A 60,948-nucleotide genomic window follows, 5' to 3' on the forward strand; every position below is an offset into this window, starting at 1 on the left:
CAGGGCTGGAGGGAGGGCGTAGCTGCCTGATGAATAGAGCCATCAGCCTAAGCAGAGGCTACAGAGCAACCTGCCATCTGCCTGCCCATTACTAGAATGGAGTGTGTGATGCGTCGCTCTCATCTGGAGGCCCCACTGGCATTGCTGGCAACTCAGAACATTTCTTTGTTGGTGTGTGTGTGTGTGTGTGTGTGTGTGTTTACTCTTACTGGGTTGCAAGTAAGACAAGGCGGCGTTAGATTAATCCAGTGACAGGCATGCATTTGTCAGCTGCATATCTCTATCTATTTGTGGGAATAAGTAATCAGGGAGACAGTTTCCGTGTGTGTGAGTGTGTGGATGGTGACCCCTCAGAGGAAAGCTACAGCAGCGTGGCAGACGCTTCACACCCCATTGGCGAGCGAGGAGGGACAGTCGTCGCCAGCAGATCCGCCCCTCAGGCTGCTGGCCTATTCTTTGGAATCCTCCACGGCTTGGAGAGGAAGATTCCGAGTGAGATAAGGAGGGAGAGCGAGAGAGAGAGAAAGTGAAGAAATGAGGAAACGGAGCAGGAGGGAGTGAAGCCAGAACGCAACGCAAACACGAGAACGGGTATAAGTTGTGTTTAAAGACACAAAGGAGAGATGCAGAGGAGCCAGAGACAGAATTTGGTGTTTTTTCTCTCCAGATAAGGTGAATAAACCCTTTGTTCTCTCACTGTAGAGCTCAAACATGATGGAAAAACACTTTAGTATGGAGACGAACGGTCCGAATATTAGCAGTAGACACAATTAGAGCAGCGTGAAATGCCAATCAGGAGCACCGCGGGGTCCTAACAGGGGGATGGAACACAACCAACATCATCATTATTAGCATTGCAGAGCGCCGACATACTTTCTGCCAAGATTTGAAAAGAGCCAGAGCGCCGCATCTTAATTGACAATTTGGTGGAGTTATTTGTATTGTTGCACCCGAGGGTGCCCAACGCCGTCAGCTGAGTCGGTGAAATAAGGAGATGAAACACGTGTAGGGGTCTGAGAACAGCGATTCATTAAGTTCTTATTTGTAGAGTCTCTGATTAAGTAAGTGGAGAATCTGGTGCCATCAGCATCTCATCTTCTCACCCATTTTTGGAGCCTTGTTGTGTGTGGCTCAAGGGCATCTCGGCAGCTCTCATCGAAGCCTCACAGACATGGAAAAATGTCATAATTAGCCCCCCAAATCAACTGTTCTGTTGTTTTCTTAGTATCCAACCACTTTACTTATTTGTTGACGTCTCGGTGGATCATAGGATCGATCATGTGATGACCTCATTGTGCTTTAATCACATCGGGGGGGGGGTTAATCTGATTAGAGACAATATGGCGTTTAATTACTGAGGGAAGAAGTCCAATGACCACTAAGCCTAAACCTCAGTTACACACACACACACACACACGTCAACTCCCATGTCCCTTTGAGACTCCAAAAGTCAAACACACAAGGACAGCTGACAAACAGAAACTGTCAAAATGAACCCCCCCACACACACACACCCCACCCCCTCTTAATCTCTATTTCTTTGGCCATACATTTGATTCTTGTGATTGGTAATTAAGATAACTTCCCCTCAGTTGTGACACGCTGCAAATCAAGCCCCGTCTGCGTTCCTCAATTTAGATACAGGGGGTATCGTCCTTGGTGAATGTGTAAAAACACACATACACACTTTCTGCACAGAGATACAGATGGAAACACACACACACACACACACACACACACACACACACACGTCAGGACACAGTGGCTGTCTATTCAGTTAAACCCCATGTAGAGGAGAGCCTGGCAGAGTGCAGACAGCGTGGAGAAGCCATCTCCTCCAATGCAACATTAGTCTGGGGGGGAGAGAGAGAGAGAGGGGGGGAGAGAGAGAGAGACAGAGACAGAGAGAGATTTGGGACGAAATTTCCCCAATGTGTCGGCGTCTCAGGTTCATTCACTGGCAAACTGTCATCACCACACCACGAGGCCTGAGCATCCATCAAACAACTACAACGCCTTCTGTAATTAGCGCGCGCACACACACACACACACACACACACACACACACACACACACACACACACACACACACACACACACACACACACACACACACACACACACACACACACACACAGACGAGACAGATTCCACTGAATATTTATGGAGTAAAGTTCAGCAACACTTCCTGCGTGGTTTCCTCTCTTTATTTCAGCTGCTCAGCTGTTGTCAAAGGTGCTGTCTTGGACGACTTCCCAACATGCTGATACATTTACAAGATTAACATAATAGTAAATAAGTCATACAGATGCAAAGAGCAGACAGTGTGTGTGTGTGCAAGTGTGTGTGTGTACAGGATAGTGCAATGGATGAAGTGTGGATTGTGGGCAGCTTTTATTAGAAAATAGACTTCTGCTTTCCTGAGGGCTTTGGGTTGAGTGTGTGTGTGTGTGTGTGTGTGTGTGTCCAGTTCTTGTCTTCTCGGTCCCTATGCGTTTCTGATGGGTGTCCGCCGTTCCTTCTGAGCTGGTAGAGACGGATGGAAGAAGGTGTGAGGGGAGGAGGAGGAGGGAGGGGGAGAAAGAGGAAGGAGCGGGGGGGGTGTCCGGGTCTCTCTCTGGGTTGTGTGTTCTGTGTCGGTTCTGGTCTCCGCAGGGGGGTTTTGAGGTCGTGTCCCAGCGTCTCATCTCGTCCTTCCTGTTGTCTGCGAGTCGGTCGATAATCGGTAATGCCGCACAATATTCTCTTCATCGAACCCACTTTATTTCTCTCTCTCCATCTCTCTGTGTTAACCCCCGGTCCTCAACTTGTTCTGTAGACAAACACAGAGAAGGCGGGGAGACAGAAACGTGAGCGCCAGAGAGGCAAACACAAGCGAGGGGAAATAAAAGAAACCATCGAGGGAGAGACGCTACAAGTGAGTGGAGAGCCTGAGAGCGCAATAAAGAGAGGATGAAGGGAAGGAGGGAAGGAGGGAAGAAGGACCCCGGAGGGCAGTGGGTTTCATGTTAGAGATAAGTGCGCCCACAAATCCCCGGCACATAGCCTCTCTCTCTCTCTCTGCCTGTTGATAACCATTTGAACTGGCCTATAGCAGCAGACGCCTCCGGACGGGGAACTGCCTCCAGACGAGAGGGAACCAGACGGGACAGGGAGGAAGTGTAGACGAACGAAAAGGAGACCAAGAACGCTACAATAACCTGCATACGAGGCCGGGCCGCCTCCATTTTTGTTTGGATGCACGGCGAATCTGAAAGCGCGAGCCCAGGATCCGGAGCCCCGAAGCCTTGACGAGCAAAGAAAAGGGTCAGTGTGAAAAAATGAAGTGAGAGAAGAAAGAGATAGGAGAGCAGGAGGCGGCCATGTGGGGAGAATATGGAATGAGGAGGGCGAGGAGTGGATGGAGAGATCAGCCTCAGTGATAAACTCTTATTCATAGAGGAAGAGAGAGAGGGAGACTTTATCTGTCCCTCCACTGCTCCGTCCTCGCCGTTTGCTATCTGGGCCTGTTTAAGTGCTGAATGCATTAGAAATGTGACGCGGGGGTGAAGGGATAAACGGAGGGATGGAGTGAGGGATGGATGGATGGATGGTGAGAAAAGGACACAAAAGGGTGACCAAATGGGTCGAAATGTTATCAGTGGGCCCCAAGGCGATAAGAGACACAATTATCAGGGATGGAAAAAAAGCAGGGGACGATGAGCTGCGTCCACCTGAAGGGTCCAGATCGAGAAAAAGCGATTTGAGGAGATTCCGACGGCGCGTTGGAACAATACTGATGATGTCAGCATCTTCAAAGCCACATTGGTTTAGTTATTTTTGGTAATTTAAGAAGATTGTTTGTTTATTCGGATTCATTAGCAAGCAGGAGAGAGATTAATGTTCTGTGAAATTTGTTCTTAATGAAAATGCTTTTTCAATATCGCAGCAGCGTCTTGATCCTTGATTTATGGGCCAATAATACGTTTATTTGGGTGATTTTTAAACTCATTTTTTGTTTATATTTCATCCTAAAAGCGTTCAGGCCTGATGCACACATGAGGCTGGAGCTTACTGAGCTTATCCTGCTTGGAATTTGTCTGTGTGGTCAAAAGTCTTGTCACAAAAGGGGGCAAAGGGATTAGACGAGGCTGATCACGGGGCATGTTTGCGTAGTTTGACCCCCAGAGGTCAAAGTCGCGTCCTTTGCCGCTTCTTCTGTGTGCAGCTTCCTGCTCGGCGCCGATAAAGCCGTGTAAACACCCTAATCACCAAACTGCATCAGCTCGTATCAATTCCACTCCCCTCCTTCCAGTCTGCTTTGCCGGCTGTGTAATTCTGCATATTACGCCTTTAGAGCCTTATCAAGGAAAGCGCTTCTTTTTTCGCACCTAATGACTTTAAAAGCAAGTCTTAGCCAGATAAGCGCCGACGAAACAGGAGAGCGCTGTGATTGCCGCGGGGTGATAAACACAAGCGGATTACCATATCATCTCAGACTTGCTTCCAAACAATTTACAAGATCATAACAGCATCCGGAATGCGAGTGCAACCCACGCTGCATCTCCACAAGGCTACAGGTAGCTCTCCTTAGTGTACGCGCACACAAATACACACACGCACGCACGCACACCAATGCGTCGGCAAAATGAATAAAACATTGTGGCATTTACATGATGTATAGCTTAAAATCTGCCTGCATCTGACTTTTAAATCTAATACTAACACCCGTAAAATAGAGGCGAGGGCCACGCAAAACCCGGTTTTCCTCATTTCCTGCAAAACAATGCAATTGTGAAAAAAATCTAATAGAAAAGCTCTATGAATGTAAATTGTGCCTTTTTGGGGCGGAAGGATATTACATATTGCAAAGTGAGAGAGCGTGAGTCAAGTTAATATCAACCTGACTGACATTACTATTACCATATGTGACCGCAGGAGGAAGAGGACGACAAAACATTTGCTCACGGCAATGAAGGGCAGAGAGAGAGAGGGAGAGCGGCAGGCGGGAAGAGAGGGAAGGACGGAGGCACAGAGCCCAACGGTCCCTTGGTCTTATTACATTAAAACACACAGAGACAGTCAGGGGAACGCCTGTGTCAGCAGGTATTATGGAAATAGAGCGTAAGGCTAAAAGTGGCTGTTTAGAGCGGCGTGATGCAGGCGCCACACGCCCGCAGGAAATCACATTCTGCTGGCTGAAAGCACAGCGTCTGTGCATGGAAATGGATGGGAGCGGTGCGGCGTGTGCGTATTATAACAATTCATTTAGGTGTTTAAAAGGGGGGATGTCTGCTCTATAGGTCCTGCCCTCGCTAACAAACACACGGGGCTCCTCTCTCTGCAGGAGCCCAATCCATTCAACTGGAAACTACACTGAAGGAAGAGCTGCAACTTACACACATCCGCTGACCACCATGCTGCACGCTCATACACACCACACTGAATCAGAGGGGAAAGAGGATGTACGTTTATTAGACACACAAACCTGTTTTGCATTGTTGACACACTGCAGGTAAAGTGCTGCGATGTTGGAGCACTGGAGAGTTTTGCCGGCGTTCTCCCTGTAACATTTGAGGATTTGACCCTGCAGGTCCGCACACACGGGATACATCTCGTAGCGCCTGTAGGGTGGGAAAAAAGGGAAGAACAAGGTGAGAGTATTGGAAAAACAGTGTGAGAGTGTGAGGGAAACAACCTCACTGCATCCCGGCATCTACTGGAAATGTCAAAGGTCAATCCATCCTCTACAGACTATTATGATGACTGTGTGTGTGTGTGTGTGTGTGTGTGTGTGCCCCCTTCTGTGTAAAGCCACAGAAGGGTCGATATAACTGTGGACGGACAGTAGGAGGTGTCACAGAAAGCCCCCAACCCCCTGAAACCAGCGAATCCATCAGCGTCGCACGACACCGCGGGAGAAACGCCAACGTTGCAAATCAATGCGGCAATGCTGAGCCAAACAAAAAACGGTGTCACTCTGATCTAGAACAAGCAATTAGTCGCCTTCAACGTGGCGAGATGATGATCACGACGACGGCAAAGGTTAAAATAACAGGTTATTCTCTCCGGCTGAATGAGGTCCGGTCCCTTTGTCTTCTCTCCAGATCCCTCATCATATCGATCACTTTACTTGGTACTAGTGAATGCATATTGATCGGATGAATGTGTCAACCATTGGCACACCTGCTCGCCGTCACCTTGCCGTGTTCTTAGCGGCCGTTGAGATCTCTTAGCTGGCTGTGAATGCTAATGGATCTGTGGCGTTCGTCCTTGAGATGTGCCGCAGCGTCGCCTCACACGGCCCAGATGTTGGAGTCGCTAATGGTGAACTTCAGCACGTTTAAATTGGGCTTTTTCATTAGGGTATATCCCAGATCTGATCCTTTTGCAAACCTCAGCAAAGGGGGGGCGGCGTTTGCTCCCAACGTTAACCACCGAGCTTCTTCACACACTCCATAAAAATCCATAATGACGACACGTGCACATGCCAGGGCCATTACGCTGATGGTGGTGTCATCGTTTTGTTCACACCAGTGATCGGGACACTGTGTCTGCCTCACTGAACGCGCTTTGCATGTGTGTGTGTGTCTCTGTGTGTGTGTGTGTGTGTGTGTGTGTGTGTGTGTGTGTGTGTGTGTGTGTGTGTGTGTGTGTGTGAAAGGGAGATTTGGCTCATCAGCAAGTCTGGGGATCCCTGAGGACTATCGGGGGGGCTAGAAGCTGAGCCCCTGTAGTCAGGATCAGATGTTTGATTTGCCCCCCGGAGTGAGAACTTACCCCCTGTTGGATTCAAAGCAGGGGGATTGGCCACATGGGTCATTACCCAGGGTGCAATGCAGCAGGAAGCTGGTGCAGTGGAGATGTGTATATATGTGTATCACCACACGCTCATATTTGTTAGATTAGAAGAAATATCTAATCCTCTGTGTGCAGGTCTGTGATCTGAGACGATTACAGCTCAACTCAGGACTGTTCTGTTTATGTAGAGGAAGGAATCAAAAACTGGGCCGCAGAACATCAATCCGGACAGTTACCACTCTGCTATGGCTCAGACCGGGAGCCCAAAACGTTTGGAGTGTGTGGATCCATCGGGGGAGGAATCCAGTGGTTTTCTGGGAGTGGTGACGAGCTCATCGCTCTGCGTCAGCGTATTGAACGATGACAGCGGCGCTAGCGGGAAACCGCTGCTCCATCTCCTCCTCCTCCTATGGATCCCGCCGCTCATTCATTACGCCGCCTATGGGCATGTACGGGGAGGAGAGGAGCCACACACACCCACTAATTACTTTCTTAAGCGTTGGCGTTAATGCCAGGTGCATCCTGCTGATACAAAGCGCCTTGTTTATCACTGGTAATGACCTGTGAGAGAGCAGTGGTGGCTGGCAGGGCGGATGGAAGCAAAGCCTTCCTCCACTAGCAACTAGTCGGTGGCTCCCTTATTTCTGCCTTGTTCGCCGGTTCCCTCTGCAGAGAAGGGGGCTGAGGCGCTGGTCGAGTTAATCACAGAGACAATAACACTGTCACACACGCGCCGTGGCGGCATGCTGCTTCCTCTATCATCTATCATTAAGATTAACATTAAGTCCCCGCCGCCGACCACATGCAGGCGGTGCGGAGAGACAAGCCGCTTCCCTCTCTCCCTCCCTCCCTGCCTCCCCCCTTCCCGCTACTCTCTGCCTCCCCTCTTCCCTCCTCCCCTCCCTCCTTCCCTCCCCAGTTTTACATTCCCTGCTCCTGTGTCATTTGTTATATGAGTGCGACGGCGCTCTGCAGCACGGCGAACAGATGCACAAATGATAACATGTCACATCATGAATATGGTTAGAAACAGGGGCGGGGCTAAAGGACGGCCCCCTTCTCACCTGTTAGGGTTGAAATGTGGTTTACCAACAGTTCCAAGCCAATCTAAAGAGCAATAATTACTGTACTTGATTGTAAATGTTACAGCATAATATATAGTTATCATGCACTAACGTGTTGCATATTCAGAACTTATCAATAGTTAATGCTTAATATTTATGTTTGAAATGTAAAAAAACTAGTGCTGTCAAAGTTAACGCGTTAATTTTGGCGATTAATTTTAAACTTTTAATGCGTTAAATTTTTTTGACGCAATTAACGCGGTTTTGTTTACTTCCGGTGGTGGCTGACCCATAACCTTTGGTCACTTGCGCGGGCAACCATATTTTCTTATTAAAAGAAATCATTGGCAGAAAGATGGCGAACGACGGACTTTTAGGGGGAAAGTTTCTGTATAAAAAGTTGTCCGACGGCTCTTTGGATAAAACAAAAGCAATTTGCACAGTGTGCAAAGCCGAATTTAACTACCACAGAAGTACCACCTCTTTGGCGTATCACCTGAGAGCAAAACACCCCGCTGCAAGTACCTCCACAGGACCTTGCCAGGCTACTCTACAGGAGTGTGGCACTCGTGGGCGAATGACGAAACCCGTGAGTGAAAGGTTAACCAATTCTTTGGTTACTTGGATTGTTAAAAACTGCCGCCCAGTTAGCACAGTAGAGGATGATGGACTGAGGGAAGTACTTCGTGTTGCATCGGGAGATACCTCTTATAATTTACCCTCGAGAGGAACCATCGTGTCAAGGATACACACGTTGTATGAGGATGAGAGATGAGAGCTTTCTTTTTTGAATTTACACTGTTCATTAAAATGTTTTTTGAATTTAAATGTACTTTCTTTGTGTTTATTTTACATTCATTTGATGATTTTACATTAAAAGATATTCATTTTAAGCTTCAGTCTTAAGTAGAAAAATGCAATTAATTTCTTGATAGATTAATCGCGATTAATTTTAATCGATTGACAGCCCTAAAAAAAACACATTTTCATGTAACTTGGTGGGCAGGTTGGCCCGATGCAGGAAAGACCTGTTACATTTTGGCCTGATGGTGGCGCTGTAATCACCACCTTTATGTTTATCTGCATTTAACCTGTGGGGCACGAGTCACAGAACGACAACCAGCAGTAAACAGCAAAATACTGCAAATGAACACATTATTCACGTGTTTCAGCACCGTCAGCTGCCAATCAAACACACACAATATCTCTCTTTCCCTGCATCTCCCTCTCCTACTTCCATCCCTCCCTCCCTCCCCCAGAGGCTCCTGGGATATTTAATAAAACTTCACATGGCAGAAGGCACTGAAACAAATGGAGACATCTCACCATATACAGCTGGTTATTTGTACGGCGTGTGTGTGTGTGTGTGTGTGCGCGTATACGGCACCCCTGTACCCCCTGGGGAGACAGTAAATCTAAACAGTCATATAGGGGTCTTGCCTCGTACCATCAGCGGCAGTAAAGGTCTCTACACAAACACCCCATCCATTCCTCCCCCTATTCACACAAACACACACACACACACACATACACACACACATCAAAACCAAGTCCCCATCATCTTGATTCGCTGATAGGGGCAAGATTGAAAGGGGGGAGTGAGGTTGGTTTAGATACCTACATTACAGTTTCTCAGCTCTGCCTCATAAATCACAGAGAGAGAGAGAGAGGGAGAGAGAGAGAGAGAGGGAGAGAATAGAAAAGGGAAGAGGATAGGAGGGCAGGTATGACAGCGAGCAAGCAAGAGCGTGTGCGTGTGCGTGTGTGAGAGAGGCACTCCATTGAGAAGAGATGCTTTATCAGTGAAATAGAGACGGTGTGTGTGTGTGTTTTCAAGGTACAAGTTTGTATACTGTACGAGTGTGCAGCCATACACATGTGGCCTGAGACAGAGGACAGAAGGGGGACAGAGACCCTCGGAGATGAATGAAGGCGTCGTTCATCTCTGAGTCACCTGTTTTCTTTAGGTGTCTTTCCTATAGAAGAACAGAAATAGAAGGTGCGAACGATACGAGAGGGGCCAACGTGTCCCATTTAACACGCAATAAAGCAGAACAGATTACTCGCTCCTTCTCCTCCATCTGTCTCCCTCCTCAAGGTGTCTCTATATCATTTAATACAATCCCTTCTTTCAAGCATTCCACTGCAAAAGTCAGCACATTCTGATGTAGGGGGACACATTCTGATAGGTTTATTGCCCCGGCTGCATCCTTCAAAGGGCCATATTGACGGTGAGCTGGGGACGTATTAAGATCGATGTCGGGATCTTCATACAATATGCATGTGTTACACCAATGGACTGTGCGGGAGGCACTTCCACCGCTCCATTTCTCAACGCCCAACACGTACTGACCGTGACCACCATCTGCTCCTGAACACTTTGTGGAGCCGCGCGAAGTTCCGCAACCGAAGCCGCGTTCGCTCGTAGATCTCCGTTAAGGACGCGCCGCGCTTCGATGGCCGAACAAAGCGCCAGACACATCTGGAGACGTGTACGTCCATCTGTCATGACTCTTACTTCATTAGAACGCAGAGCAGAGACCAAATCAACCAAGACGCGCATGTAAACACAGGAGGCCGATGGGGGTCTACACAAATGCTTTAAAATGCACAAATCATATCATAGTTAACATCTGGATTCAAGTATATTTCAGTTTATGAAAGGTAAAGGTTCACAATTACAATATGAGGGCCTGATCCACACTGTGCATGCGTATATCAGCAGTATGGATTACCCTCGCCTGACACCAGATTGAGTTCCACATCACCACATTGTCTATCTATCATCATTTGGGTCCACTTAGGGGTTAATGGGGTTAAGGGGCGGGTGCGGGTCCCCCTTTTAAAAAGCCCTCATGTTCCCTCTAGTTAAGACAAGCGTCAGTGCAGAGGGGGGTAAATAAATACAAATGATCCGGTTAAGGAGAAAAATGACACAGATTTCGCTCACGCTGCTTTTTTAAACGCGGACCTGAGTGACCCCCCGCTGTGAAATCCATCAGCGTGGATGAGAGAGCTGAGTGGGAGAGTGACAAAGGGAGGGGGGGTGGGGAGGGGGCTGGCGAATCAGTGGGTACGGAATCGAGGAAGGCGCGAGGCGTAAGAGGCTGAGAAAGAGCGAGGAGAGGGAGAGAAAAAGATGAGGAGGAGGAGGAGGAAACGTGACACCTCTTCATACAGACTAACACAGGGGGGAAAAGGTTGAGATAGAGCAAGAAAATAGAAATACACATGTGACGCTCATCTTCTTTTGCTCTCTGAAAAAGGTCCATCTTCTCAGAAATCAATATTGGAGACCAAGCACTGTGAAAATATGGGGTTAATGAAAAACAGTCAGCGGCAGCGCTTTGTGGCAGAAACACAAACATGAATAAACTCAGGATGTCACGAGTGCGAGGCCAGTAATTGCGTGTCAGTTCCATTTTGACCCGTCGCTCCCAAACAATACAGGGAAGCTACGAATGCGCTTCGAATACTTGCAGCAAAGTCACTAAATCAGCCGCTAAGAGGCGCCCGCGTGTGTGTGTGTGTGTGTGTGTGTGTGTGCGTCTGAGTGCGTGTGTGTGTGTGTGTGCGCGCCCACGCAGGTTTTTAGTAGCGTGTTCGTTTTACAGCCAGCACGGTGAAGCTCTTAAGGCAGAGTGTAGAGCTTTTAAAGCCGTTATTGACTCCTGCCTCCTCTGCTGACCACCATCTTGTCCCTGTTCCCCCAGGTTGCCTAGCTACAGGAATTCTGGCTCGCCCTAACCTGACAGCGAGGTCAACGTGCCGCTCTCGCCGACTCCTCTAGAGGGGAAACAGTGCCTCTCCAAACACCACCGGCGAGGGAGGGAGAACTACAGCAACGCAGCGTAATGGCCGTTATTAAATCAATTCCTCAGTCATTTTGGTAATTAAATGTGCAACTTGGCCCGTTAACATCAATAAATCACTATGGCATTAATTTTGAGACATTAGAATGATTCCATTAAGCAAACAAGAGCGCTGCCAAGAAAATGGACTCCCTCTACCAGTCTGTGCACCTTATTTACATGTTGTGTCGACTGCTACCTGCTGGATTCCCTCCAGCAAAAACACTTCCTTCACTCAGGTACACAAATGGAGAGAATGAAGCTTATTAAAGGTGTCTATTGTTAAAACTTTATACATACTGTAAAACAGTATATCCAGGGGGCTGATGAAGAGTACAGGGGCTCTTCGTCTCCCCCATTTGGCGGGGAGGAGGCGACAGATTGCGTGCCCCCTCTGGACGGGGGCTGCACAGAACGGCGGTGTTACGGGGGAAAAACAACCGGTTTTGCCGCCGCACGCCCCCTCACACCACCTGTGTGCGTGTGTGTGCTTGTTTTGGAGAGACAAAGCCACAGACTCAGGCTGTTGTTGTTGTTGACTGGATAAATTTTTAAGAAAAAAAATATTCAAAACAGGCTTAAAAAATAAACGCCAGACAAAAAGGAGTTAGCGTGTAGCCCGAGGGAGGCGGTGAGTGACAGCCCAGCGACTGACTGAAATTAGGTTTTATTCTCTATGGCCGTCACTATAGGAGGGAGCCACACACTCGCTTACTTACACACACACAAAACACACAATCTTTCCCGATCTTATGACACCTGTCGGGCTCAAAGCTGGGAAAGACTTGGAAATGTCCAAGTTGAGACGCGCATAAGCTCCATTGTGACACGTTCACGTCTCGTCTCAATTCCACAGGGACAAACACAGTGACCAGCTTCCAAAGCCTCCTCAAAGGTTAGGCTGACACCAGGCTTAGTGCTGCGTCAACAGTCCTCCTTTCACCATTCTGGCTCCCGCGTAATCTCACATCTATCATTTTCCTCCATGCCTGTCCCGGTTGCATTTTAAAGCCGAAGCCCCGCTGGGTCACGCGCATGCAGATGTCCTCCGGCCTTGAAACATTCATGCTCACACACTAAGAAAGGGACACACATATATGAGCTCTTACATACAGTGTGTGTAAGTGCTATAAAGGTCAAACATTCAGCGCTGGACGGTGCGATAGTGCATCGGACTTGGATAAACAACTACTGGTGAAGGTGGCAGCATATAAATCAGGCGCAGAGAGAGAGAGAGAGAGAGAGAGAGAGAGAGAGAGAGAGAGAGAGAGACTCCTTTCCACCGGCGAGCGGGACCTCTTATCTACAGTCGGTGTCACAGGGAGGGTATGTTATTACATTATCTGTGGTATGTTGGCTACATTTATACATGCAGGAGGACCTGTAACGTCAAACATGAGAGATGCGTTTCTGAGCAACAATCTCAGGCCGCACAGGGACGAATCACTGGAAAATGTACTTTTATTTGCTTTCCAAAATTTAAATGTCAACACAATGAAGAGGAAGGTTTGATTGATCATCTAGCTTTGTGAAGAAGACCTATCAGTGATTAAGTGTGAGAGGATGTGCAATTTCCTACTTCCATCCTCTCTCTCTTTACTGTATATACAGTATACGAGTTTCTGTGTGTGGATGTAATGAGGTCACAGTGATGCAGTAGCGTTCCGGTTGGGAGAGCCCCATCATTCTGGGAGAACTCTGACGGGAATACTGCGGGAGAACTGCAGGGAGCAGCTGTAGCGGGCACCTACGACAACAACAAACAACTGTACACAGATGTGCACACAGTCTTCCCTCTACAAAATACCAAGCCTCACACACACACGGGAAATGACTACACAGCGCCACTCTAAAGACTGAAAGATTCCGTCGGATTCACACTGAAGTTGTGCAAATACATCTTGTTACATAATGAAACAAACTCCAAATCCAAAAAGGCAAAACTATAATGATGGATATGAATTCTACATGGTGACATTTTCTCTGTCCATCCTCATCTGGTCACTATTTATGACCATCTTGCTGAAACATGTATTACCTGATCAGATGTCAGCCATCTTTATCATTTCAAAACCCAAATATCAAAATATACAGACCGCAAAGCACCAATAAAACCTCCTGACTAATCCTTCTCTGGTCCAGTACATTTCCTGCTTCGCTGTAATGAACCGCTGCCTCGCATCAACTCCAGCCGGGATATTAATCAAAGTGTGGAGTATTATCGCTCTCTTCAAAAGGCACTGACAGGAGCCAAACTGGGAAAATGAAGTCATTGTAGTGAGAAAGATGACATTTCCCACACTTTAGAACACACACACACACACACACAAACACACACACACACACACACATACACACCGTTAATCAGTATGGCAGTATTTCTTTTTTTCCATCTCTGGAGGACATTTTATTCTTGAGGAAATCAAAAGCCTATACAAGACAAAACATCTTATTATTCAACAGAGGCCAGTGATAGAATCATACCGAGAGAGAGAGAGAGAGAAAGGCAATGAAGTTGGAGTGCACAACAAACTCCTCAAAGGACACACACAAACACACACACTCTATCTCCTCCGGCATATCAGTGCATACAAACAACAGGCACCATCACACATGGACGTCCACACAAAAACATGGGTGGGCCCAACACACTGCGGCGTAATCCAGTTAGCCCTCTGCTCAGATCCAGGTCTCTGCTCCAGCCTTGTAACACCAGACCCTCTCGCCATTTCATTAGCACACACACACACACACGACACACCCCGCCCCTCCCTCCCTTACCTTTCCACCATTCTAATCCAATCCTGAGCCTGCTAATGCACCTCCCATAATTCAATCAGCCAATCAGGGGGCTCTTCGTGCAGAGAAGCGCATCACATGACTACCCGCACATTAGCCCGGCGTTCGCGTGCAGTTAGCGCTGTCATTTAGCACTAATGTTATCCCAGTTCGTTTTTTTTTTCCTTTAATGTGATTTGTAAAAGTCTCAGCTCCGGCTTCCTCGAGTCTAGCGCTAAAACCCCAGTGGGCTACGCTAATCAGTTTCCTGCATTTCTGAGGGAGACAATGATCCCAGTGTTAGCGCTGGCTAATGACAAGCTAACCCAATTAGCCTCAGCTCCCTAGAGGAGCGCTCAGAGCCAGGGCCCATTCTTGCCCCACCTCCTGCGGGCTCCTCATCCACTCTCCGTACATTACTATGGAGCCTAATGGTCTCTTATTAAAAAGACAGATGGAACACGGATGGGAAAGGCCTCCGCGTCTTCTTGAGTTACATATAGGCGTCCGATACGTGCTACATCCATGACCATCTCCGTTTTGTACACAGCAGCTTTGATGGAGGTGCTAGTGTTTCCACTTCAAGGTGTCTTATGGAGATGATTTGTTTGATATATTTGTATGAGTGTGGCTAAGGATTGAGTGCTGGGCAATCAGGGTTATCACTGAACCACATCATCAACATCAGCTAATGGGCCACGCTAATGTGGGTCTGATTGAAAGACACAAGAGTTCACAATGTAATTTGCTGGACTTTTAATCCTGCATGAACACATAACTTGAGATAGCACGCATAGAGCTCAGATCGAATCACCAAAGACTCTTCATGCATTGTGACAAAAACAGTTGAATGAATACACAAGTACAGATAACAGTTATGGCAACTTAAAGCCTTTGATTTATCACGGATCCACTTACTTGAACTTGGCGTTGACATGGTCAGCAGTCTTATGGTAGTTCTCTGTGGTGACCTTGTAGAACTGTGCACTCTGGAGGGGGAGACAGAGTGAGAGAGTGAGCAGTTAGACGATTCAAACTTCATTGAAAAGGGGTTAGTGAGTATGGTTGGAATCTAACATAGTGATGTGTACAGTACAGAACAGGTGCACATTTGTCCTAACGGTCAGATTGTGTGTACTATATCTATAGCTTTTCAATTTGTGTGTGTGTTTGATGTGTATTTGTGCTTGTTCGCTCACAAAAGACTGCTGTAATAACACACACAGCAATTCCTGTAAGGTCAGTGGGTCGCTAGTCTACAACCTACACAGCACGGAGCAGAATCCCCCGGTGACCCCTGGTAAATGAAGCCATAGCGGCGCCACTCAAGCTGAATTACCCCCTCAAACACGTCCATATAACCCAGTCCCTGCAGCATCTAGAACACTCTTAGAGGATCCGTTTTGTCCGCCCCTCGGTGGTTCTTACGCACATTTATGATCAAAAGGTGAGAGGCTGTAAAGTATGATGGATAGCTTGATTGAGAGAAGCATGAGGTTTAATCCAGAGCTAGAAGATGAGCATCTACGGTTGATCATACCAACGTCTTCCCGCAGAACGTATGAACAGATTTAATACCTTTTCTACTACATCAGATAGATTAGACTTAGGTGCCATTACCTGTGCTGGGTAATGCTTGGAGAAACACAATCTGCCCCGGTACTAAATGCTGTAGTGCTCAGCTAAAGGGTTCCCGCAATGTAATTAGATGTACAGAATGGCAGGCCTTTGCTTACAGGGCTCACAAAGAACTTCCTGCATTGAGATGAAATGTCTAACTTAAATTCGATGTGGAGTATAGCGGCAATCCAAGCTGGCACTGGGGGAGAGTTCAACCAGGCTTTTAAAGGTTAACAGTGGAGTTCACAAAATTCACATTAGCGCTGCTGTTGCTTTTTGTTTCAAAAGTGACAACAGTACTGAAGACCAAAAACTTAAATGACGTCTTATAAATTGCATCTACACTTGAAATGTGACAAATGCAGGCGTTTTTGGTCCCATCTGTTCTAACTTAACCTCCCAGTGGGAAAGACATCCATCATAGTTCAGAAAAGATCAATAGGAATGAACTGAGCTGCTGAAGAGATCAATAGTCCTGTGTTATAGAGCTCAAATGAGATAGGACATGACAACACTGACAAAAGTCTGATACAGATTCTGGTCTCTTTATTTGGACGGACACCGCAAGTTCCCGATGGATTCAGGCCACTTTGGGTTTTTCCATATTCAGTAGTTGCAGACTTAACAGCATAATATTCACACCACGTTCCACTTCAACACAAAATGTGTCAGATTTTGCATTTGAAAGACATACAGCAATACCTTATGCTGTACATCAAACCCTTCGAGTTTCCTCCAATCATCCTTGAGATGTCTCTGAAACATGGCTGGTTGTGTGCCAAATTTGATTGATTGGACATGATTGATGTCTACTGGATTGATCATTGGACACAACAAAAAGCCACACAGTTCGCAGGTCTGAGTGAAAATGAGTGCATTTGAAGTAGAACACAGACCTCAGAGATAGAAATGTGTTGACACACAAATTCAGAGGAAGGTATAAAAGTGTTGGAGCACTGACAGTTCCCAGGTGCATGGTTGGCACCATCATTGTGGGAAAAAAGGCTGGAATCGCTTAAGACTCTTTTTAGAGTTGGCTGTCCAGCCAAGTGCAGTAACTGCTCCAGCAAGACTTTGGTCAGGGAGGAAGAAACCAATCAGCTCTTTCACTGAGCTGCAAATTTCTGCAGAGATGGGAAACCCTGCCAGATTGACATCCGTGCCTGCAGTGTTACTGAATTCAAGACACACCCAATTTAAATTCATCCTTATTTCTCTGAGAGCACAGGGGAAGATTTGGTGCTCGGGACTGAAGAAATGATGAACAAAGTCACTTTTCAGCACATGAATGACCAAAATTACAGTCAACACAATGCTAGAATGTTTTCCAGATGAGTCTCTGATTGCCAGTATGACACGCAGCCAAAGCCCAGACCTGAAACTCAATAGAAAGACATGAGGATTGTAGTTCATCAAATATGTCTCATCCAATCTGACAAAGCCGAAGAGGATCTGTAAGGATGAATAGAGGGAGCTGCCTAAATCCTATTCAGGCAGGCCTTGGAAATGTCATCCTTGCTTTCATCTCGTCGTCGTCGTCGTGGAGTAGTTTAACACTCGTTCTCAAAGCTCATTCGAGTCAGATGCGACACTTCTGACAAGAATAAAAGGTGATCATACACTGTCTATATATGTATATATATATATATATATAGATATATATATATACATATACACACACACAAAACAGGGCATAGGTCCTCCTCTGTCATACTATTACACTTCGCACATACAGTAAAGACATGAGACGAGAGTATGCTCAAAGTTTAGGCATTAACTTATAAGCTCACGATATCCGTGTGCCCTCGTGGTCTGGAATGAAGTGAGTTTCACTGTAGACAAAGAAGCTCAGGTGCTTAGAAAAAAGGATTTAAAAGAGGCTTATTCAGTGATAACAAAGCCTAAGAAGACAGAGAGTAAAACTCCTGGGTGTTGAGATTGAGCCATTGGAAAACAAAGACAGGGACAGACAGAGCTGGATTCAGGTCTCTGTCTCGAATACGGAGTGTTAGGCAATAATACCTGCCTAAATGGCAACGCTGCCACTAATCAGTGCTCTAATCCACCAGGGAGGACAAAAGGCCATGTGTGACAATGATTGCAAGGTCTGTTACAAAACACACACACACACACACACACAGACAGTGCTTGTGCACCTGAACACAACCACACACAGACACACAGCAAAAACGCTTCCACACATACCCTGGTGGCTGGATATAAACAGTTAAACACACACACACACACACACACACACACACAATTTGCAACAAACAGCAAAGCGTATAATTTGTGTGATTACTGAATGGTCTTAAATTGTGATTTCCTGCTGTTGCTCCCGATGATTTAGAGTGGGCCTGACCTTTTATTAGACCACACGTTTGGCTGAAAACAGTCCTCCTACTCCCCCAAACTCATTATTTTTAGGCTCCACAAAAACACACCAATGTTGATTTTAAGCCTTAACAAAATATGTTTTTCTTTGGATTGCTGTCAGGACATCTTTCACACACGATGAGCTGCAGGATCCAGCCCTGTGAGTGTATCACATGCCGCTACCACCCGTAAGTTTAATATAATCTTATGGTTTATTTTCCCCCCATTTACTCCTATTTGCTTTCAACTGGGTTTTTAGCTCATCTGGAGCCAAACAAAAATGCTGGCGGGGGGTGTCATAGACAAATGAAGTCATTATTGTTAATGCACTCCAGCGATATGGAGAAGATAGAAGCTGCACTCCGGCACAGGCTGCTGCTCAATTTAGAGAAAAAGCCTCCAATTTTTAATGAGTAAAACAAATAACACCCTGTACTGATGGCTCCTTTCTCTTATCTGCCGCTGCGCAGGAGGACCCAAATGGGAAGAAACCCCACCATGGCCAAAATTACAGTTCCGCAGCGCAGGAGAAAATGACAATGTAACTGGCCTACGAGGAGCACAGAGGGGCTTGTCCACCATTACTGAACCTTTCCACAGGAGAGGGACAGACTTAGCCACGGCTGCCAATCTTTGTCTCGTCCCTAAAAGCAACCCAAAGCGGATACTTTCTAAATGTATATGATAGAAAGTAAAATAGAAGGACTAGTTTTGGGGGACAGGCTCACCCAATCATCTTTCACTGCTTCTACAGGTCCAGGTTGCAAAGGTAGTTAGTCACATCCTCCCGTGCTTCCTCAGGATCACAATATGCCCCATGCTCTCCTCACGGTAGGACATGCCCAGAATACCTGGCCAAGGATCATCCAGGAGGCATCCTGATCAGACACCCAAACCGCCCCGCTTGGCTCGTTTCCATGCAAAGGATCAGCGGTGCTATTCTGAGCTCCATCCTGATGTCCAAACTCTTCACTCTCTTCCTCAGTCGCGACACCGTGCACAGGAAACTCATTTTGGCACAGGTATAGCTAGGACAAATGTCAGCGCGATCCCGCTCATTGAGATGACAAAGGGTATGTTGCTACAGCACCGACAGGAAAGTGGGAAACTTTCCATTTGCAGAGAGCTACTCTGAGGTCACAGCCCTGCTAAATTGAAGTTGTCAAAACTGAGGTCGTCTACCCTGTTACTTTAATTATTGGTGGAAGGAGCCAACTGATAATGCCAAGGATCTCAAAAAGGAGAGTGATGCCAAAATAAACAGAAATATCAACTTCCTGTCTGTGGCTTTGCCTGACTGGATGCATGCGGCTGTAAACCTACAGAACGGCATCACTCCATTTGTCTCTCTTTGAACAACATTTCGCAGGCAAAATGTGTTTGCTCGCAGTGTTGTACTACAAATGATGACAACAGATGACAGACAAGAATATAGACACGTTTTCACTGCGCCGCTCTTTCCGCTGACAGCTTCGAAATAAGTTTGTACTTTCACATTTAATTATTTTAGCCCGCGCTCTGGAAAATCGCTACTTTTCTTTGAAGACCGTGCCACTCTGTTGTTGTGAAATCATGATGCCATGAAAAGCCCTTCCCCCTAAATCCCCGCAAATCCCGTCACGCAGCCATAACGGCGAGCTGCCTCAGACATAATAATTCAGCACTGCGACACATTGTCATGTGTTCAGTGCGGATTACGGCGTCTTCGGTTATCCAACCAGCAAAGCCGGGCGGACTAGATTGATCGCTTCCTTGAGAGACAGAGTGATGGAGGGACACAGAGGAAGAGAGAGCGAGAATAAAGAGCTACAAAACACCTTTGAAAGTGACAAGACAAGCTCTACCCATATCAATTAACAGCTGCAATCCCTCTTATCACCACAAGTCTACAGAAAGAGAGATGAGAGAACTAGAGGGGAGAGGTGGGAAAAGAAAGGTACTGAGGGTGAGAAAGGTAGAGAGAGGCAGTGATGAAGACACCAAGTAAGAGACAGAGACAGGGATGGAGGGATAGAAGCCATTACTGTTTTTAATGCTCTTTCCCCTGTGTTTCTTCCTTCCAATCTGCTGTGGAACTTTGCTATGAGATGGCAATTGCTGCTGTGATTGTCCTCCGTGGGAGAGCAGAAAAATCCAATTTCATCGATATACAACACAAAAGAGAAAGATCCAAAAAAAGAGGAGAAAAATCCCTGGCGGAAGAAAAAATGAAATTGAAGCGAGGACAGGAAGGAGGAGGAGGAGGAGAAGAAGAAGAAGAAGAAGAAATGGAGCTCGGACAAAAAAAAAAAAAGGGGGCTGAAATGGAGAGATAGACAGATGCAGCGTGTAGGGAGTGGAGTAAAGCGAGGGATGGAAAGAGACGTGGGGGGGGGGGGGGGGGGCAAGTTGATTGTTAAATATGAGATTGTTTTACAGCGAGGCAGGTATTGAGTGAAAATGTAATAAATATATAGATATTGTTTTCAGGGGCTATTTGGTGGCTGTGGCCCCAATGAACGCAGCGGGCAGAGGCAGCGGGCTGAGCGGGCTGAGCTGTCTGTGCGCCTGGTGATGGCCTGTCACTGGAAGCCCCCCTGATGAATGGCCATCTTGAATTGGAACAGACGTGTAATATATATCAGACTTATATAGTCTCCCCCCCACACACACCCCACCCCTCCCTTTCTCTCTCTTTTGGTCCCTCCTGGCCCCTTCCAGTGAGGCGAACGGGGGACAGAGGAACAGCGGAGACGGACGCGGCGAGAGGGTGTTGTTGAAAGTGGCGGGACATTTTTTCCGCGAATACATTAGGATTTGGCGCGCTCTTGGGCGGGTTGGTGACAGAAAAGAAATGAAGTCAAGTTTTGGTTTCGTTCAGAGAGGCGACTCAAACCTGAAGTGTGAGTTAACACAAATTCGGAGGTGCCATTTTGAAAGTGGCATAAAAATCAGCGGGAACACACTGTAATTCTTGTTTTCAAAGTCAATATAGAGAACACGGCCAAGATAATACATTTTGAAGCCTCTTGCCAAGTTTAAGATGGGTGGAGAAGGAAGGAGAAAGGAGAAAGTGGACACAGGGCCAAACTGGGCTCTGCTATTAAACAAACAAGCACTAAGAGCATTTAATAACACAGTCCAAACAAGCAGGACCCTCTGGGCTGGTCAGTCAAGACAATACGACATGCAATCCTCACTAACATACAAGATCACACAACACAAGCAAACTACGTAATAACACACAAACCTGCTACTTCTGTTGTTCTTAAGAGCTCCTGATGGAATCATTAATCATTTACGCCTCACAAATGCCTCATTGTGCGCACTGTTCATTCTCACAGACCCTCGTTCATCTCACACCTTTACCTTTTCTTTTCTTTTCTCTTTTACTTTCGCTCTTCTGTTTGTCACTCTATCCAATCCAGTATCACCTCCACATCTTCTGTGTCTCTGTTCCCCTGGTTCACCTTGCCGTCTGTCCATCCCTGTCCTTATTTTTATGCTCACACTTCTGCCACGTTTCTCTCCAAGGTGTGAAGGTGATTTGTTGACACTTTGGTCTAAGGGATATTGACCCGAGCCCAACATGGCTGATGGATGAGTCCTGCCTTGGGAAGTCAATAATGCCTGTGTTAGCTGGGACTCCTCCTCACTTTCTACCATCATGCTCAAATTTGCTGCAAAAGTACAACACAGCAGAGCTTCATCGTGGGAATGTGTGATGTTTTGACAAGATCAGAGAAACTGAAGCCCGACAATCTGAGCCTGAAGGTTTAATAATGCACCAAAGAAGCGTGTCTACATCGTGTAACATGTCAGCATCCTTGGGTATCCTTGGTTGTCGACCTGTCAAAGTCAGTGGCGGGGAGGTCACACTCCCGTTGTTTTCTTTTCGAATGATCCGCTGATTGATCCACGTCTGCCCCATGACGTCAGCACACGGCCTCCCTCCCACTCCTTTCTGCTTGCCCGGCCAGAATTGTACAGACCAGCACACTTCCAATTACTGACAGAAGTCCGCCACCACTCAATATTCACTGGCTCGGTTTCGGGAGTTTGGTCTCTGTGATTGAAGGTAAATTTGCAAGCTTTATCGATTCACAAGGGAGAGCGCCTGGCAGATAATGAGCACTGACAATGCAACGCTGGAAATATAAGCATGGTTGCTTCAGTGGTTTGTGTTCCACACGAATCTTGCTGCTTTAAAAATGTGTGAACTTTCCATTTCGCTTCCATTAAAAAGGTCATTTGATGCTTCGCACCCTCCCGAGGTGGCAAACCTCTTTCCCAGTACGAAGGAGTCACAGTGGGGACATTAAATCCCTCCTAAGATATACTTGTGATTTGGGAGCAGCATGATGGCGTCATTTTAGCGCACACTAACAGGGCATTTGACCCCAGTCCTCTGCCTTGTAGGCGTTTCTCACTGGGACCAGCATGGAGCTGCCATTTGAAGTAAACCGAGCAAAGAGGCTGACCCCTGTCCCCCTCCACAGGACGCTGCGACGCTGGTTGTGACAGGGAGCAGTGGGGTAGTGTCATTCTCTCTCAGACACACACACACACACACACACACACACACACACACACACACACACACACACACACACACACACACACACACACACACACACACACACACACACACACACACACACACACACACAAGCTTTAACTCTTACGGGGGAATACAGGACCAAAAGTGAAGCCGCGAGACACAGACACATGTGGAGTATAAACTTAAGGTACAATAACAAGCCCAGTGGGACAAAGAGTAGAAAAAGAGCGTTGTGAGTGTGTAAATAAAAATCTTGATGTCGGGCTGTGTGTGTGTGTGTGTGTGTGTGTGCGCGTATGTGTGTGACCTGTCCCCGGACAGAAGCTTGAAACTGCGGTATGAGACGTCTATTCTTGAAAATAAATTGAAGTTGTAAACTGACGCTAAACACAGTAAATCTTGGGGTAAATAAAGATGTTTGACAGCACAAAATTGGACTAAATGAAGAGCGAGAGCAAAGGTACGCACACGTGCATTTTTAGAGCCATTAAACACTAATTATGACCCTGTCTGTGCTCTCCAGAGGTGTCACGCAGTATAGATTTATGATGTACGAGGCTGAAGTTAATTTACTAATCGCTGCAATCTCCCAGTCTCTTAAATCCAGGTGCCAAGTCCCACGGTGAGAGAATGAGCAAGTCAGCACAAAAACTAAATTCTTACTTTCTACTTCCTTTTTGCCCTGAAAGACTCAAAGAACCATCACCCCGTCAAACTAATTTGTTTTGGCGTCTTACTAATGATATGGATGAACATAGTGTAAGTTTTATAGTTGTCGCTGAGAAGCCTGATGCGTCAGATTGCTGTTGTTTTGTTCTCCTTTGTGTGACTCGACTGGCTGAGACCTGAGCCAGGTAAAGATAGAAGAAGTTGATGATACAGTATATCATTAGATAAATCACACACTATTTTTATTACTGCAGTAACTGATAAGTCTAACGTATAACCTTGGTCATGGAATTGAGTGGGATCAAATTTTTTAAATTTTGGATCTCTTCATGCCCTATTTTATTATTTCATAAATAACAGGGATTCATACATAAATTTGTTTTGCAGTTTAAGAGTCTTCACGGCGCTTGTCTGGTGTGTGCAGTTGTGTGGTTTGGTCACACATGCATGTAAATCATGTGTCTGGGTTGTGTTTGGTGTAAACTGTTTCTCCTACCCGCTCTTCCAGTCTGGCAACCTGCTCCCTGTAGAACGCATCCTGCTTCTTCAGCTCTGCTTCTCTGGCCTCCAGCTGCTTGGACTACACACCCAACACACACACACACACACACACACACACACACACACACACACACACAGACAACGCAACACATGGGCACACACACACGCACAAAGAGAAGAGAAGAAAAACAATCACTTGTGTGCTCAACGGAGCATTGCCAATTTTGACAAATCCATCCCAAAACACACATAACCAGCCATACATATACATGAGACGCTCGTGATGAGTGTGTGAGGGAGAAACACATCAGCACGCAGCACAGAAACAGACACTCATATTTTTCTCTTTTTTGTTATACAGGAATCAAACTTGTAAAAACTGTTAGGTTAAGGTGTGTGTGTGTATGTGTGTGGGACTGAACAGAGACGCAGTGTCGGGTTTTAAACTGTGCTGGGCTCCTCTGTTCAACCTTGTGAGTGACTTTAGTGCGTCTTTGCCTGCAGCCACGTTCACCCAGATTAGCTCATGTAAATTTGACATGACTGAGACTATGTGGACATTGTTCTTTGTGAGTGGAACACACATCCATGCGTGTGTGCGTGTGTACTGCATGTAGTCGTTTCTCCTTGTCGTTAATCTTCTGCCAAACCTGCGTCAGGTGGAGAGGATAACACCAGTGACCTTCATCAAATGTGGGGCAGAGATTAGAGCAGGATGTGTCAGAGAGGAAGAAAGCAGATATAAACAACCGGGATTAGATTATTAACAATCATTACAAAAGGAAATAACCACTTAAGTGTTTTGACTGTCAAATTGAATCAAGGACGCATGAGGATAAGTGTGGTAAATGAAGATCGACATATCACCTAACTTCACTGAGTTTGACTTTATTGGACAAAACAACAGTTTGAGTTTAAACTTGGGACGTTCTCACTGGCAAATTGTAATAAACTGAGCGAGAACAGGAAACAACACAAAAATGTAACACAACTGCATATTGTATTGTATTATTCTTCCAGTCTTAGTCAATTCAGGTCATTCACTTTAGAGTTCTGTTAAAAGAAAGCAAATCAAAAGAAAGCGAAAGAGATAGGGAAAGTAAAGAAGCACTGATTCGTCCATGGACTTCATCCAAACATGACGTTTGGAGAGGTTTAGTATTCAGGAGTGAGGAGTGACTGGCTGCCGCGCTGTTCTGCTTCAATACATGCACTCCATCCTCACTATCTCCCCTGCACTCGCTGGCACGTACACACACCTGAGAGCGCGCTACATATAGAATTCGGTACGGGAAACTGTGTAAAAAGAACACACACACGCACACACAAACACACACACACATCCATATTGCACAGAATTGTGCTGCAGGACTGTAGCCATGCAGATTTGTCCTCGGAGCCTTCGCTTTAATCACTGTAAAATGCTGAAAGGGACAGTGTGAGCCTGAAGGAAAAACAATGCATATGAGACACGTGCACACACACATGCACACGCATACACACACACACACACACTCACAAAAATCACATTCCCTCATCCAATCTCTGATCGCTGATAACCATCTGTGTTTGGCTACTCAGGCAAAGCCGCGTGCTCTATGCATTGTGATGAGGAGCGGCGAGGAAATGCCGAGGGCCAGCCCAACACTTCAGACGAGCGCAGGGAGGGAGCTTCAAAGTCAAGGGTATGATGCTCCGCGCTAACGCACTGCAGTAACCTCCGCAACACACACACGCACGCACACACAAACAAACACACACCATCTCCTGATCTACAGCGCTACTTTTATGGTATCCCTGACAACGCCCCCGATCAAGTTGCGGCCATCTGCCTCTGGTGTGTTGCCATACACTAACCGGCCTTATTGTGGCAGTCAGGCGCACTATTGTCTCTATTGTGTCCCCTGGTAGGTCTCTCGAGTGCCATTGTGTGGCCAGTCTACATTTGTGACGCCATCAAGCAATCACAAAATGTGACTCCGGACCAGGCATGGTAATGATTAAATCAATTCGTCTCTGTTATGAATTCAATGGATATGCGAGAGGGATAACACAACGTTGTGTATCATATACTACACATGTTGTGCTTTATAAAAAAAGGCTTGAGTGCGACGTGAGGCTGTAAATAAAGAAGAGCGAGCAGCAGTATGTTCTGTTACTTTTAAAAGTTTATTAAACCCAGAAGACTACAAAAGTGCTGCATTATGTGGGTCACCTCTGTAGTTCAATAAAATGTATGTCTTATTTACAGTATTTAAGATTTTATTTGGACACAGCAAATTTAAGTTAGAAGACATCTGCACTTCTTCTTTTGTGTATGTTTTTATGGTTCAACAATAACAACTATTCTTTGTTACAATTATAAAGTGTTAAAGAGGCCAAAGTATCGAATACGAACATTGCTGAAACTTTGCATGTCTCCAAAGCTGTGAGTGCACTACAATACATCTAAAAACAGTGTTCAAATACATCAGTGATTCCAAGTGCACTCCAGCCTTCTGGGACAAAGAGCCAAAGTGTGTGTGAGACTGGATTACGCCTGCCAAGGTGCCAAAAAACTGTCTCCCACCAACAACTCAATTTAAGAAGAATGGAGGAAGGATGAATGGAGGGAAATGCAGTGGACAGGACTGGTGGGGAGGGCGGGGGGGCTGTGCTGTCAGGACTGTGTCCAAACTCAATGTTACGCTGATAGGTGGCTACCAAACACTTGGCAGAGAAAGACAAAAGACACACAAACACATAAAAGAGAGAGGGAGAGAGACGACGAGACATAAATAGTAGCTCACACTCTGAATCTTCAATCACACACACACACACACACACACACACACACCCGAACACACACACACACACACACACGAACACACGATCACCAGCCGGAGCAGCTGTACCCACAAAAGGCGAGCGGGGAGATAAATGCGTGCTGACGGCGAGACTAAAGGGGTCATTAAAACAGGAGCGGTCGTGACAGAAATGTGTGCCCGGGGATTTGATTTTTTTTGGTGCTCACTTTTGGTGGGCGAAGGGATGTGTACACCCCCCCCCCCCCGGGCGTGTGTTTCATTTCCATAGGAGCAGGTCGTCCCTCCTCTTTGAGCTGCGCAGACACAGACGGACACACACACTATGTCAGGATTACTTCCGACTGATTAACCCCATTCAGCCGGCTTTAAAGATAATCTAATCATACTAAAGGCCAAACAATGGGACAGACTCCACCACTGCCCGCACACCTTTTGTTCCCGTAATGAAGAGGCGGTCGCGGATGGAGCCGGGGTGAGCAGGCAAGAAGAAGAGGCGGCTTTAGACAAAGTGAACTTGAGAGTGAAAAGAGGAAGAGAGATAAGAGATGAAGAGAAGGGACAGGACAATAAAAAGGTGCTTTATCATCGGGAGGGTGTCAAAAATGGAGGGGCTGTGCAGCTGGACGGAGACGTGTGGCAGCCCCGGGCCTAGCGTCTCTATCTTTGAGTTCAGCGAGGGGGGGGGATTAACATCAACAATAAACTTTTTTTTTTTTTTTTTTTTTACAGTCCCCTTCACGGCTGCGCGTCTCTCCGCTCCCCTTTTAAGTACAGTAAGCACAATAGCTGAGGGTGACAGGCGGGATGTGAGTGAGACTGTGCCGGTCAGATTAAACGGATCGTTTAAGCGAGGTGAACGCCTCTGTGAATATCAATTAGGCCAGCCGCTGAATAATTAAGGACAGCCATGTTTTTTAATTAGCCCGGCTGCCGCAGTTTGAGCGGTGAGGGGGGGAGAGCCAGGGTGCAGGGGAGGAGTAGGAGGAGGAGAAAGAGGAGGAGGGCGGGAGTTGGAGATGGAAGAGGGATGAAAACAGGTGGATTTTGCTGCGTCAGGCCCCCTGACCCACCTCCTGTTCCCCCTCCCGCACACACTGATGTGCTTCCCTAAACTCCATTTTCTCTCACATCTGCTCTCTGGTTTATTAAATCGTTCAGACACTTGCTCCTTTTAACTTTTAACGCGTTCCAAAGCAAAGAGGAAATAAAAAATAACTCCAGCCCGCAGCGTTGGGCTGGATTACAGCTGTGGTGCGCGTGCAAGCGTGCGAGCGTCTGTGTGTGTAGAACGTGGCCGTGCAAGCTTGATGTTGCGTGTTGAAAATGAGAGATGGAATAATGCGATGATGTAGTTGCATGTTTCCCCTCATTTCTTTTAAAGACATTCACGTGAATAACCACAAAAGAACTATGCACCATAAACTAATAACCACAGTATGTTAATGTCGATACATATTAATCTTTTAGCGTCATATTAAATCAGCTTAACTTCCATATCTAAATGTCACTCTCAGTGTTGAGGCGTAGAGGACACATTTCTAATTGTTGTTATCCACTTCAAACACATCAGATTACATCTATTAGTGAGTATACACACAATATATTTTTCATTTCACACCTCGATGAAGAACATTTATGTATTGATGTCTAATATGCTACACTACATGCCCTCTACATGCTTATCAATCACGCCAGATGAAAATAATCTCGAACGATGCAATGATCGATCGAGCACGATTCAAATCTCATCACGTTAACTAACAGCCCCTCATCCATAACCTCGGCCTCTTCTCTTCTGTCCCCCCCCCGCCGCGGTCGACGCGTCGCCTGATTCACCCGTTTGTCACGTGCAGCATCATAATCAATGCTCCCTCATGCCACCCGAGTGAGCGCCTCCGCTTCGGTGGGGTCAGCACCACTCACCAGGGCCCATCGATCACGCAGCCCCACGACAAGGCCCGATGACAAACTAATACTGGAGCCGTGTGCCTCATGCTCCGACAGACAGAGGGAGGAGGGGTCAAAGGTCAGGATGATGTGACCGTGCTCTGGTGTTAATTGGTGCGGCGGAGGAGTAGGTGGCATGTGGGAGGTTGGAGATGGATGGAGGGTAGGGATGGGGATGGTGGGGAGAAATAAGGCGAACAGGGATGGGTCAGTGTGTGGAAAGTCTTTGCAAACACACACACTTACATAAAACTCAAAGAGCCCTCAAAGGTCTCTAAACACCCGTGCGGCTCCATCTTTAAAAGCCATCACTAACACGTCAGAGCTATGATGATGGTGGTGGGGGGGTGACATAGCCTCGCAGAGTTTACCTGCAGCAGCATAAAGCGTTCCTTTTAAAGTCTCTTATAAAACATTGCCGTTGGTCGCAATAGCTGCAAACTATTCACTTCAGCTTGTTAATTAGCACCATGGGGTTCTTACCGAGAGGCAATAACACTTGGCTTCATGGATTGCTATTAGTCTCCATGGGAGGAGGTGAGGTTATAGGCATGTAATCATGTCAGATATAGAGTGGTCAGCTAATGGGCTTAACCTTGACTGTTAAAAGTAAAGGACAAACACTTTATACGCAGCAGGTCTGAGATTTGTTGGCACGGGGAGAAAGTTGCTTAAAATGTGATCCAATTACACCAAAGTGGCCTTAGACCCAGCAGCCGACCAATCACCCGGCTCCAGGCACACAAACATACCGTTTTTTCCCCTCCTTCAGTCCGATTCATTTCCATAACTCAGGTGCCTCGCCTTGGTTGTTGATTGGAGTTCAACGTGGCCTGATTTAGTAAAAACAGTCAATATGGACACTGTCACAGCATAATACCAATACTGTAGCACACTGACCGTCTCTCCCCAGGTGCTGCCGCAACAACAGAAGCAGCGGTGCCATTAATCACTGAGAAAGAGCTCGCTGTGGCAAAAAATCTCAGACTCCTGGAAGTACCCAGTGGACACCAGACTGTTAACCTATTTTTCCTTGCGTACAGCTTATTGCCTATGCAGCGGAAGAGGGGAATCCAACTCATCAGCTCATGTCGACAGTGAGATATTAGCAGATACACGTACCGAGCACACAAAGGTGTCTACTGCAGTACAAAACGATACACACATTATGACTATCAAGGTTTCTGGGTCATTGCATATCTAGGCAGGAGTAGTCCAAGGAAAGTGGACTTCAAATGGTTTCCACACGATCCTCACAAGGTAGCCGAGTCACCTGACCCACAGTGCAAACAGGTCTGCCTTTAACCACTGCTGTTCCACACACATGATCACTATGTAATGATGAATGAAGGACAAGAAATCTAACCAAATCAATACATTAGCTTATCTGCTCCTTTCAACATCTTTCTGAAGAAGTATGAATCCTAAGGAGACAAGAGGCTTCCAATAATGCACCAGAATCAGTTAAAAACAAACTTCTGTGCTTTATCGAATTGCTCACAGCTCTTACAGATGCACACGCTTGCACATGCACATATGAATGTGACAATGACCTGGTCCTGGTAGAGAGAGTCATCAGCACCACAAGATGCAGACCGAGTTACTGTCCCTGGGGATGTCTTAGCACAGTGAGTAATGACCAACTGACCTGTGGGTTCAGAGGTCTGACCTGCCTAGGACAGGGCCCAAAAGGGGCAGCGGAGTGTGTAGCATGTGGGTGTGTGAATGTGCGTTTGTGTGTGTTAACTGCTTGCTGTTTAAGGGCGTGTTGAAATGAAGTGTCCTGGTGGAGTGTGTAGACACAGGGGTCAAGAGAGGCCTCTATCTCAACCAGCTGGACTTAATGATGACGGGACGGCTGTCAGGCCAGGATGGGACGTCAACCCAGACGCCCACACATCTATCTTTTACCAACATCTCCAAAATGTGCCTAAAATATATACTCATTCATAAACAATGCGGGGCAACTATGTAACAAACCTCCAAACAAAGCAGCAGGCTCATGTTGAAAACAGAAGGAAAGAAAAGATGCAGAAGTGGAAAGAAACTGCAGTTGTGTTCTCAAAAAGGTTAGAATCCTGTTGGAAAGATGAAAAATCACTTTTCTCTCTCCTCCCAGACACTCCAAAGCCCCTCGGCCTTTGTTGAAGGCACCACCTCCACAGCTTCACTGCCAGCTCCTTTGCTGAGGGACAACAACAACATCTGCTGGCTCTGAGATTGATTAATTGGCTGATCGGGCGCCTGCAGTGTAAAACTGATTGATTGATCATGGTGCAGTTGGAGCTGCCTTTATCTGGAGCCCTGGGGAGTGAACCTCTGGAGGTCCCCAGTCATCTGTCATGTCCAACACATGAGGAAGAAGAAGGAGGAGGTAGGCGCTGTAGGTTCATTATCAAGACGCAGGAGGCATGTATGGAGGAGGTCTCGGCCAAGATGGAAACGAGGCCACACGCAGAGAGAACAATGGGAACATGGGGACCAAGTGGCAGGGAATGAAAGGAGAAAGAAGAAGATACTCTGCTGCTTGGAGATGAAAAGAACGAGACAGACGGACACGCTGCAGAAACTACTATGAGAAGGGATGAAAGACTGAGACCAGACAATGTACAGGAACAACACACGGGCGAGACATAGGAGACAGACATGAAAAAGGAAACATCACAGACACCTTCAAATAAGGCGGAATGTTCTAGTGCACAGACGGCAGTGAGACAAATGGGCAGAATTTACCGCTTTTTAAAAGCGTCTTTGACATACAACTCTCCGTTCATTTGCGATTCCCGACCATGTCCCCGTTTAGCGGCGAGCAATGAGAGTAATGCGTTACAGAGAGGGAGGTGGCAGATGGTGCGGCGTGGAGAATGCCGGGGCGCATTCAGACACGTGAAGTGAAGGCGGAAAATTATTTTACTTGACTGGTAGAGGACACAGGGAGAGAGGGAGAGTGACCTGAGAGAGGAGAGAAAGGGAGAAGCGCGCTGCCTGTGGACGACAGATGTCCCTGGGGAGAAAAGTGAATGAGAGAGCGCGTAGGGCAGGGACAACCTACAGTGAAAGGATTGCAGAATGTAGACCATAGAAGAAGAGCGGAGAGGAGAAAAGAGACAGCCTCGGGATGTGTTGGTGACATTGGACCTCACGGGAAAACTTCCCCGCCGTGCACCAACCTGTGTGTGTACAGCATATAAATACCTGTGTACTGTAACCGGGATTTGTGTGTGTGCTTGAGAAGATACGAGTGTATGTGTAAGTATGGATGAGTGTGTGTCTATATACGGCTGCATGCGTGCATACGTTAGACGCGCACTCGTGCTGTGTCTTCATGCATATTCATTCTGTCCAGCCCATAGGTGGTCTTCCCGCGGCCGCAGCTAAGCTCAGTCTCCCTTCGGCTTCTGTCTTTCAAGTCGGCGCCAGCGGATTCAGGGTCACCTCGGGTCTGTTAAGCTCCTCAGCAGAATCGCAGCCTCTTATCGCCCTTTCTTCACCTCCCTACCTGCTGTTAGCTGCTCATCTGTGCCATCGCAGAGCAAAAAATAAAGGTTGTTCATGTGATATGTCACCAATTCTTCTCCATTTTGCAGACTACAGGTGAACAAAAGAGGCTATAGTCTTATTATTTCTGTCACATTTCTCCACTTTATGTATACACTACTCTTTTTTTCCGTAATTGGACTTTGCAACCTTGTTTGGAAAGGTACTTTGTGAATCAATACCTCTCTGCTCTTTCCATATACTTCAATTCATCCATCTATCCTTCTTTCTCCCTTTACCCTCTCACTCCTGCAGCACGATGTGGCGTCTGTTCACAGCCCTCTCGGCTCCCCTCCTCCTTATGTTTCACTTCATTCCGTCGTTCAATCAAAATATCTCCCCGTAGCACCATTAGCTGAGACGACTGTTCGCTACAATAGAACCTCATTAATACTGCTCTCCTGTCAGAGTTAAGAGAGGAAACACAGAAAATCCCAGAATATGAGGCAAAGGACAGTCTAAAAAAATAATACCTGTCAAATCCGATGCATCTGAGCAACAGTTTTTACACACGTGACATCCTTCATTCGAGTTATCTCAGGACATTTGCTTCCCCAACCTTTGAGCCTCAAAATCTGGCCAATTAAATCTCAGTCAAAATGACAGGCTGCGACTTTTAACCTCTCAGGAGGTTACGTGGTTGACACGTGGTTGAACACATCGTCACAAAATCCTGACATCTCTGGAAGCAATACACACTTTATGCAACGCCACTGATCAGAAACCATCAATCAGGCTCCTCTATTATCAAAGATACTTCACCATGAAATACAACCAACCGCTTATTTACTCTAGCTTACCATGAAGCTGTTAAAATACCCTTTTTTTGAGCATGCAATCACTTCTTTTGTGTCATTCTGGGTGATGAGACAATTTTAGGTCAGTGATGTGTGGGTGGAAGATGGTTATGCTGTTAATATGGTGAGGTGGCATAATTCCATGTACTTAAAGGAAATATGAAGGTGTAAACTGTGCTGCCTTAAAGCTGCAGCAGACCTATCAGGATAGCCACAGAGATAAACACAGTTTAAACTCACTTACAGTCCTGAGAAGAAGTTAAATCAGACAAAATCAGGGAAAACCGAGAAATCTTATATTGTGAACATAGGTAATAAGAGTCTTCGGCACAAGTCAAATTCATTGATCAGGCAGGTGCACCATAGGCACAGCTTGAGACGGTAATTCTAGGCAGCAAACTTCTTTGGGACAAATGGGATGAAAACATACATAAATACATACGACTCCCGCTGCAGCCGAGGCAGTCAACTGACTATACAAGCCAAAAAAAAAAAGGAGGGAAAACATTCCTGACACCAGCAACTATCCATCAATGGAGGCGCTGCTGTATTCTGGCCCCAATGCTGGCAGCTCACGGTGCCAATTAGCTGACAGGGTGAAGGCCTGGCACAGAGTACCAGGCACTAGCCTTGCCAATTACAGCCTGACCTCCCATCTAACCCCAATACAGGCGCAGCGTGTGGCCACCACGGCCTGGGCAGGGGTGAGGAACGGGTATGTCCGACAATATGTAAAGGACAGTTGAGTGGACTGCCCCCCAGAAGACAAAAGAGGGAGAAGACCGAATTATCCTGACAGTGAAGCTAGAGGAAGTGTGAGCAAACGAGAGCATTAGAGAGTAGACAGAAACAAATACAACCATCCAGATGCAGCCATGTATTGCACTCTGTCAGTTGTACAAAATCAAAAAGGCAGCGGTGCAAACCGGGATCTGCTCATTTAGGCTGAAGTGTTTAGTACACACACATTAAATTGTGTTGCATCCAGTCAGCAAGCAGACAAGCACACACACAAACAAAACACGCCTGCTCCTTATGCACAGAAAGCTTCTGAACATTCACCAGATGGAAGAGTGTGGCTGAGGGAGGAAGTCTTTGCACTTCCACAAAGGCAACTTATGGGTAAAAAAACAGTTTCTCTTCATCATCAGTGTGTAAAGTTGGTGGAAGCTATTCAGTGTTAAAACAATACAATCTGCCTCCACCTCATGATGCATTTCCTCTTCAGGAATCATTGCAGCACCCCCTTTGGGCCAGGCAATGAATAAGGTTTTTACAAAGCTTAGTCAAAATCAGATCAGTGGTTTTCAATCTATTGTGTGTCAGGGATGAATGGATAAATAAAAATCATCTGGTTGATCGGCTGTGTCTTCAAGGAAAACACAAAGACTGATACAGAAATACTTTAAATGCATATGAATAAAAAGAGACCGACGGCTCCCTTAAATCCAGCTGTGCCATCTAATCTGACAAGGTTACTCACACATGAGCGCCGACACTGGGACTCGAGGGAAGATGCAATTTCTCCTTGGTGAGCAGAGCAAATTTGAAATGTATGTAAATCACAGCGTACTGCTACTTCTCTTTATCTCATTCAGGAGTAGAAAGACACGAGGACCTTTTCCCCCTCAATCTCCTTTATACTCTGTGATGGGCAGTGAGTTGAAAGAAAAATAAATGATTTTTTTCTTTTTAAAATACCACCAACAGGCATCAATTCAAAACCCAGCAAGTCTCCTTTAATACCTGGGAAATTAAATTGTTGGTCCATTATCAGCCGGGCCCAGTCGTCTATATCTAAAATGCAACAGTGTGCGACTGAAGTACACAAGATTCACAGGAGAGAGGAAAAAAAGGAGGACATTTGCTGGAGACTGCACTTTTTCAGATGGGGGCGTGGGGGGTGTTAGGTAAGCTGGGGGGCTAGGGGTTGTTACCTTAAAAATGTTAAGCCTTAACCAAAGTAATTTTCAAGCTGGCCAAGCATCAAATAGAACACAGTTTAAGGAAAGAGTCGGTACTGAAACTCTGAGAAAGGACGTTTGACTGCTGTGCGTGTGCGCACGTGTGTGTGTGTGTGTGTGCGCGCGTGTGTGTGTGTGCGTGTGTGTCACGTCACCCTGTGAGCATCATTTTGTTACATTGAAAAAGCTCAATTTCTCCATTGTGAGGTATGCAAGTGTTTCTTTTGCTCCTATATAATAAAAACATGTATTTATAATAAGTAACTTATATGGGCTGAGTGGGATTTTACACTCAGACACATAAAAATGATAAATAATGTATGGGGGCCAAATAGGACATAATTCCAAAGGACACACACAAAAAGATACACACATACATACACACAAAGACACAGCTGAAAATTGCTTTATAATGTGTGTGCAATTATTCCTGCATAATGTGTGAATGTGATCTTAGTATAGTGTGTGAAAACTCTCTAGATAAGAATTATCACTGTGGCCTTGTTTCTCCATATACGTTATTGTAACCTTTCGGGATTATTACATCATTGGATATTTTGGTATACGAGCATTTTCAAGATCGAATGCAATTTCAGCTGGAGTACCACCAGGGAGCGCTCCAAGTACCAATGCTAGTTTGACAGTTTGAGAACTGCGGTGATAGATGATGATTTGTATCTCATTTTTACCAAATATCAAATAATAAATCTCCTTTTAAATGCAGGAAGAAGGAGTCTCTTGGTTGAAAGTTAGGACAAATATTTTATTATTCTCTATGTAGGTCAAACCCACAGATGCTAATGGATGTCTTAGTGATCCACTATTATTGTTTTTTTTATTTCCCTCAACTAGAAGATCAGTTTAAGGACTTTTACTGTATATAAAAACCTAAGAACTCAGAACCACACACCATCTGTAGACAAAGTCACGGCCACCAGGTAGGCCCCATCCAGACTGAGGTTTTGCGAGCCAGAGAAAAGATTGATGACTCGGAGTTTGATTGAAAAGTCTGCCTCCGGGTTGAGCCCGTGTCTGGCTGAACTGCCACGGTCATTGATTGATTGGCCGCTGGGCCGGCATTGCTCTGCAGGGATCCGAGTCGCGAAAAAAAGCTAAAAAAAGAAAAGGGAGAGGAGCTGGCAGAAGTGTACCATTGCATTAACACGCAGATGTGTGGGACGGCTGAATATAAAGGAGCGACAGGACGTGGTGACATCCTTTCCTAATACATCTCTGCCTGCAGACGCTGTTTATCTGGACACAAAGACGAGACGGGTCTCATTCAACACGCTGATCTAAGCTGGTTTGTATTCAGCCTTTATCCTTTAAAGGGAATCACACATTCCTAATTAATGATGTTGGGAAATTAAGCACTAATTGACCTGTTATCTAATTAAGGACTTATTTGTGTGTAATGAGACCATTAAACGACTACTTGATGAAGCCATCTTGACCATAAAAACCTAATCAGGTTTTTCTATACCAGACTGTCGAATCATTAAACCAGACTATCAAGAAACTATTAAAAATGACTGCATGAGGGCAACACACATTCTGTATATGATTAGGTTGATACGCGTGCTGATATTTGAAGCATCTAGTGTTTGGAGGTGATAATTTGACCTATTTTTTTTACAACTGTTGGAATGCATAAAATATCTTGTATATGTATTTATGTTCCAAACATTCAGTAATTACACACTCTGCATTTATGATCAGATAAATTACTCGATATAAAAACCTCAAACGCTCTGCAGTGGTTTGAACTCCTCAGCCCGTCGTGTGCGTGTACCTATGTTCCCCTTCACATCACCATGGTTCCCCCCTGAGTGGCAGGACATGTGTGAGTGCTGACACTGAACACGTTCCTCTAAGACAGCAGAACCCCAGGTACCCAACGAGAGAGAGAGAGAGAGAGAGAGAGAGAGAGAGAGAGAGAGAGAGAGAGAGAGAGAGAGAGAGAGAGAGAGAGACACACACTCACTCACTCACTCACTCTGCACTGCTGTGAAGTTTCAATTACTAGAAGGAGGGGCCGGCCAGCAACCCCACTGCCAGTCAGTCTGACGGGGGAGAGAGTGACTGTTAGTGGACGGGCCTAAAGGAGAAGCTGTCCTACCGGGGCGGTAGGGGACATGGAGGACCTCAGTTGTACCTGACACAGTGTCTTTCATTCAAACACCCCTGGTTAGTTTAATGATTATTCAGCATGTATTGTTTTAGATCAGGGGTGTTTTAGATGCACAAACAATTACTGCATAAACAACCTTCATCTGTGATTATATCAGTATTTAACACAGCCTGAGCTGCACAGGTTGGATATACTTCAAACAAACAGGTTATATTCACATTATTATGGCGTGATATTATGTGTGATTAATCTAATAAAAATCTAATAAAAATCCTAATGATTTCTAATGCTGATGGGAGTGATGAGCTTCACACACAGTAGGCCAAGCCGTCCAAACTGTCTCACTGAGCTCCTATAAATCACAAGGTAATTCCAAACATGCTGCAAACGAGTGAACAGTGGAACGTGTAAATAAGTCACTTACCTAAGCATAAATGATAATGGAAGTACATTCATGTGACTTTTCTATGATGGATATTGACGTCTGTGCGACGGAGAAAACAATTTAAATCATATCAAGGTGTACGCGTGACATTTGAAAAATCCGATTTATGGCCTTAATCGCAGTAGAATGAAGGAAGTAAATGTGCTGCCTGCTGAACAAAGAACACACACAATACACAATCTCCCAGCTCCCTCTCCAAAAATACAAAAATAACTTAACTAAAAATAACCCGACAACAAATTAGATCCAGTATCATAAGCGTGTCACCCCATATCTTGGAACTATTCTACCAGGTGGGTGTCAATGTAATTTGTGTGGCTGTGGCCGTGGCCATTATAGGCGAGCATGGGGAGACATTAGTGCTTACATCGCTGTCCCCTTGTGTGTGTGTATGTGTGTGTGTGTGTGTGTGGGGGGGGGGTGTCTATGGGTCCCACTGCTCACCGTGACCTGCATCCTAATAAGGATGGGGGGACAATCAATACTGTTGCCAGATGAAGAACACAACAACAACCTAGTGCTGCTGTAGACAAATGTTTGTGCAGTTGCAACGCACTCGCACACACAGGGTCAATTCAGGTACAGTTCAAACACTTTTTAAAGTGACACGAAATCCTAAACACCGTAACACCACAGCAAATATTTTACCTTCTTTAATAGAAAGGTTAATGGAAATCAATTTCCAGTTTTGGGAATGTGAAGTTGTTGTAGGTCATTGCTGGGGTCAAGAACGATCCAATCAGGCCTCAGAGCTCAGCAATATGAAGAATCTCATCTACTATCTCTAACTGTTATCAAGAATGAAATCTGAAGATGCTCTGGTCAGAATAAATTGATAAAGATGGACCCCCAAAGGGATTCGTAAATAAAATGAACTAACAAGAAATATGTTAAGCAAAAATGATTTTGTTCAAACACAAAGAGGAAACATTCAGGACAAAGGACAACTGATGCCATTTGTATAAACGGCAAAAAAGAATATAAAGAAGTCAATATTGCTAGTGGCATCACAGTAGAGTTCACATGTTAATAGCTGAGCAGTTAATAAGAGCAGATTCTTACTAAAACAAAGAACTGGTCAAATCACTCCTGAAACCTCAATCAGCCACTTCAATGTTTGCTTAGTACAGCAAAGCATAACGGCTCCCTGGAGCTCTTCCTCCATCTCTTCACTGACTTTGCTCAGCAATCTCTATTTCAGCTTCCAATTACAGATACTTGTATGCTTTACAACAAAGTAAATATAATGTGTGGGCTATTTTTTGGGGGAGGGGCACGGGTTGATGAGAGGAGTAGCTAAAATGCCCTGTGTGAACATGAGCCATCACATGTTGAATATAATTGAGTGTATTTAGATTATTGTTTGTGCTTTTGCTCGTGTATACATCAGAGACGAGCGCCACTGAAAACAATTTCATGTTCGGTCAAAGATTAGTTCGCTATGTGAAGGGGACAATGGCCAGGAGGAATTGGCTCAAAGGAAGTCTTTTAAAATGTAAAAGTTCATTTCCAGTTGAAAAGAACAGCGGCTGTGTGAAAGTGTCTCAGCTTTGACAATTACATGAGTTGAACGAAAGGCACCATGCCTTCGCTGATAACCCGCCAGACTCTATTAAAACTCCAGCACTCCAAAAGAATGCTCAAACAGAGGAAATTATCTCACATGCAAGTGTACACACACACACACACACACACACACACACACACACACACACACACACACACACACACACACACACACACACACACACACACACACACACACACACACACACACACACACACACACACACACACACACACACAGTGAAAAAAGTTCTCACATCTATTTATGCTGCGCTACGTGTGATTCAAAGGAAATAGAAATGGGCTGGAGATAGATGGGAAACTGTTGGCTTGATACTGGAAATGTACGGGCTGTCTTTGTTCAGGAAACCTTTGTCCCAAGTCTTCTGAAGCGTTTCCCTGGCTGTGAGCTGTGCAAACATCCCATGGCCGGCTGCTGTCACCCGTGAGAGGCCAGTGGGCAGAATTTCACTTCCTCTACTGTTGGAGCCGCACGCCATTCTTCTCCGCTTCCACTATGATATGGATGGATGTATCTATTATTTCATTCTGCTTAAGTCCGCAGCACTACAATCTCCTCCCTCCTCTTACTCCACCGTAGAGAAAAAAAGGCCATGTTTTGACAGGTAATTTCAGCACAGAAAACACCATGATCACTCCATTTTCATAATGTCCACTAAAAATAATGTTCATACTGTGCAGCTTGATATATCGGCCGGGTCTCTCTGCAGTTCATTAAAATCCAACCACCCACTCTCCTGCTTCAAGCTACACAGACACAAAGCAGGTGTTACATCCTTCCTCTCCTCTCCTCTCCTCTCCTCTCCTCTCCTCTCCTGTCCTCTACTCTCCTCTCCTCTCCTCTATAAAAACAACCGAAACGAAATTACAGAAAAGCCTATGACTGAAGCGGCTTTCTTCGCAGATGACGGAAGGAAAAACACATCACATCATGTCACACCATCTCCCCATACGTCTTTTTTTCTTCCTTTGATTTGATCGCGGTTCCAAACGAGGGATCCCTCATACACTTGTCCTGCGGTGTGGAATCACGTCAACCTTCTTGTCTCTCGTCGAAATGATTCATTTTTCTATTACAGCGATGAGTGTGTGAAATGAGCTATATAATCAATAGCAGGGGTTTGTAAACAGCAGCCGCACTGCACGGAAAATGTGTTTTCTCTCTTATAAAACAATATGGCGCAATGTGTGTGTGTGGCATGGGATGCTCTTCTGACTGTATTTACAAGAGCAATTTACAGGAAATAAAGGTGCGGGAGCCACGAAATGAAGGTAGCTTTCCTTAATGGAGCAGGATGAACACGGAGGGTGCAAATATCGAACGAGGAGATGTGGCTGCATCACAGATAGGTAAACTCACTGTGTGCTTTTCACAAGCAACTCAAACTGCAGATTGTAAGCTATGATGTACAAAGAATGTTGAATAGGTTAGGTGTGTGTGTGTGTGTGTGTGTGTGTGTGTGTGTGTGTGTGTGTGTGTGTGTGTGTGTGTGTGTGTGTGTGTGTGTGTGTGTGACAGTGTTTAATAGCCCATACCTCCTGGGCTCCTATGTTCTCCTTGCTGTGTTGTTGTCTGGGTGACAGCTTATTCCATGGGCTTCCAAGTCCAAGTGAAAAGTGGGTCTTTCTAGAGACAGGTCAGAGGACTGTACGTGTGTGTGTTTGTGTGTGTGCTGATGTGTTTGTGCGTTTCCAGTGGGGGTTAGTGTCGACACATTCAAGATGGTACTATGGATTACTGCTCACAGCTATGCTCGGGCACTCGAACTCATGACATTTGTCACTGTGACAGGCATGACCCTTTGATTACAGTAAAAAAGGTTTACTCCTCTGTGTGTGTGTGTGTGTGTGTGTGTGTGAGTAAAAATATACAAGATCATCAAATGCATGCAGGGAGGTATGCCGTGTGTGTGTGTGTGTGTGTGTGTGTGTGTGTGTGTGTGTGTGTGTGTGTGTGTGTGTGTGTGTGTGTGTTAGTGAAAAATGTGTGAAAATGTTTGAGGACTCACAAAGCGCAGAGTGCGGCGCCGCTCGTCCTCGGTGGCGATCCTCTCCTTCATGACGCCCTGCTGCATGCTCTCCTGGGCCAAGGCGCGCTCCACAGACAACATCCTGGACACTTCATCCTTGACCTGGGACTGGACCTCAGCACGCGTCAGCTCCACCGCCCGGACCTTCTCCTCCGCAAGCCTGGGTGGGGGACATATTAACACCATGTTCAAAAGGATCACAGCGGAGTTGGTAGGAATATGCTAAACAATTTAGTGTCACTTCAGATCTCAATTAGCATTTAAGAAGTATGAAAGCAGACAACAAATGATCTCACGGCTGCATTCAATTAAATCATCTTATTTTTCTGTGAAACTCGACATAAACACATGGAGGTACAGCTTTCTAGTGCTAATGAAGCACAGATACACGCTAACAAATTCATATATTGATTTTGAACCTTCACAGATTCATGCTGCAGACAAGCAGCACAGCATGATGCCTCTGCCCGTTCAATACTTGTAAAGAAGATGCTTAACTGAGACAAAACTAAAGTTAAAAGTTGAAGTAAGTGTAAGTGAGTTTGTATGTTGACAGCTGCCCAACATTCAACTCACTTACCTGTATATCATATCCCAATATTGATATAATAGCACACGACATGACCTTTTCCCAAAGAGAAAAATAGCCCAGACAATGAAACATTGATACAGATAGTGGCGGCACACAAGACCACCATTTGAACCCTGTCACTTGGATCTCCTAGTTGCCTAGCAACACACTCCCTAGTTGGCGACAGCGTGCTTGATTGGAGAAAGGGAAGAACGTCCCTGAAAAGCTGAAAGTCTTCCGCCGTTCGGAATCAAACGGTGACGGCGAGGTAAAATAAACACAGAACAGATTGAGCAAGTGCCGGAGTGAATGATGATGGAGGGAGGAAGAAATGACAGCAAAGAGCTTAATAAAGTTCTGCTTAGAAAATGTAAGTGAGAGCCTTGAGAGATGAAAAGCCTTGGGAAGAAATGGAACGGTTGAGCGCGAGAGTCAACGCTGGCTGTTTATTAGACAGATTGGGAGACATGTTTGTCCTAGCGTGTAAATGCTTCAGAGATGTTAGTAGCAAATTCCTACCAATTGATTTACATAAGTTTAATAGTGGTCCAATTGATTACGACAATGGGTGATTATTTTTTATCATTCACCTGAATATATTGAAGTTAAGTGCAGTTTATAAGCTCAGGATTGATGAATTGTAAACGTCAGACTGTTACAGCCGACTGCTTTAAGTAGGTGACTGGCGGGTCTAATAAAAGCTTAAACCTGCCGTTAAGCTTACAAAATGAGAGCGCTGAAGAAGACCAAACAGAGACAGACATACAGACAGAGACAGACTTGGAGAAAAAGAGAGACGGAGAGGGAGAGAAAGCGACATGACATGTTGTTGGCCCTGAGGAAGTGAAGTAAAAAGGGAGCGAGGCAGAGAGTGAGAGATGGAGGGAGATGGAGAGAGACCAGCTATGTCCAGTCGCACAGTCCACTGGGCTGCGCACGTCAGCACACTCCATCTATCATTGGGCGCTCTCTCACACACACACACACACACACACACACACACACACACACACACACACACACACACACACACACACACACACACACACACACACACACCTAATGGCCTTTTACATTCACCATTTCCCCACAATGCACGCCTCCCTGCCTACTCTGCTAATGTACCTCAGAAAACATGGCTGCTGTTGCCCAGGCGACTATGATAGGGAGGGGACAGCATACAAGGATTCCTCACCTCAGTTTAGGGCTTTGGTGACATTCACACAGGTCAGCAAAAATAACAATTTGACCGTTAATAGTGTGAACATGGACCATTGTTATTTGAGGGCGATGCAGTTGGGTCACCTTAAGACGAGAAGTTAACTAAAGTTACAAGAAACAGTATCCTGAATGTTATCCCTGTACAATTTTGCAGCACCACCGACTCCGATGTGCAAAAGCTAAATGACATGAAATTAAAAGGCACATCTAATACACATTCTAGTAATCTGACCAGCCCCTCATACGCATATTCAGGAATAAGAAAAACACCACCTTGGGATAAATTGGTCATTTGCATCTCGTTGTCTCATGCTGCATACAAACTATGGCTAATAACTCAAACCTGAACCGACCCACTGACTGGCTCATCCTTCATTACCTACATTTTATCTTCTCATTAACTTGCTTTTCAATATTGGGAATTCAGTTTTGGCCCATTTGCCTTCGGTTCTGAATCACATCTTGCACCACCTAATAGGCTGAAATTTGTCAACGTATTAACTTTTGGTGTGGATGTCGCTTAATCTATGCATAGGAAAACCTTATATTATGGAAAATGGTTAACCAAGACTTAATCTGCTGAGCAAAATGAGCAAATTGTCACTTAATTATCTATCATAGACAAATGTAAGTGAAAGCCAAAAATATTGTTGAGTGTTGCTTTCTGAAATGTTAGAAATGAGGTCAAAATTAAAATAAACAACCCAGCAGAAAAGTCTTTCAACTTGCTGGCCCACAAGTGCTAACCCAAGCAAAGAGCACTATCACTGGATGCTATCTGTCTGCTTCACCTCTATTGCTTTCCAGTCATTATTGCCCTGTCCGCGGGATATTGGAAGCATTTTTCATTCGACTGTAGAAGATTGGCACTGGATGTGGGGAGGGGGGGGTGGACGGTTGAGGCACACAGTGGGGGAAAAAGAGAAGCACCTACGTTGCAGAAGAAAAGGATAAGTGGATGATGTTTGCCCCCGTGCTGGATAGAGAGATCGGATCATCTTGGCCCGGCAAGCTGTGTTTTGATGGCTCAGTGGATCAGGCATTGAGAAACAGAATGATGGGAAGACAGAGAGACGAGACTGCTGAGGTATCAATAATTTGCGGAGAGAGGGTGGAGAAAAGGGGGGGCGGGGGGCTATGTGTCAGTCTAGAAAAGAAACTGATCAGATCCCTAGGAAGTTCTATGAAACATGTATAGACCCAGGTGAAGAAGAAGCTGTGCAGTGTGGCTGCAGCTTAGGGGTTAGACGTGGTGAAAGTGGGGGGGGGGGGGTTGCCTGTGTGTTTGCACACACAGATGCCTTCCAATAAGCAAGATAAATGGCGGCATGTTTAAAAAATGCTGCGCTAAGGTCAATATTGCAACAACAACCATTCAAATACATGAGGTCATCATCAGCGCATCACCTCATAATACATGGGGGAGCCATTACAAACACATTACTCCATTACTTTCCTGCAAGCCTCAACAAAAAAAAAAAAAAAGATAAGGAAATTCATAATGTTCGTCTCCGACTTTTTCCACTTTTACCTTTCCAACACCATCCCAGCCCCGCTCCCCTGGTCTTCACCCATTAATGTTGTTGTCTGGCCTGCCATCCGGCCAAGATCTTCCTCAGTATTGGCTCCCTGGCAGAGTGGATCTTGACATGACTACTCGCGCTACCGTGCTGGCTCGGCCCGGGCGCCTCGGAACAAAGGCATTTAAAGGCCCGATGCAATATTGATGTTCGGAATAATGTCGCTGAATGCTGGCTATGAATATTTTATGGCGCTATGCACTCCCACTGACACATGCACCCACACATAAACACACACATACCCCACCCCTACTTAACTGTGGGTGCTGTGCTGGAACAGTGGCGAGGAGCAAATATTAAGGATAAGGGAGATGCAGGACAAAAAAGAAAAAAAACGATCCCAAACTACTTAGAAAAACAATTTTGTCATCCAATGTTCCTACGACCGTGAAGTGAGAATTGTGATGTTTTAAGGTTATTGCATGTGACCAAGATTCAATAGTGGCATATTGTCAAAAGGGGAAATCATTTTCAGCCTCAGCTCCCTTATCGTCTTTACAAAACGCTGGTGTGTGTACAGTTCAAATTTCCCACTTCCCCCATTTCACACACTGGAAGACGCAGGGCCAGTGGCCTTACGTCACGCTGAAGAACTTGGGAGGCGTGATGGTTATCACTCAAGAGGTCACTGGTTTTATGGAACTTAATCTTTGGGGCGGTATGGGGAATTACTTTGTGTACTCAAGACTAAATTGAGTAATAATAAAAACCACAACTGCCTTGCTGAGCAGGTCAGCCGCAGGTTACAGTGCTGAGATATGCTGTACTTAAATTGCAAGACAATGTGACTCACACAGTTTGGTGCCTTTTAAAAAAAATACGAGCAGTTTGAGGGGACAGGAGAGCCGCTATCCCAAAGACAAAAACAACCTCCTCTAATGTGGAGTTTTAAATGATCTCACATTCTAAGTTTGAGGGTAGGACTGCTGCTTAGATTATGAGCTTGTTTGTGTGTATTCACACCTGTTAACACCTGTGAAGAGCAGATCGGATGAGAGCGATGTTGCAGATGAAGACACATTAAAGGGGAATCTCATTTTGCACATTCTCCACACGACACCTGCTAAATCTGCTAATGTTGGGGAACTTTTCCGCTCAGCTCAGCTTGTTAAACAGAATAGGACAGTTTGTGTGTTCATGTCTGTGTGCATATGCGTGTCTGTGAGACAGGGTGTGAAAAAATATTTTTTTCTTTTAAAAACGGTTCTAAAATCTGCAGGCTAGACTATCTGTCTGCATCAGTCTGACGTAGAGCGATAAAGAATTCAACAGGCAGGCTGTTTAACCGAGAGGGAAGACAGATGCTTGGAGAGAAGGTCAGTGTTCTCACTCCAGTCTGACACGCAATTATATTGTACAAGCCGATTGACTGCACCCTAAAATAATGGGCAGAAGTTTCACAACAACTACATGTTAGAATTGCACACTCAAAAGTCTACCATCTTTTATTCTAGCCGTTCTCTACTCCCCGAGCCTTTCTACGCCTCGTGGGTAAACCTGATACCAGGCCATGCAGTTGCCAGCACCGATCTCCGGTGCCTCCGAACGGAAGGAATGGACGGAATTCAGGTGGGCTTTACAGCATGCCCATCAACATACTGTAACTGCTGCCCATACAGGATCATGATGGACAACCCTTGCTGGTACAGGGTGTTAAGGAAACACTTGGTTTTACCCAACAGACCTTGCAAAATGTGCTGTAGTCCGTAGAGGTGAAGCCTTCATAGGTAAACAGAGAATGTTGATACATACAGGTGAGGAGGAGGTTGTAGCATCCCAACGTCAACACAGGTATGTTTGATTAAGTTGTAAATGAAGGTTGCAGTAATATGACAGCATACTGTACTCTTATGTGGTTATGGTCAATGCTGTCAGCAGACATCACAAGCGCACGCACGCACGCACGCACGCACAAACACACAGTTCATACACACAGTTCATACACACAGTTCATACACACAGTTCATCCCGAGTGGAGCTATACCATCCTGTGTCTCATCTAAAAGGCCCCCTGGTGGGGTTTCGCTGAAAGAGTCAATTTGTAGCCACTTCCTGAAGAAATGCATGGTTCATGGATTGCAACCTGCCATACACTAACAGCGAGCTGATGGGGCATTCATAAGGACAAAGAGAGGGGGAGCAGAGGCTGGGGAAGAGAGAGGTGGAAGAGGACAAATATAGAGGCGACAGATGAAGAGGTAAGGGGAGGCAGGAGTAAGACGTGATGAAAAGCCGAGAGAAATTTGGGTGAGAATAGGGGCGAGGGAAGTCGACAAAAATTCTAAAGAGGATGAAGAGATTTTGAAACAGACAAAAAGGGCACGGATAGAAATATAGGAGAAAGTAAGAAAGAGAGACATGAACAACAAAGAGTGACGGCAAGTTTGAAAACACGGGAGAAGACAGAAAAGAAGCAGGAGATTGAATAGGGACATATTAGGTTGAGGGAGACAAGGGAGAGGACAGAAAAGAAGCAGGAGATTGAATAGTGACATATTAGGTTGAGGGAGACGAGGGAGAGGACGGTGGAAGGCTCCTCTCAACATCCCTCCTTCTCTCATCCCTTTTCTTGGAGCCGTTCTGCTCCGATGCGTCGCGGAGGAGCAGGCGACAGCAAATCTGCTCCCTGCAGCCGCTCTGCGCAACAAAGGCTGCACCCAAATGAGAACTTCTCACAGAGCCCGCACTTCACTCCTTGCAGAGCAAAACATGCAAAGCCAAAGAGTTCATTTATGACTCAGCAGCTAAACAGTAGAAATCCCACTTAATCCAAACACCAATGTTTCTCAATCTACACACCAAAAATCGAGACAAACTGTGGAAATAATTAGATTTTCACACTGAGCTTCTTCTGGGGGCGCGTGGAGGTCGTGCATCTTTTATGGAGACGTCATTTTGTTGCCTATGTTGGCAAGTACCTCTGGATTTGCACCCCATTTACAATATCTGCTCAACTATCTATTCCACGTTCAAAATTGCAAACACACACACATACATATATATATACACAGACATATTTATAAATAAATACATTCATATATATACACGTGAATTATTCCTACTGTATTTTAACAAAAAACAATTCTACAAAATGTTCTGCTGGGGTACTTGGTATAAAATAAGTTTTAGGGAGGTGTATGGAAGGAGAACTGGAGCATATACTGTAGAAATTATTACATTCACTTTCACAACAGTTGTCAGAAATGCCCTTAGAGAATGTACCGCAGCACTTTTGGTACAACTCTAACAAATCGAAAAGTCATTTGCGGTGATAGTAATTTACTGCATCGGAAGCTTTCGCCGTGCAAACTTTATTTTCCTGCCGATTGGTACGAGGGAACAAGAACTCAACGGACCGAGTTTGACACTGCACATAGGGTCTGGGAAAGCAGAGTTAAGAGGCAAAGCACAGGGAAATTCGGAGTGATTATAATGAAGGTCCAAATGTAAACTGCTGAGCACTGCCTGTTCAAAGTACCTTTGTTGTCGCCGTCTATATTTAACATTTTTAGGTGAGTGTGTGCGTGACCTGCAGGTTCACATATTCTTCCATTTTCCTGTGTTCAAGCTGTGCAGCAGTTCCACTGCATGGTTTGAAAACGAGTGAGACGTGATGCCGTCACTTGAAAAAAAATTGGAGGTCCTTCAAAGCAGAAAACGAGACACACACACACACACACACACACACACACACACACACACACACACACACACACACACACACACACACACACACACACACACACACACACACACACACACACACACACACACACACACACACACACACACACACACACGCACACGCACACGCACACGCACTTTTGCTGCAAAAGCAACACAGTCTCTACACAACAATTTTTCTCAATGCAACCAAGGCCATGATCACTGCACTGTTTGCTTTTAACAGCCAAGGACTCCCAGCAGTTACTGCCTGCACTGTGGGAACATAAAATACCACTGCAGTTGGGCTGGACCTTCTGTGCCTTCTCATCTATTTCAATTAAAAGTGCCAGTCAGCTTTATCTCCCAGTAACTACAAACAGAAAATAAAAGAACAAAACAATTTACGAGAACAACAGAAAGCTCCATGTGGAATAAACCTTTTTCAATGAGCTCAGTCAGGTTGCAAATGTACAATCACGTCTCCCAGGATATCACGAGTTTAGTTAAGTTTAGTTTAGTAGTTTTACAGAAAATATTTCCAAAAATATATACACAGTACTTCTTGTACACCACATAATTCCTTCACGATTGCTGGCATTGCACAAGTTAGTGAAGAATCCATAACACAATATGACTTAGACAAGCAGAAGGCTCAAATGTTGTGTCTCTATGTTGCATTTGAATGTTTGTACTGAACTACTGATAAGAACTGTGCAGGCAACACCTTGACAAGTTAGTCCCAACTTTTCAGTGACCTTCTCATATCATCAATAAAGACATACCCTGCAATCTCTGCACAGTCTGAACAAATGGACCCAATCAAGGCCCGCTAAGGAGACCCGCAACAACGTAATGGCAACGCTTCTGAAATGCGGCGCAGCATCTTTGACAGTTTCTGTGTGTGTGCGGCAGTAATGTAAAGAAGACAACAATCCGGGGTGTCAGGGTGTAAGAGTAACACCCTGTAACCTGTTGTATGAAACGTGAAGTGATTACCCACATTAATGTGCTACTTACTTCGTCAGCATCAGCGAAGAGAAAGGATGCACACATTCGCTTACACAAGCAAACATAATGAAACAATTAAGAAGAAATTAGCAAAAGAAACAACAGACGACAAGGACGCGTTGAAAACTGATATTAATACTTCGTGTCTAAAAACAAACAAACAAGCATTGGCTTAAAAACCAAGGGATGATTGCTTATTTATCATTCCATGTTCTGTATAGTCTTAAATGAAAATGTGGCCCACGCAAAGCTGAAACAAAAATTGCGAGTTTGAAAGCCACCATGATTCCAATTAATTGCAAAGAGGGTGTAATTTTGAAGCACTTGCTTTTCTGAAGACATCAATAAGCGAGCTGCAGGAAGCAGTTACATTGAAAAATAAAAGTGAGGGGGGAGGAATCAATAGAGAAATGATTTCTCAAAACCACTCCTTAATTTCTCTTCTCTTGAATGAGCCTCAGATACGAGCAAAAATAAGGCTAATCACTAGGAAAACACCACCTCCTCCTGGAAGGTCTGAGTTTTTTTTCCTTCTTCATCCTTCACAAACATGTACAAGGGTGTGTTTAGTGACTAATCAGAGCTGCTCATTCATCAGGGATTGTTGGAGATCATCTGGGCCTATTGGAGAAGGGGACAGGGGGGTAACGTGTTTACCGGACATAGTTACTTGTGCACCTGCTCATTTTGGGTCAAAGAGGAGGAGGAGGAGGAGGAGAGGAGAGGAGCGGAGAGGATGCTCCTTACATGAAGAGTGCGTTTCCTCATCAGCCAGGGCTAATGGATCACCCATTCAAGATGCCAGGAAATTACCTAAGGAGACCGCCCTCCTTTCTCAGGCATGATTAATTGATCCAGAGGAAAAAAAAGAGAGGAGCAAAGATATGGGGAGGAAAAAGTGCTGATGTGCTTCGGAAGGGAGGAAAATTGGAAACACAGTGGGGATTGGAGAGATTGGTAGTGACCTTTTTGACTATTAATGGAAGAGGAAAAACAGCCAAATCGGAAATGTCTTTGGCTCCTAATGAAATACTCTACACCGGAACAGAACTCTGATTCAATCCGTCTTCACCAGAGAGAGGAGAGAGAGAGAGAAAGAGAAGAAAAGAAAAGAAAAGAGCAGAGATTCTGGTTTTGATAAGCATAACCTTCTTCATTTCAACTCGAGAAAACAAATCGCAACACTCAATGAACTACAGAAATTAATTGTTTCGCACTAAAGCATTGTGCATGTGCATGTGTGTGTATGTGTGTCTAACCAGGCTTGCAGCTCTTGCTCTGCCTTGGTCCTCTCCTGTTCCAGGCCTTTAGACAACTCATCAGTGATCTTCATCCTCAGGGCCTCTTCATCAACTGGGGAGGACGCGACGACAGAGAGACAGAGACAGAGAGAGAGAGAGAGATTCATATAATTGGCTATTGTTTACTGACAAACACACTGCAGCTAAACGCTAAAGAGAATGATATTGAACAAATGAAAAGGAAGGTGAACATTTCCCAGGTATACAACACAAAAACCTGCATTAACAGAAAGGTATATAATGGAGTGTTTGTGTTCTCTGCTTGTGTCTGAGGTTGCACTGACCCCTTCAACCACTAGGGGACAGGCAGACAACCGCAAAAGAAGCCATAACATACTGTCAGTATATTACATTCATGTGGCTGCCACCCTCCGCTGCATCATGGGTGACAGGACGAGGAGACACACGGGACAGCATCTATGACCTCCTTCTTGTTGGCTGCACATCTAATACCCAGGTGGGGTTTACATCCACATGGGCGGGCTCGGGTGCAAATGAGTAATGCAATACAGCTATACAATGAATGTAAACACAGACCAGTAAACCAAAGCAATAACCTGAAAGTGAGTCCTGCAACTTGTCGATTCTCAGTGGGATCGGGACTACTATCAAATGATTCAATTGTCAGAACAACAACAAAGCTTTGTAATTACTACAAAAAATTGGAGGTCCTTAACAGTAGAAAACTACTTGCCTGGCAAGACACACACACACACACACACACACACACACACACACAAACACACACACACACACACACCCCGCCACTCACTGTCTATCCATATTCATGTCAGTGGCATCATACATGTTTGACTGCGTGTCTTCACCGTCCTATCTTGGCAGGTAATTAAGCATGAAAGTAAAGAAGCCAGCTGGTGATCAGGCGTAAACGTGCTCTGAAGGCAGAAGTGCCATGCGGTGCGACTGCGACACTGCAGTGGAGGGGGAGTGTCTGAGTGCGTCAAGATTACTCTCCCACTGCATTAGTTAGATAGCGTAATCCCTATAGTTGGCGTCCATTATTACCTGGTAACAGCAGGCTGGTGAAGGGTGCGTACACACACAGATACAGACACACACAAACCTAATAACTAAATCAATGAGACTGTAAATGTACAAGGCCATCCGTTTGGTATTATCAGCTCCGGCACAGTAAATGAGTCTATTTTAGCAAAAACACCACTGGGAAAAAATGAATATACTAAGTCCTGAAGATAAACTGCCCTGTGCTGCAATTTCCTGTTTAGTGTTAGAGCAGTATTTTTCATAAAGGTGTGGTGCTAAGAGGCCATTAGACTCATAGCACCACATTTGTGTGTTTGATTAAGTCTAACTTGGAGATTTTAAGAGCAAGTGAATGTGTAACTGCAGTAATTGCAGTTTGAGATCAATATCAGCCATCTGTAAGTGCGATGGTACATGCTGCACATTTCCAGTACCATGAATGTTAGAGAGACCTCCTAAGTCGACAAAGAGGAGCAGGAGTGGGTGCATCCTTCACAAGTGACTGTGAACATGAAAAGGAAACACTCATCAGTTCCATCTCTACCAAAGACACAACAAGTGTAATTGCAATCGATGGTGGAGCGGTTATGAATGAAGCTGCGTAGATATTATATACATTTAGAACATTTGTAATTTAGTGATTCAGCACAAACTCAACTCGATGATGGTTGTAGTTGCATATCTGTAGCCCCACTACGCACTCAGCTATGCCTGGATCAATATAGCTCCCATCTGAAAATGACCTCCAAAGCCGATGGAAGAAAGGTTTTTCAAAAGATGCGGTGTGAAAGCTTAAAAGTTTGGTTTGAAAGCTGGCTGTACCATCTAGTCTCTGCTACCATCTAGTGGTAACATTGTGTTAACACAGGACAAGCAGTCTGATGGTTGTCTATGGCCTAAAAATAATGTTAATAATTTATGACTATGATCTGATTCGCCTCCAAATCTACGATCATGTTCCCCACCGCTTCACAAAACCGCAATCAAAAACCTGTCGAGATGTCTTGCTAAGACACACAACACGGCACACACAAAAATACCCAGGCAAAAACAACCCTAAGTGGAGCAAATTTAGGTTTAAAGCATATGGGTATGAGAGTGCATGACCATAGGTGCCCAATCCATGTCTCAACACCTGGCAGTGATCAAAAGCTGTTCCTGCATATAAAGCTCCAAATGTATCCTGCTACCATTAATCAACCATTCAGCATTCAAAGGATATTCTACAACACATCTTCAATCGTTTTCATGTGTATTTTGCATATAACAGCAACTAGAAGTAAATTCACCAAGAGACAGCATATTTTTTCTAATTTCATGGGATCTTGAACAGATAATTTGGCTTTTATTTCTGTGGCCTAACACAATCCATCACAGTAAACTTTGGCCTGGACTTGATCACAAATACATACAGATGAGGCCACGGCGTGTTTGGGTATCTTTTGATGAAAAACTGCTCGTATTTCTTGAAAATAATTAATGATTCGGCTGACACGCCACTTAGCCATCAGCTGTTGTCTCCTCCTTCACCTCTTCCAGCTGTGTAAGGCCCATATTGTAAAGGATTTGCTCTCACTTAGTTAGATACACAAATACGTTTAGCTCTCAGATTTCCACAGCAAATGGTAGACGTACGATACAGTCAATACATCAGACTGTGCAGAGTAGGACTAATGAGCATCAGGTGGAGGGAGTGTTATGATGACAGGCCCTCAGAAGAAACACTGGAGCAGACAGGGGCGGTGATTGACAGTCAACAACTGCATAGTGTAACCTCACAGAGACAGACGGCTGTCACCCAAGTGTCCAAACAGAGCGTGAGAAAATAATAGATCACGTCTGACAGCAGCCACGAGCACAAGTGATCACAGCATAGTCTAATTTACAGTTCAGTTCACTTCAGCACGGGCGGCCGCATGACAAAAGGGTGTGCCGCTGTTTTCAACAACAGCACAAATGTTAGAGAGAATCAGAGGTCATATTGTAATGTGCAAAGACAACACTGTGCAAGTCAAATGAGCAACATAAGCTAGAATTCAATCATGTTTAAATATGTTCTTATCCTGGCTGCATTAGAGTGATTTAATTTTCTGAGCAAGCCAACTCAGTTAAAGCCTGTGGCTGTTTGGTCATTATAGCCACATAATGTTCACTTTGCAAATATTTATGTGTGCAATATCATCTGCAAGCACCAAGAGTCATTCCCAAGTCTCCTTTGGACAAACCGGCCATTAATTCCTTAGGATAACGAGACTGAACTGCACACACTGATGTTGGACCATAGTGCTTTGGCTTTAGGCCACCAAGACACAAGCAGCTGTGAAACAACACAACATCCCTATGATGGGAGCGCTCAAGGAAATTATTATCCACACGAAAGATCTCTGTGGGTAAGTCCAATGTATGCTGGCCGAAAAATACGCACAGGAATGTGGGTCAGAGGTTAAGTCCTGCCATGAAGATTAACAACATTTTCCATCATGTAAGTCTGGCATTTCTGCATGGGCTGACATTTCAAATATGCAAAAAATAAAGCCGTATATAGCCCATAGCACTGCAGAATGAGAAGTTAAAACTTTGGCAAACCTAAGCAACTCCTCACTTATCACTTAACATCCTCTCCAGCCCTGAGGACAGTGGCTTCAGATAGCTGGCGGGACTGCAGGGTCAGCCGGAAAACAGGTTCCGATATGATAAACACCGTCTGGGGTCCTTGAGCGAGGCTGGTTAGGGTCACAGACAATTCCAGATCGACAGAGCCCGTGTCAATCCTGCGTAGGACATGTAAATGTTAAAGAGATTAAAAACTCATCATCTTTTTAGACATGTCCCCCGCCGCTCCTCTTCCTCCAATCACCAAAGCCTGTAGAATAAGCCAAAGAGGAGGAGGAGGAGGAGAGGCAGTGGAGCAGAGGCTATTGGCAGTGGAGATAATAGACGAAGGCAAATTGCGTTTCTCATCAGAAGTTTCATTAACCCCAGGACCCACGTGGAGGGCATAATCTGTAACATTACCACTTCCTCACGTCCCTAGCTGGCGCTTGGTCGAGTCATTGCGCACCTTCCCTTGTGTCCTCTGACAGGGGAAAAAACAGAAACGATGAAGAGTGAGCTTCAAACTGTGGCAGGCAGGTGCTATTGGGGGCAATATTTGGCCCTTTTCAATCCTCACTCAGTCTCTGTGGTATAGCACCCAACATACAGTCCCATTTCACGTTCTCGCAAGACAAGAGCCGCAAATAGAGTGATATACTTTCCACTTACACTCACTAACAACTCTCTTACATCCCCCCCTCCTTCAGTCTTTCCCCTTTCACTCTTTAGCACTTGGGAGTAATCTTTAAGCAGGCTATTAGTCCAGCGCTGTGTGTGGGCTCTGGCATATGAATATTTATAGCGTATTGGAGAAGGTGTAGGAGGCTCAACCTTGACTATGGTGTAATCAGCACACATACTGACTCAGGCCATGATTTAGAGACAGCCAGCCCACTGAGAGCCTCACTCAATACCCACCTCTCGTGGACACACATAATCAATGTCTGCCTCATTAAGGTCGTAACCTTTCAGGATTGGGCTGAACTTCACCGTTTTAACGAGATGCAGCCTCATATCACCATTTTGTTCCAGGCTAGATCAATGGTCTAAAGTTGAATTTTATTTTTCTTCTTTTCCTGCTCTCCTTCGCTGTGGTTCGTGAGCTCGGTCCATATTACCGTGTGAGGTGACCTTGCGTGGAGGCTATATTCAAAACACCTGCGTAAATGTCAACTCGCATTTCTGCTGCCCGAAAAATACAAGGGCCTGCCGGCGGCGGGAAGGAGTCGGCTAATAATCACTGAGAGAGGAGCTATGTGTCACTGTGGTTTAAATATAGTGTGGATACCAAAATGTCATATTGCATATTATATACACTTATTAAAACAACAAACTTTTCTACCTCAAATTGGACACAGTGTTGTTGTTTGCCTCATTATAAAGAGTATGTGAAAGCAAAGTTTTGAAACTTGCGCTTCATGTCTATAGAAATGCACCCAGTAAGATAAACCCTGATACTGAATACTGACAGATCCTTTACCTCCATTACTTGTTTGCATCATGAGGTTTGAACTTATCCACACTAACAAGGCTAGATAGGCTTGTAAACTTGGTTCACAGTCCATGGGTGCTGCTAGTTCAGGCCTGACATGTCTGACAATAGTGAAAGCACTGGAGTGTGCACAGCAGTGCTGCAGCAAAGGAGAGTAGATGTGTTTTTGCACATTAAAGAGTTGCAAAGGTTTCAAAACACACACCTTTGCACACATATCTGTATAGCATATCTAAATGTTCGTAAAAATGTAAGAGCAAGAGATCATGTTTTGGAAGAACTAAAAATAAAAACAGTCTGGTTGCATAAGAGGTCAAAGTCATTTGTAATGGGGGCTACAGACAACCAATGACTAGATCATTATAATATATATATATAAAATTTATGCACCTGCCTAATTTTGTTTAAACAATTATTGCACACTTTCTGTAAATCCTATAAACTTCATTTCACTTCTCAAATATCACTGTGTTTGTCTCCTATATGATATATTTAACTGATTTTTTTTATCCTAACAACCAATGATTTATAAAGGAAAATTAACAAGGCTGCCCAAACTTTTGCATCCCACTGTATATATATATATATATATATAGTAATTATACATACACCTACCATGACTGATCTGTAATCTCACAAAAACCCTCTACTGCATTTTTTCACTCTAGTCCTGACTTTTTTACTGAACACACTCCTACACACACCACTTCTAATGCTTAACAAAGATGTTGCGGTATGCATCTTTAAATCTAAAAAAAAACAATTAATACAAACAATGGAACAGAAAACAGACAGACAGAAATATTATGGTCCATTCAGTAAGTGGGCCCACAGCTAATGGAAAACAGCAACAAAAAGTTATTTCAGTTGCAATATAACATCATAAATACAATAATTTCTACCAATCCTCTCAGACAAAAAGGCAAGTGGCTCACACAGAATGCAGTGTCATATCGGAGAAAGCCTACGGCCTAATGAGAACTGCACACACATCCACCCACAGGTACACACATACACACACCCTCCACCTCCCTCCCTTAATGAGGCCTGGTGGTTTGTGTTTGTGTGAAACTGCAGAGGTGCCGTTTTAATCACTGGAGTCAGTGTGGCGTGGCATAAGTTGGCCTTTTTTAATTACTTTACTGATTGAGCACAGTCAAGGATGGGGACGCCTGCCCACACTCCGGACGCAGCCCACTGAAGAACCTGCACCCACACCCCAGCCTGCACTATGGAACAGAAGAGGTTACTTTGAAATGTCCTCTGCTAGACCCGTCAGAGGAGAAAAGGGCACCCACACACTTGACACAAAACTTTACTTAGACAAAGAGAGACAGCGACAGAGAGAGAAAGAGAGAGAGGGAACGATAGAGAGAAATTCTTGTGCAGGATTTTCATTAATTTCATGTCAGTGCTCGCCTTCATTTCACAGTCACAAATTGCAACAAAACTATTTTCTAAAACAATGGAACTCCATTAACCCTGCAGCATCAGTGTCACTTCGTGCTAAATGATGCGTAATGACAGAGTTTACCAAATCTCCTTTAATGCGACAAGTCTCGCAGTGTCGCACACTGAAGCTACGACCCCATTAGGTGAATCTCAAAAGGTCCAACAATAAAACAAATGGCTCCTTTACCTTCCTCAAATCATCCCCAACTTTAACTGCAGTGAAGTGAAAAGGCTATAAAAACCAATCTGGGAAAAGAAAACTTACCAGACTGCTACAAAAATAGAGCCGACTGCTGAGGTTAGCAGCAGGACTCAGGCCCTGCAGGGAGGAGAAGGGTGATCCTGGCGGCTGAGACAGAATGGAGGGCCACTAATTACAGCATCAATTCATTAACATTACTACAAGAAAGAATTAATCATTCCATTAAATGTTAGGCAATGGCAATGAATCATAATGGGACCGAAGCTACTGTGAGGACCAGTTTGGAGAATGAAGACTAATTGCAATGTGCAAGCAAAGTTGGAGACTACACAGCTCAAGGTGGCTTGAAGAAAACACCCACACAATAAACATCATTAAAATTCAATGTGGCCGGACTTGAAAATGAATCTTTGAAAAGTTCATTTGCTCATAACCTTTTCTTTATGATTAACAATGCAACTGAAAATGAATCCCTTTCATTTCAAGACAAAATAATCCTCTCTCCCTCTCTATTCCTCTCTCTCGCCCAAGAACTTATTGCCTCATTTTTGATGAAAGACCATTCATTCCTGCCTCTTGTTAGCAGAAACAATGCTCAAGTGTGTCTTCTGCCTATGAAGTCAAAAACATACAGTAGATGCACAATAACAGTAAGATATATGGGGGACCTTTCTGACATGTTCATGAGGAGAAATCAGACGCAACACAAGAATTGATATCATACAATTAAATAACGTGTTGTGAATACTGACTAGGGGGTCATTGGAACACAACTCACCAGCTGGTGGAGCTGCAGGCGGGGGGACTGGAGCCTGCACTGGTAAAGGGTCCAGTTTTGCCACTGGCTCAGGCTCAGGAGCAGGAGCAGGAGCAGGAGCAGGAGCAGGAGCAGGAGCAGGAGACACAGACTCCACTGGTGGCTGAGGAGGAGGTGCAATAGGTTCACTAGGGGCAAAAAAGTCAGCCAGAGGAGGTGCAGCGAAGGGCTCAGCAGGCTGCAGGGGAAAAGCGTCCCCTGAAGGACATAAAGCTGATGACAGAAGGGTGTCAAGCTCAGGAGGGCAAAAGATTGGGTCCATTTCCGGAACAGGAGGAGTAGCGATGGGTTCAATGTTGACAGTAGGAGGAGATGGCATGGGTTCAACTACAGGTGGAGTAGCAACTGGTTCAATCTCAGTTGGTGGCGCAATGGGTTCAATCACAGGGGGAGAAGCAATGGGTTTATTAACAGGAGAAGGAGAAGCAATGGGTTCAAATACTGGAGGAGGAGAAGCAACGGGTTCAATTACTGGAGGAGGGGAAGCAACAGGTTCAATTACTGCAGGAGGGGAAGCAACAGGTTCAATTACTGCAGGAGGAGAAGCAACGGGTTCAATTACTGCAGGAGGAGAAGCAACAAGTTCAATTACTGCAGGAGGAGAAGCACTGGGCGGCTTTATGGGAGGAATGGGGGGTTCGGGTACAAGCTGAGGAGCAAGCGGAGCAACCGATTCTACACCAACTGGAGCAGGAGTCAGGATTTCAATGGGAGCAGGAGTAGGAGGGAGAGGCGTAGGCAGAGGTACCAGCTCAACCGCTGCAGGAGCAGGAGGGGGTGCTGCCACAGGCTCAGGAGCAGAAGCAGCAGCAGCAGGAGCAGCAGCTGGGGGCAATGGGAGCTCCATATCAATTATTGTGGGTGCTGCTACCTGTTCCTTCGGCGGTTGAGGAGGAGGAGGAGGAGGAGGTGATGGTGGTGCAGGTGCAGCCACTGTTTCAGTGGCAGGTGTTGGAGGAGGAGGTGGAGGTGCAACAGGCTCTAAGAGAATAGGGGGGGGAGGTAAGGAGGTTATTGGGTCAAAGGGGGGAGCTAGTGGTTGCAGGAGAGGAGAGTGTGTGAAGTTAGCCGTCACAGAAGAAGGCGGAGTGGGTGCAGGTGTGTGTGGATGGGGCTTCGGGGGAGCTGCTTGTTCCCTCATGCGGTTGATGACATTCTCAGAAAGCTGCAGCGAGAAAAAAAAAAAAAAAAGTTATGATTGAGGGTGCATCTTGCACCCACACACATGAGAATGCCAAGCTTTGTTCCAACAATACACACTTCAGTGCTGGCTTCAGAGGATCACGGCACAGAAAGATAATATTAGCCTCACCAGGTCAGTCAACCAACCAAGTGATACAAATAGACAAAGCCATGTGAACAAAAGCCTGATCTGATCCACTAAAGCTGCTCAGTCTATATTTAACTTCAGTAGTCAGTGGCTCCAATCACGCAACACAGAGAAATCAGCACTGATTTAATCTCAACAAGAGTGTCTTTTCCGTATTAAATACAATAAAAATTTAAAAAGTTGAATCTGCATCTACAAAATACTATCAATGAACTTATGTGGTTATTCCAAAGGGTTAGAAAGTAGAAGAAGCCTTCGAACTAAAACAGTTGAAAATTATTAATAAAATGTATGTCATGCTCTACATATTCACATAACTTTGAAAGTAACAAATGGTATCAGTACAATACAGTATTGCCTTTGTATTTCCTTTGCTTTATTAAAAGTATTAGAGTATTTGTTTGGCTATAACCAATAGTTTCAGCCATCAATAGACTGATGACTGTAACATAATATACAAAATAATATCAAAAATAAACACAGAATTTATACAAACTACATGTACTAATACTGCAAAGTCAGAATTCAGAGTAACTAGAAACAAATCCCCTGCAGATTTATTGAATGAAATCATCGTTGACATTCTCATCAGGATTTTACGTTTAATACCTGCGACACTGGCAGAGATTTAGCAATACGTTGTTTACTTTCAACAGCCACAACTAACTGTATATCAGAGTAAATGTACAAGTGAAGATAAACACCGGTTGCTAAGAATCTGTTCGCCATAAACTTGACAATTTAGCGCTGTTGTTAGCATCACATTAATGTTGCTATCGATCTTAAACACGATAAGGCAATATGGTTATTATGTTTTCAGCATGTTTACACAACATTTGACGTCTGTATATTCTGTCACTTACCCGAATGCCCTTCACCACTGTTATGTTCTCGTTCTCATCAGACTGGAATGAAACGCGGCGGGTACTGTTGTTCGCTCCCATTATCAGACCGCACTTATTAACAAGAGGTATTAAAAACTATCATTAACTTGTGTTTTTATGGAGTTTATTAGATTTTTCAGGGGCGGGGGATTCGCACGCCTCTGATTTCGTACGGCTACACTTCCTGGATTTGACGTTTCTGAAGAACGTGCCCTCTGATTGGATAGGAGCGCTTACCTCCGTGTATCGTCTATTTTCATAGGATGAGGCTATGCAGCATGGACGGTTGACAGCACTGCTAGGTGAAGTGCTCGGTGTTTAAATGTGCATCACTTGCATGGTTACTTTTAGATGGCTCTACTTATGGTATAGTGTAGAGGTCTGCAAGGTGCATCATTGT

The 60,948-nt window shown here is 45.1% G+C and overlaps 1 protein-coding gene and 1 long non-coding RNA gene across 2 annotated transcripts; both read right to left on the minus strand.

Annotated features, from left to right (window-relative positions):
- Window positions 1–2,196: 2,196 nt before the first annotated feature.
- On the minus strand, window positions 2,197–60,732 carry chchd3a (coiled-coil-helix-coiled-coil-helix domain containing 3a). The gene is made up of 9 exons (XM_076159006.1): window positions 60,528–60,732; window positions 59,206–59,499; window positions 58,296–58,437; window positions 50,730–50,823; window positions 41,404–41,584; window positions 24,175–24,258; window positions 15,392–15,462; window positions 5,468–5,603; window positions 2,197–2,812 (listed from the first exon to the last, which is right to left on the minus strand). Exons 1-9 carry the CDS (start codon window positions 60,606–60,608, stop codon window positions 2,789–2,791), a joined length of 1,107 nt encoding a protein of 368 aa, XP_076015121.1. The 5' UTR covers window positions 60,609–60,732; the 3' UTR covers window positions 2,197–2,788.
- Window positions 8,200–8,669, minus strand: LOC143007589 (uncharacterized). Its single transcript, XR_012964490.1, has 2 exons — window positions 8,314–8,669; window positions 8,200–8,255 (listed from the first exon to the last, which is right to left on the minus strand). It is a non-coding gene; the product is annotated as an uncharacterized LOC143007589 (long non-coding RNA).
- Window positions 60,733–60,948: the final 216 nt, after the last annotated feature.

The sequence above is a fragment of the Genypterus blacodes genome, unplaced genomic scaffold (genome assembly GCF_046128005.1).
Source record: "Genypterus blacodes isolate CSIRO-AG114 ecotype Tasmania unplaced genomic scaffold, CSIRO-AGI_Gbla_v1 ptg000090l_1, whole genome shotgun sequence".
Taxonomy (NCBI): domain Eukaryota; kingdom Metazoa; phylum Chordata; class Actinopteri; order Ophidiiformes; family Ophidiidae; genus Genypterus; species Genypterus blacodes.

Bases quoted from the DNA above. Each gene is read 5' to 3' on its own strand.
- chchd3a (XM_076159006.1), bottom strand. From the start codon at position 60,608: ATGGGAGCGAACAACAGTACCCGCCGCGTTTCATTCCAGTCTGATGAG. The intron at 41,585-50,729 runs GTTAGACACACA...TCCCCCACCCAG, and splicing joins GAGCAAGAGCTGCAAGCCTG to GCTTGCGGAGGAGAAGGTCC. The intron at 5,604-15,391 runs GTAAGTGGATCC...CCCACCCTACAG, and splicing joins CATGTCAACGCCAAGTTCAA to GCGCTACGAGATGTATCCCG.